We start from the raw sequence: 63185 nt of genomic DNA on the forward strand, positions 1-63185 counted from the left end.
TTAAGTCCACGATGTTCTAGATTTGAAAAGTCAGACACTCCTAGTCATACTGTGGAAGAAAATATGAACATTTAAAAGGTTCTGTGATACGTTTCATGAAGTAGCAAGACAATGGTGCGCAGAAGGCGACAGGAGTGCTTGGTGGGCCGAGGGATCCCTTTGGGACTGGTATTTTTTTTTTACCATGGCTTCATGAAAAAGTTTTAGTATCTACTGCTGCATAATGACCACCCCAAATATAGTGGTTTAAAATAGCAACCTATTATTTGTCTTAATTATACCATCTGGGCTGGGCTCGGCTACCTTCTGCTTCATCTGCTGTCTGCTTGTGTTGGAGAGTTTGGGGCAGCATCTTCAACCCATGTCTGGCTCCTCCTCTAATGGCTGGAACAGGTGACAGCTGGCTCTGGCTCTGGCTGTCTCTCTCTTCTTTGAACTTCTTTGCATGGTGACTCAAGAGAAAGCATTTCAAGAGCATAATCCTCAATGTGCAAATTCTTATCAAGACTGTCCCAATTGCCAAAGCAAGTCAGCACGGGAGGTCTGAAAACTGGAAGACCCGGTTCAGAGGGGGCCACAGTCCAAACAAAGCACTTGAGGGACCTGACAGCATGTGGCTGTGAGAGAGGGAGAGAAACCGAACACAGAGGATATAAGCTGGAGTGACCTGAAAGCTTGGGGGATTTTTTCATTAGGAGAGAAGTTACGTGGAAGAGCTAGTTTTGCGCACTTACAGAGCATCTTTGGTGCTTGAAATTATTGACTTGAAGAATAAGTATTTATTAATAGTACCTTGTATCTTTAAGGTTTTTCTCATGGTTCTCAGGTAGACCAGAATCATCCTTAGAAAACCTAAGTTAATGATACAGCTTGACAGAATTAAATGTCACTTTGTTTATTAATCATTCTACATTGGGTCCTGCTTTTGGAAACATCAACAAAATTGTCTCAGTTCTTGGTTTCAGTGATGAGTCAATTTTCTTATGAAATGGATTTGATGCTAAGGCTGCATTGACATAAGCCCAGAAAATTAAAAGATTAGGACAGAGATACTTTCCTGGAATCCACTGATACAGAGAAGTCAATTTTCAGAGGAAATTAGTAGTTTTCTAAGAACGCATGGCACACTACATGAGAACTGTTGATTGAAGAACTACTTTCATAAATTCCTTGTGGAGGTTTGAATTTAAAGATCTGTAAAGGCAGTGTCTTGCCTCTGAGGCTTTGGGCTGGTCCTGTAGCTAATATCTGCCCGATTCCATGCAACCTCCTCCCAGAGAACAGAGGGAGGTGTGGAGATCTCTCTCACTATACAGAGGGTGGGGGCAGCTAAGAATTAAGCCCAAGTCAAAATTAGATATTTGTGCCAGGACCTCTCCCAGAAGACCACTGGTTTCTCCTTTCTACTTTAGATCCTTTGGGAAGTGTTGTATGGAACATATCAATACACACATACTAGGTTCTCCACAAGAGCAGAATGAGAAGGAAATGAAATATGGTTGTAATTTTATATGTACGTTACAACAATTTTAATGCAGTACATCATTTGGTTCTCCCTATTTTTCTTCTTTTAATGATAATCCAGATATGTGTGTTAGGTTGCAGTGTATTATACTGTGATCTAATAAAAATAGGTTGCTCTTATTAAACTCCTACTATGCCCTAAATGTTTCATGCCTATTTTCTCATTTGATCCTTACCACAGCCTTCCTTATGAAGTAGGTACTATTATTACCCTTACTTTGTGGATTGGGGAATGAAGACACAGAGAGATTATATAACCTGTCCAAGGTAACCCAGCAGGATTTAAACATATATTTCTGAATTTAAAGTCAGACCTTTTAACTGCTATCAAGACACCAGACATTTTGTGATCTTTCTTCTACTGTGTTGCAGTTCCTTTATTTTCAACTTTTTAAAACCTTGAACTGTGAAACTGAGGACAAATTGGCCAATGCAGAAAGAGTATTTGCAGTGATCTCATTATAAGGAGCCACGTGTGTAATTAGGTAGCCATTAGTAATAATAACTGCATAGCATTTTCTAGATGGCCGTACTCTTGTGTTTCATGTTTTATCTCACTTAGTAGTTATAAACATCTCTATGAGATAGGCATTCTTACTGTCTTCATTTTGTGGATAAGAAAATAGAGGAAAAGAAACATGTCCAAGACCATCCATCAATTAAGGGGCATAGTCAGGAAGGCTAACCTCAGGATTCATGTTTTATACTACCCGGACTACCTATTTAGTTTTAATTTAGTTTTCTTAAAAGCTACATCTCTGTTACATAGTAATTTTGATAGAACCAAAATTAGTTTAGTCTATGTAAAGACTAAGATGCATTTCTTTCCCTGTCTCCCTAATTTCTATTAAAAGCTGCATTGGTTTAAACTGGGGTAATGAAGTTAACCTTTGTATTAATAAATTTTTGCAGTTAGCTTTACTCCTTTGAAGTCCTTTTCTTATTAGGTGTCTGCTTATTTAATCAACTATGTACTCGGGGCAAACATACACAAGTCCTCACTCACTGTGGGCATAGAAGAATATGTAAAACTGATTTATGTGTTCAAATGAAATACACTTTGGAAATATAGGTAACCCTTGATCTTTGCATTCTGTATTAAAGGATTGTTATAAAACTTTCATGCTCACAAATGAACTTATTGATGTGGTTATCAGCAACTCTTTTTAGAAATATCAATTAAAACTATGCATTTGAGAGAGATGGTAGCTTATTGACTTTTTTCTACAAAAACAATGATCAAAACGATTTTTGGGAATCATTCTAGAAGTGACACTTGGAGGTGCCTTTCACATGGCTGTTGTGACAGCATGGAAAGAGAACGTTCCCATAGACTTTGTCTAGGCAACTCCGTGTTGATGATGGACATCAAGCAAAAGTTCCAATATCTGGAGCTCAGAATCAGAGAATGATTCAGCCTGGTGATGTCACTTCCTGTGTAACGTGGCAAACACCAAACTATTAAAAGGAACTTTAGCCAACAAAGCCTGAAGCAGTATTAGAATTTCTGACTTTTCTCTTGGCCTCTTAGAACAAATAGAATTTACTGATGATTGAATATGACTGCTAGCATATTGAGAATTCTCCTTAATTTTAAAATGCAAAGGAAATAAACTTTTCAAGACATTACTTTAAAAAAAATCATGAAGTTCATTCTTATGCTGTGTGATTGAATCATCTCCTTTCCATTTCTTATGGTATTAAGAGTTGGAAAACTTTAAGTCCTCCAACTTCTTACAATAGTTTGACCACTGGCAAAATGATAATCCACATTTACAAATTAATCTAAAAATCACTGTAACGTTCTTTAAGTCCATAGGATCTGAAAATCTAGTGGAGTATGCCAGTGTTGCTTACATTATTTTTTTCTGGTTATACAATTTGCTCTAGTCTTTAAATAAATTGAAGCTCCCAGTGAGCTGTTAACATGAAAATAACTTGCACTCATTACTTCTTTAATTTTAGCATTTTTAATGATTTTTGTCTTAAAAGCATTCAAAATTATGTAGTATAGAATAACTGGAACTATACACATAGTGACTAGATATATCACTCTACCAATTTGCAAGATGTAGAAGTAATTACATATGTTAGACTAGTAGATTTATTTCCTCATTGGAAGAGAGAACTTATAATACATATGGCTTTAACATCATAACTGAGAATTCATTGGGATTTTTGTTTTACATGAACTAATGAATAACTAAATATCCTTTAGTCACTGTATTTCATTCAGTGAACCCAGAGTTTAGGAAATATTCTATATAGAAATATGAATCATAAAGCAGAAAGATTTTTAGCTAGTTACCTGTATCCTTACAGTGACAGTAGGTATTAAACTGAGGATGTAAGGAGATTTCTTACTTTCATATGGTCTTCAAATAATTTTAAACCAACTAAATTCTTTTCAAGGTTGAATTTCATGTGTTTCAATAACCCTGGGCTCTTTTTGGAATCTTGTTATCACAGAATATATGATTTCAGAAATGTTTTTTATTTAAGTCATAAAATAAAATGTACTCCTGCTATAGCATGGATATTGCTTGACTTTGAGTCTAACATGAACCAGTCTTCTCTCAGCTAACACCACTGATAAAATGAAGTTTCCACCAAAGACGAGACCTACACTTTATGTGAAATGTTGCCAAATGGGGCTAGATGGTGGGTCCGATTGACATGGCTGCCTCCCGCTTACCCCCAAGCTTCTAATGCTAAAGCCATTTCTGAGAAGGCAACAAGTTCTCCTCTACAGAAGGATTTTGCAAGCAATCCAGCAAGTTCCAAATGTGTCTGACTGCCAATACCTGAAGAACTGGGTAAGGGAAGAATTCAAAAGAAATAAAAGTGCTGCAAAAGAGGATGCAATATGGATGATAATTACTCAAGGCAATATCTAGCTGAAGGAGCTAGAAAAAACACTTGCATTAGCACAATCTTAACTCTAGCATTTTTCTGAAGGATTTCCGGATATTCATGTTCTGTTGAGTTTCGGTTTAATGGACAGCTCAAAGCCAAGTCAAACTGTTTGTATGTATAGTACTCAGGCACAATTTCATAAAATGGAGCAAAGGATGTCATAGAGAGCAAAGAAAAACACAGTGAAACAACTGCTTTAGAACTGAGAAATATACCTGAGTTCTGAGAATGTTTCTGGAATGTTTGGAAAATGTGTCACTAGTTTTCGTAAGAAGCAAAAGCTATTAACAAATGACCAGTTGCACATGAAAAGATGTTCAACACAAATCATCAGGAAAATGCATATCAAAACCATAAAGAGAGCCAGGCATGGTGGTGCATGCTTGTAATCCCAGCACTTGGGAAGCTGAGGCAGGAAGATTGCTGTGTGTTTGAGGCCAGCCTGAGCTACAAAGTGAGTTCAAGGCCAGCCTACACTGCATAGTGATACCCTGTCTTAAAAAGACAAAAACAAAAAAAACCCATAATGAGATAGCAGTTCACTTTCACTACAATGGCTGCAGTTACAAAGGAAAATAAATATTGGTGAAGATGTGGCAAAATTGCTCAGTAGCGCATACCTATAATCCTAGCACTGTGGGACCTTCTTGAAAAATCCTTCTGTATTACCCTTAATGGTCAGTGAAGTACCTTGTTCAGCTGTTCCATGATTCAATAGCCAAAGGACTCAAAAAAAAAAAAAAAAAAAAAAAAAAAAAAAAAACCATCACTGGCAAATCTGGATCTTTGCTGGAAAGAAAAGAAAAAGAATTTAGTGAACACGTTAAAATAGCAAAAAGATCAGGGAAAACTTTAGACAACTTCTGGGTGAAGCTTCCGTGATTATCTTAATTTCGATGTGGATAGAAGTATATCCTGAAGGAGAATCTTTGGTGTTTCAGGTTCTTCTCAAAGGACAGGAAAAACAAAGAATTTTGAAGACTACATCAGAGACAAATACATCACAGCTAGAGTTGACTGAGGACACTTTCGAAGCAATTAAATTTATTACATACAATTAATTTAATCAAAGATGTGGAAGTAAAAGCTTATGGAAGATGCTGGGGTTATTATCAGTCCTGCAAACTTAAGTCCTGTTCGTCAGCAAAGCAGAGCTAAGAAGCTAATGCAAGAATCTGGCCAGATGTAGAATCTGAGAAGATGTAGACAAAATTTGCAGAATGAAACATGGTACCTAGTAACTGCACTGTAAGCCAGAGAAGCAGCACCAACCAAAGGTGTGGATGCTGATGATCTGGATTGCCAGAGCTCCACTTCCCATAGCCTCGGAATTCACAACACAAAGTACTTCTGAATACCCTTCTGAGGGAGTAATCTACTAATGCAGAATCCTTGTGTGAGCCAGCTTTCAGGTTCTTAAATAAGCATTAATATGTTGCAAAACCATCTGACAAAAAAGAGAAGCATTTGTGAAGTTTTTGGATAAAGAATAATTTGGAAATAAAAGAAATGTTGCCAAATGATATTACAACAGAGCAAAATGTTGCTATTCCAAGACAGTAGAACCCAATAGAGGCCATCTACTCAAGTTCAGTGACTAGGGATAGACTCGAACTGCACCTGTACTTAAAAAACAAATTCAACGTGGTTGTTTGATAATTTGGTCAATAAAAACGCAATTTGATTCTGAGTAAATGAGTCCATTCTTACATTAGCAAAGTGTATGAGTTCAGTGTATATATGGTCTTATTGTTTATTAGTAATATTCCATCATTACTAATCTACCCATTTTATTAGGTAACATAAAAGATTGGAAGAAAATTGTATGCAAATATATCCACCCACTCATCTATTCTTTGATGTATTCATTTATCAAATATTTGTTGCCTTCTGGAAATGTTCAGCCCCATGTTACAGGGTAAGTGAGTAAAACAATACAAAATAACTAAATAAATACATATAATCTTTACTGTCATGAGTGTTCAGACAAATGGAGGAGGCAGGTGTTAATTACATCTTCATACTGATGAAAGTATAATTACAAACAGATACACTGTTTTATAGGAATTGCTTGATACTCAGTGTAACAGAAGAACCAAGTTGTATCTGGGAGTGAGGCGGGGTGTTGAGCAAGACTGGTGGAGATTGAGTAGGGTGGGGTGTGAGGGAACTTTGCTCAGGAGAAGAAAAAGCATTTGCCCAGGTGCTAGGAGGGAGGAAGAAAGTGAAAGGGAGAAAGTGAAAGAAGGCCAGAGATGAAGTGGTTTGGGCAGCACAGGGAAGAGAAGCACAGATGAATGAAAGGCCAAATACTTGAGATTTCTAGGCCATTTACCTGCTTTGGTCCTTGTGCCTGCTAATGTTGTCATCTTGACTGGATTAGGGGACTCCTGGAGCAGTGACGGGGTCATGAGGGCAAAATACTCATCAGTGGACTGATCCACTGATATTCGTAGCTGAGTGTGCTCTTAGGGGGCGGGTCCAAGGGGAGGCATGTCACTGGATGTGACTTTGGAGGGCAGAGCTCAGTTTGGCGCTCTTCCCCTGTCTTCTGCTTCCCAGCTACCATGTTGTGAGCAGGTGTATTCCACCACCCCCTTTCTGCCATGATGTCTGTGCCTTGGGTCCCACTAAGCATGGACTGATGGAGCTGCAGCATATCTTTCCTTCTTTGAATTGTGGGTGTCAGGTATTTTGTTCAGCAGTGGAAAAGCTGACTAGTACGGTTTTTATCCTAAAAGAAAATGGAAATTGTGTAAATGTTTTGGGAAAGAGTGTAGTGAGTTTAGCGGTGGCCCCATGAAGATATGTCCATGAAGTCTTATTTAGAAATGGAGCTTCATTTGGAAGCAAGGTCATTGTAGATGTAATCAAGTCATGATCTTGAGGTGGATCTTCCTGGATTACCCCTATGGCTCCTCCACCCAACGAAATGTCCTTTTACAGAGAAGTACTACAAAGGAGAGGGCCCTGGGCAAACGTATGCAGGATGAGAGTGTGCAGCTACTGCCAAGAAATGTGGACAGCTGTCAGCAACTGGAAGAGGCAAAGAATGAATCCTTTCCTAGAGTCCCTGATGAAGCACAGCCCTGCGAGCACCTTTCAGACTCTGGCCTCCAGAAATGTGAGAAAATACATTTCTGCTATTTTAACAATCAAGTTTATAAAAATTGGTCACAGCAGCCCTAAAAAACTAGTACAAGAGTAGTGAATTTCGGTTCCAAGACCTAGTCAGAGTTCTATGTTGTCATGGCCATTCTGCAGTGTGTGGAGACCTGACCCAAGTCAGGTCAGAGAGTATTAGGGACCAGGGAGCAGGTTTTCCTTTTACTTGAAGCAACTGCTTGGTTACTTTCTTAAGCCAGGGGATGGCGGTAGACATGGGATGAAGAACTACTTAGGTGGTAAAGTTGTAAGGACTTGGTATTAGAGCACTTACCTTGGTGACGAAAGGGAAGCAAATGCTAGTTCTCAAACACACCTTTTCTTATTGTTGGCAGAAAGGATACATTTTCTTCACTCAAAGCCTTGTTGACTCTCTAGTATGTGCCTGGCTCTGTTTTAGCTTCCAGTGATAGCAGTGAATAAATAGAACTGGATCCTTTAAGAGATCATAGGTAGCAAGAAAATGAGGACAGATTGTAACTCATGAATGTGTCCATATAACCAGGTGGAAAATCCCGGAGGATACTGGCCTGGTTCATGTTGGGCCCTGAGTGGTCATTATGTCACTCTTAGGCTACAAACACTGACCAGAAAGATGTCCAAGGACAAGCAGCACCCACTTGATGTGATGGCTTTTTGATGAGGCCATTCCCAACACGATTTTCTTCCACTAAGATGAAAGGCAGTGTCTCTAGTTAGATGTCTCATACTGCTTTTATATCTTAGCAAAATTCCAGTAATTATTTTCTTCTCTGAGCTGAAAAGGTAAACTCATTTCCTAAAGTCCCTTTGAGTTAAAAAAACTTTTTTTGGTTTAGACCTCATGTTATAAAATCTAAGTCAAGATATGATCTTTAGAAAGAGTTAATTAAGGACAGTTTACAGATAGGCAACCATTTAAAAATATCTTAATTTAAAGATGATGTGAATTTTCATGTTTTCTGCAGGTAGCTCCTACATCACCGTTAGTTTTCCCACCGTGTTGTCATGCCGTGATGTGGGGATTCTGTTGTATCTCTGATCTTTATTGCAGATTTAATATATTCTTTACATACAAATGTGTATTTTAGCATTTTGATGTTGGGCATGGGCTGCAGGAGGAGAATGTGAGGCAGAAATCTAAGAGAACGCAGAAAGGTGAAGATGCTCATGGTTTTCAAATAGACTAATAATGCTCCATTATGTCTTAGTCAAGTCACTTTTCTTGTTCCTGAGACCTGCACTGAAAGGGAGAGAGGCTTATTTTGATACACGGTTTCAGGCCAGAGTCTGCTGGTACCACAGCAGGGCCACACGGCAGAGGGGCACAGCGGAGGAAGAGCTGCTCACCTTATGGCAGCCCAGAAGCAGAGAGAATGAAAGAAGAACCGGGAAAGGTGCTACAGTCTCACCAGGTCAAGCCCCGCCCACCAGGCCAAGCCCCGCCCACCAGGCCTCACCTCCTAACATCACACTTCGTTATAAAATGCCCAATAATCCAGTCTTTTGAGTACATGAGGCTTTGGGGGGACACCCAGATATAAACCATGACACATTCCAATATTCTAAGGGAGTGAAAAACCGCATTCTGTGCTTTCATATAAAAATGTTACTTGGTAAAATATAAATATTACTTTATAAATATTTATAAGTATTACCTGATAAAATATCACTTGGTAAAGTATTACATACTGAGCTAATGTTGAAGCACTATCTTACTCAATTTCCTCATCATATTCAGTTGGCCCTCTGTATTCTCTAATCCTACGTCTGCAAATTCAACCAAATGTGGACTGAAATACTTAGGGGAAGAAAAAACAAGAGAAATTCAAGTGAATTCTAAAAAGCCGAACTTGTATTTTTCATGAGCTGAATACTATGCTCAATCCACCTGAAGGAAGAAAGCTGCAGGCAGAGCTGCCTGTAAGTCCTGCATTTCACAGAGCCGCGGCCTCTGTCCAGCACTTGTCTGAGCATCGTTTGCCTCCCGTCTCCTTCCCGTGCTATGTAGTTAGAGGTGTGATCATTGTGTCTCTACTGAACCCTCGCAAGCATTTTCATCCAGCCATTATTCCCTAAATAACACAGAATAACAATGATGTACATAGTGTTTGCGTTGTATCAGATAGCGAAGTAATCTAAAGATGATTTAGAGTATATGGGAGTATGTGTGTGGATTCTATATGGACACTAGGACATTTTGTAGAAGGGACTTAAACAGCTGCAGATTTGGGTATCAGTAGGGGTGCTAGACCCAACTGACTGTAGGTATGGAGGAATGACTGTGTTTCAGTAAAGATATATTTACTTTAAACTATGTTTGAAAATCACCTAGATTCACATTTGCTCACATTTTATCTGAGAAGTGCACAGTGTTTATTTGGAAAAGGGAAATGAATTTTAATACTGCACTTCTTACTGCTGTGGGGTGTAGAGTTGACTTCCTATCATTAAATGCATGAATGAATTAGGTATTTATTTGCATGTATGATATATCTGGATTTCAAAGCAACATTTCAAAGGATCACCAAAATATGTATGTAAAGTTTGTATTTGCCTCCTAGTAATGTTCACCGAGAGGGTATGCACTATGCAGATCTAGTTCTATAAGAAAAAATTGGACTGTTTGGAACTCTATTACCCAATTTTCATGGGTATGGATGTAGGCACACTTATATATGCTTATGTTGCAAGTTTATGACATAATATTAAAATCTGACAATGGCTAGGTAAGATCAAATTCTACCCACAGGTGACTTAATATTGCTCTTCCGTCTTTAGAACACAGAACACACATAGGGCCCAATGTAGTTTGTGTGACAGCTCACACACGTTTCATTTTATAATATCAGTGCTTTCAAGTAAATAACTTGAGATCCAGCACATATTGGAAATAGTGCCAGGGGTGATATGCCACTGTAGTTATCCACAAATGTAAACTTGTTTAATTAAGCACAACATGGTCTCATTTTCCTCACACACTTTCTTCTGCATTTCATTTCTTACTTTTTATTTTACCATAACTAGATTCTAATCATGGTTTACACACATGAGAGCCTGGCTTCCCTGTGATGTATGTGTCCCTGATTCCCATGGAAGTTGATAGAGAGAGAAGAAAGCACCTACAGCTTCCAAAACAAATTTAGAACAGTTTAAAATGCCTGGGAGTAACAAAGAGCTGGTTTAAGGGGTCCATAGGAGGGTAAATATACGTTTTAAAATGTATTTTTGTGAGCACTCTTGTGGCTTTGAGGTCAAAGGGAGGAATAGATGGGTGTGAACAGAAAAAAAAAAGGCAAACCGACAATCATGCCTAGGGTAAAAGTGTAAATCATGGTTTACCTTGGCAGAAAGCGTGCGCATGGTAACATTTTTTATGAGTGCTATTTATATGCCCAAGAGCCATGCAACCATTGTTTATCTCTCAGCATGTCCTTGTGGGGTACGCACTTCCTACCCATCAGCCTTATATGACAGTGACACAGAGACGCATTTATCACTCAGTTTCCAGGATCTAATATGCTAAGTGATCAACTAAGCTACCATCACTCTGCCATTGTGCAGAGGAAGAGACAGAGTTAGTGGGGGTTAGGAACTTTCCTCAGATGCTTGAGTGGCAGTGTGTGGACTAGATTTCAGAAGGAATCCCTCTGTTGCATGTTATCTGGGAGACAGGGAACATATTTGCTGCCTTGCACTATGCCTGCCTTCCTTCTTTTCCAAAGGCAATATTAATATGAGTTATCAAGGTGCCAAGAAAATACACACTTAGACTCTCAATCTTGAATTCTATATAAACGTTGGCAATCTAACTCCCTCTTTAAAAGCCACTGGCAAATATTAATTAGCTCAGTGAAACCAAATGCAGACCTTTACCTCTGTTCCCCCTACCCACATAAAAATAATCTGACACCAACACCACTCATGTCATATAACGTTGAAGGCCACTCTGTGATCTGGCTTTCCGTAGCATGAAAACCTGACAGTCAGAACACCGTGCTACTGGTCCAGTGCTTCTAACTCTGGTTGCTCATCAGGAAATGTGGTGAGCATTTAAAAACTACAAGTGCTAGAGTTACCCTGCTTTTCTTCAAGAGTCTAAATTGATTGTTTTGTGGTGAGCGCCAAGTAGTGGTATTTGTACAAACTCCTCCAGTGAATCCACTGTGCTACTTTCCCTTTTATAACATCTAGTTTTTGGCAACACCCTAAGAAAATAAACTTTAGGCTTGCATTATTGCATCTCTAAAAAGGAGGCAACATATCCTTGTCCTGTTTGTCTCACACACACCATCATGAAGATCAAATGGAAATGGTTTTAAACCATGTGAAAGTGATGACATGCAGTACAGACAGGACACAGGACCATGATGGTCAGGTTGGCTTTCTTGTAATTTAAAAGAGTGAGATTAGAAGGAAACTTCTCTGGAAAACTTCTTTCTGCATTTCTGATTTCTGTGATTTTTCTATATTGGCTCCTCAGTAAAATTTCAATCTGTTTTTACGTGAGTGCATATTGTGCATTTGTGTGCACATAATGTTGGCTAATTGATTTCTGTCCACTCAATGGTTAAGAGTAGATAGTAGGACCAGGTATGGTAGTGGTTGCTTATAATTCCAGCAATTTGGGAGGCTCAGATAGGAGGATCATGAGCTCAGTGCCAACCTGGACAACACAGTGAGACCCTGTCTTAAAATAAAATCTATATTTTAGCTGGGTGTGGTGGCACATGCTTGTAATCCCAGTACCTGGGAGGCTGAGACGGGAGGAGGCCAACTGTGAGTTTGAGGCCAACCTGGACTACACAGTGAGACCCTGTCTCAAAAGAAGGACAACAACAACAGCAAAAAACCCGAAATCTATATCTTACTTCTCTATATGCTCTATCGGTCACATTTATTGCTTTTAATTGCTTTAAATAAACAATTATCCTTTTTTACAAAAAAAAAAAAATAGGAAGTAGGGATGCGTGTGTACACATAGTTTGTCCACATAGATGTATGGGGAAAATCTAATAGATTTAATGAATAGTGATAAACAACTCTAAGAAGGTGATTGGCCAAGGCAAGTCATAGTTTATTCATTCTTCCAAAAAATATACTCTTTTGAGGAATACATATGTGCCAGGCCCTCTCCCCAAAATGTAAAAATAGATGACACTGTCAACAGCCTCAAAGAGCTCAGACAATGGACAATGAGAGACAAATAAACCAACGCAGAGTATGGGGCCATGAAGGATGCAACTGAAGATTTCTCATCATTCTGAAGATGTCTGTAGGACAGGGTAAAGGGCATGGGAATGTGGCAAGGTTAGGAAAGAAGATATAAAGTATGAATGAACCGAGTCTACGGAGATGCATAGAAGTAGGTCAGGCAGAGGAAGTGGATGAGTCTTACAGGCAGAGAGAGTGAGACAGAAAGAGAGCGAGAGAGACAGAGAGAGAGAGAGAGACAAAGAGACAGGGACAGAGGGAAACAGAGACATACAGACAGACAGAGACAGAGAGAGCTGCAGTAAGAGAAGTGAGAGAACGTGCTTCATTCAGGAAGGTGTGTGAAGTTCACGTGACTGCACGTAAGCGTGAACCTCAGGAACTGGTGGAGGATAAGGGATGGGAAGGGTAGCCAGAGGCCAAGCAGAAGTGGGATTATAATTTATTCTGAAGGCCATGGGATACATTTTATTTTATGTAGGGCAGTTACAGATTGAATTGTGTTTTTTGGAAATTTCACTACAGTAACCGCGCAGGAAGGAGAGAAACACACTAGAAGAAACCAGGCACTTCGGTGAGATGCATTCTAAGCAAAGAAATGAAAGACTGCGCGAAGGCTGTGGCAGTCAGAAGAAGGAGTAATTTGCTAGACTGAGCCATTTAGGAGAATAGAATCCATAAAATTTAGTGACAGAGTAATAATAACCACATAGATTTTTGAAAACTACAATCAGCATATGAGAAACAGGATGTGAAAATGGGATTGTGATATGCTGAATAATATTCCAAGAGATGTCCTCACTCAGCCCCTGGAACCTCAGAATGCGGTCTCCTTATAGGGTGGAAGAGATTTGTAGACATGTTCCATTAACGGCTTTGAGCTTCAGAGACAATCCTGGCTCATCTGAGTGGCTCTGATGCAATCACAGGGGCCTGGGTGGGACAGTAGCAGAAGGATCGGAGCGGGCAGTAGGAGATGTCACAGGGGTGCAGGGACATGGCCATGTGAGGAACAGGTCCTGTGGGAGACTTCTCAAAGCTGAAAGATAAGACAGAACCTCCCCTCACACTTGCAGAAGGAAAGACCCCTGTAGATACTGTGCCATTTTCTTCTAGCTTTGGCCGGATGTCGTTCTCTTTTCTACTGTACTCTTCCTTCCTGTGAGAAGTTTCTGTGGTGTTTTTGGCCTAAACACTCTTCTTATACAGCTCTGGGTATTTTATTCTACTTGTTTCTTTTTTTTTCCTCTCTCCTTTAAAAAATACTCAGATGTGGTTTTATAAAGATGAGACCTCCTAGAGAAACATTCAGTACCTCTTAAGTCCTCCTTACATTTCCACTCCATAATTTTGTGATCTAGTCCCTACTTTTGCGTTTTTAACAGTTGAATTCCTAGCTGGGCATGGTGGTGCATGCCTGCAGTCCTAGCACTCAGGAGGCTGAGGCAGGAGGATGGCTGCAAGTTTGAGACCAGCATGGGCTACAAAGTGAGCTGAAGGCCAGCCTGAATTGCATAGTGAGAACTTGTCTCAAAAAAAAAGACAAAAAATAACTGAATTCTTTATTTCAAATAGCATATTGTAAAACTTCAATAATTGTATTTTCTTTCTCATTTTTTCCTAGTTTAAAAAAATATTTCTTCTACTCACTACATAGTCTCTTGCTGCAGATTAGCACACAACAGGTTTACTAGGGTGTTTCCTTGGACTCAACACCTAGGAAAGAAGGGAGTTTGCAGCCAATTTGGGGGAGTTCTGAAGCTGGGCTGTGAAAAGCATTCATTGTGTACTGGGTAACAATTTAGCCTGGGATTCCAGCGACAGTGCCTAGCATATGCAGCAAGCCACAGGAAATGCATTTATTACTTCTCACAAGAAACAACGGAGCCCATGAATTCTTTGCAAACCAGTTGCCCTGGGCTTGGAAAGCTGCATGTGCCCTGCTTGTATGGCAGATAAGGGACCCTGAAAAACAGCCCACCTTGGATTTATCTCAGGGTCACAGTACCCACTGGACTGAAGCATATAAGGGCATCCTGGTCTAGGGAAACTGGCATAGAGTCTGGGCTGTTGTAACCAGCTCTTTTTATCCCATTTCAGGAGTTTCTGTTACTAGCATATTCTACACCTGCCTCCATGACAGAGATCAAATCCTGGGCCTTGCACATGCTAGGCAAGCATTCTACCATTGAGCTACATCCCCAGCCCTTGTGTGCAAGGAAGAGGGGAGAACTGGGTCAGTTCAAAGCTACCTGCACGGGACTTCTGCATACTCTGTCATTTTCCCCAAAAGGGCAGAAGGGGATGGAGGCTTGATGCTCCCATGCTGAGCAGGCATTGGCTGTGGGCTGTGCTAGAAATGGGTGTGGTCACACTGAGTGGCTTTCTGCAGCCAATGAGGCTTTTACTTTTTTTTTTTAAAAAAGGACTTCCTGTTGGCATTTCTTCTAGCAATGAGAACATATCATTCATTTCTGAAGGGGGAATCTATGAGGCTCATCTCAGTTTCTATCACATCTATCCCTGTTTTCATTTTCTCAAGATTTGGCTGCTAAGTCTCCTTTACTCTTTTTTTTTTTTTTTTTGACGCTGTTGTTTTCCCTTGAATTGTGTGGTGGATTTAAGTTTTTATTTATGTGCGGTATGAAGGTCCAGGCAGTTAATATAGCTGACTCCCTTTTCCCCACATAAGGACCCTCCCCGAGATGAGAAGAACTCACTTTACGATGCTCAGATTTTCTGGCATTACTAAATGCCAGGACAAGGACAGCCTTGTTCCAGAGTGCAGCTATCTCTGCCAGTTATCCTAGGTGACTTCAAGAATTCTTTAGACATTAATTGTCTGATTTAAAGCTGGGTGGAGGTAAATACTAACACCGTGTAATGTGTAGATCTGTTTGGGGCGGTAGGAGTGGGTTTCGGTACAGAAAGCTTTCCATATTCCAGTGTCACCCAAACTACTTTACCACAGAGAACACATGGGACCCTTGTTAAAAATCCAGCTTCCTGGGTCATATTGGCAGAGCCATTGAATCAGAGTCCTCAGGGAAGGTCCCTGGGGTTCTCTGTGTTTCACAAGGGCCCAGAGGCTTAACCCTCTGCTCTCATCAGCCAAGCTTGGGGACAGTAGCTGTAGACAGCCCTGCCATCCATAGCCTTGCTGCCCTCTTCCCATGTCTGTACCTGCTCCCCTGATTTTCTCTGTGGGTCCATAGATGGGAACTGGGCTTCTCTGTCAGTTAGAGCTTGCCTATGTTTGTCTGAGATGAAAGCTCCCAGCTTCGCTTGCCCATCAATACGGTAACTTCCACACGCTTCTCAGCTTACAGAAAATCATCCCATTCTCTGATCTTGTTATTCTCAGGAACATTATGAATTTATTTCCTTTTGTAGTTTTGACTGTCACAGAGAACCATATAAGGCCTTTGAGAAACTCGCATTTGTGATCTCACCACAAGAAACAATCTGTTCTCTTCTACACCCATGATTTTTAACTCAAAAAAACAGAAACGGCCCTAAGAATTGGAATGTCGGCAAGCAATGAAGATGTGAGTTTGTTGCTGACGGCTCCTAATTCTGCCTGAAGTAGCTTGGGAATAGAGAAGAGACTGAGGAGAAAGCCACAGGGCAGAAGAACCCATGAAAATCAGGGAAAAAGTGACTGGAGAAACAGGAGGTCAACTTCAAAAGAGCGTTACTCTGGAAGAAGAGGGAATCTGGAAAAAGAGAACAATAATAATTCGTGAATTAGGCAAGGCAAGTTAGAAAGGGCCAGCGAATACTGCTTAAATGTGGGGAACAGTTCCCTGATAAACTGAGGCCTTGCCCTCCAGACCCTTGATTCCCACTTGGGAAAACCTTCTATCTGGCTTTTGGTGCTTCCTGGCGTGCAGCTTGGAGATACTTCCCTTGTCTTCACAGCTCTTCCTTTTTCCCAGAAGCAGTTAACAAACAGACTTTGGGAAGGTCGTTTCTCTATAGCTTGCTCCATAGGCCTTGGATTTAAATCACAGGACAGCTACAAAAGGCAGACTCACTTAAATGTTACAAATTCTTAGACATGCTCTTAGAGTTGAGGGAAGGGGAGATGAACTACAATTTAAGAAAAACTTTGTGCCTATTTTTAAACACAGGCTAACAGAATTATAGCAATTCTTGTTGAGGTTGGAGGTGTATAATTCATTGTTTTGGAATAGTTAAAGCTTTCAAAACCAAAACAAATACACCTGCTTTCGAGTTGTGCTGGTTACTTATAGTAACCAGTGATATAGTAACCAGTAAGAAGTGATAGCTCTTCTTTCAGCATGGTATAATGTGTATGCCTGATTACTGCTGGTTTTTGCTGGAGTTGAAATGTTCATCACAGAATTGTTCAATAGCAAATGTTTAAGCTTCCACGTTACTTCCTCTCAATTATACATCTATATTCTAACCCTCAGAAGCTTCAATCTCTTCCTACAATGTGAAGCATTTTTTCTAAACTGAATTCTAAACCTAACTAACTTTACTCCAGCTCTCCCTTTATTTTTACCTTGACTAATGTGTTGTCATAAATTAAAAGCCAAAAATTCACAGCTTTGGACATCACTTAGGAATTTTATGGTGATAAAAATAAATAACCATTATTGAGCAACTACTTTGTATGGAAGTGTGTTGAGTTCTTTATAGATATTATCTTTCAGTTTTGGAAAGTGAGTACTACTTACGTTCCCAATGTCATACAGTTAGTAAGACCAAAGCCTGAGACTTGAACTCAGTCTGGCTGTAAAGGCCTTGCCCTGACTCTTACTGTAGTGTATTTCCAGGTATAAACACTGTGTATGACTTTCAGCAAAGATACAAAAAAGAGCTTTGAGAACTCTGAGACCTAAAGTCCCACCACAGGGAGTCATTTGGCCTCTGAACAGCAAATGGATTCCTGAGAGCTTGCTGACTCTCCTGCAGGCCAGTCTAAATTCAAATCTCTATCTGACAACATTGTAGATTACACATTATAAACCACGGAGTTCATTAGCTGTCATGTTTAATTCATTCAACAAATGGTGAGCATCTGATGAATGAGACAAGATCCTTGTCTTCATGGAGTCTGTAATGTAGGGAGTGGGGAAGAGAAAGATAAATCTATGAATACCAAGTCTAGTGGATTTCTTTGTGGTTTTCATGTACATGTAAATGTGGTTGAGGTTATAGAGGCCATTCAAATAAATAAGGTGTCTTTTAGGGTAGGAAGAGAGGTTAACATATGAGGTTGCTAACGACTAAGGGCCTTCTGTTTGGAAAGGTCTGAGAGCTACCCCTGCTCAGGAAGAAGGACCAGGGGGAGATGTGACTTGGAAGGAAAGGAAGAACTCATGTCAAGGAGATTTTATGCTATAACATTTGAGATACAAATATTAAGAAAATAGCATCTGGACCACTAAATTTCTTTGGCTTTCATGTTCTTGTTGAATAAAAGGGTTCTCTGACAATCACTGGACATTTCTACACAGTAACTTGAGTAACTACTTCAAACTTTCAGAGGGGAACGAGGAACAATAATAGTTTGTTCTGGATTGTTCCTTCCTTCTGCACTTCCTACCCTTGACAATTACTATTCAGGCTTTCTTAATGGTCTCTAATTCTTCTGAAATGTTCATCTTTTTAACATAAAACTCTGAGGATAAATAAGCATGGAAACATTCTTTTGTTAATACTGTTCCTAGGAAATCGGAAAAAAATAATTTTCTATTCCATTGCTTTTATTAATTATGGTATAGAGCTTATTTTTGCCTGTAACTTTAAATTACTCTGTGTTCTGGATTTGGAATAGGGATTTTTAACTGATTTCTTCGAGAATTTTTATGATGCAAATCATTTTTAATAATTCACTAGAAAACTGAAATGAAACACCCATTAGTTATTTTTATTGTTTTATTTCTACATGTGGTATTGTGTTAATATTTTTACATAAATTATCTCCTTTAAACCTGAAAATACAAACAGATTAACTATTGTTTTAGAAATTACTATGAAGAATCTTAAAATAAGTGCTACCATGATGTTCAACTTTTAAAAAATTGAAATATTCTGTTATTTCCAAGTTAATCTATTTTAATTATTTAGCACTTATGCTTGTTCAAGTTGTAAATGGAATTATTTTTAAAGGAATAAAATTCAATTAGCAGACACAATTAGGAATCCAGTGAAAAATAAACATTTTAAAGTTCAGAAAGTTTTTTCAGGAACATATACAAAAATTCCAATCACCTATATTTACAACAGAAGTATTCACCTGTGCCCCCATTCACCCAAGCTGTGGAAAACAATTAGTTTGTCTATATAATAGAATTTAGAAATTATTTAAAGGAAATAATGCTATCTTCCTTATTTGAAGAATAAGAATAAACTTTTTCCATTAGGTTTGTATTTCAACAGTTTAAAAAGAGTATGACTCGAACTTGATTTTGACTTTAAATTCTCTAGTACTGACTAGATATAGGTTTGGAGCAAATCTAACCTAGTGGAGCTCCTACTTTCTTATTTATAAAATAAAGGTAAGCATAAAAATGATCTTACAAACTGGTCAGGAAGATCAGATGAGATAATGTATACAGTGCAGGTAATATGCCTATAAAGTAGGAAATCCTATAAAACTATGTACACAAACACAGAAAACTTTTGTTTAAATTACTTAACTGGATTTGAAGGGAAAAGTCTAATGAGTTGGTGAATATAGCAGAAATATTTTATGTTTGAAGATGAACTCCTTTAGAAGTCTCTGCAAATGGCTGATATAAGAAGGGAGAATGTATGAAACTGAAAATGACCCTTTACGGAATTTGGACCTGTAGAGAGCCCATCCAGCGAGGCCAGGATTTTTTCAGGCTTATTGACAAACTCAGCAGAAGATATCCCCACCGCCTTGAGGAGCCCATGACCCAGATGAAGGAAGGCACATCAATACCTGAAACAATGGGAAATCTATTTATGGACCAGCAAGGCAGAAAGAGCAAATTGATGAACTAGTCACGAGAGAGAGAGAGAGAGAGAGAGAGAGAGAGAGAAAGAGAGACAGAGAGAGAGAGAGACAGAGACTGTGACCGAGACAGAGACAGAGACCGAGACAGAGATGACAGGCTCAGACATTTTAAAATTTGGAGTGTTTTCTGCTTGGGGATGGCTTGTTGTGCTTGGGGATGGTCCATTGTGTCTAAGTGGTTGTTACAAGGGTGATTTGACTCCAATCCTATTACTCTTGCCCTGTAAATTGGACAAATTGTACTTTTGTAGGGTGACTTATAGTTATCTTACACATTTTCATATTTATTGCAAGAAATTATGTTTACAGTGTAAAGAGGAAAATCAAATCTCTCAGATCTTACCAGATAGTTGATTACGTCTAGGCGAGTTACTATAGTAGTTACACTGAGCAGAAATCATTCTTTTGTCTTGGAACTGAAAAGTTCCACTGGAGTCTGTTAAATAACTGATGGGATTGATTGTAATCATACTTTGCAGTTTCTATGTAGAGCTCCACAAATGATAGGGCTTCATTTGTTCTAGCAAGCTTTTCCTAGTGGAATCTACTACATCAGTCAGGTTAGAATAAGACAGTTCTTAAAGATTTGGTCTTTAGTACCCCTAAAAGTTATTGCAGATTCCTAAAGAAATTTTGTAGCTGTGAGGAAAAATCAATTTTTATGTTGAAATTTTAAACAATACTTATTAATTACAAACCAACAATAATAAATCCATTATGTGTTAAACTAACATGCTTTCATATAAAATGACTAAACAAAGCAAACAAACAAAAAGTTTAATGAAGAAAGTGCTTTCAATATATATTTCCAAAAGGTTTTTTAACCTACTTGTTTAGTTCAGACTGGTGGCTTCTACACCAAATATATACCTGTCACTCTTCTAGAAGGGGGAAGATTAAGATCAATTTGCCAGCATAGTTAGGTTCTCGGTTAAGGCTCTCTTTGTAGCTTACAGATGGCTGTTTTCTTGCTATATCCTCATTTGGAGGAGAGAGAGATGGACTTTACTCTCTTTCTCTTTCAATTTGGCCTCTAGTCCCATCAATGTGGTTCAATCTTTATGACCTTATTTAAAACTAATTACCTCTCAACAAGTTAATACGTTCAGTTTATATTTTGAAAATGGCACTGAGTTGGAGATAATTTTTTTTGAGTTGGAGATATTGTCTCAAGACATGTAAATAGTTAAATATCATTTTATAGGTTTCTACATCCAAAGTGCATTTTGTCCAGTGTCGATGTTTAATGATTCCAAAGGAAAAAATAAGATAGTTTCAAAGTAACTATAGATTTAAAACTTCAAATACCAAAACACTAGGGATTAAGGTTTCAGCATGTGGATTTGGACAGTCTATGTCACTGCTGGATTCTCTGCCTCTGCACTACCTGTTGCAATATCACATATTTTGAAAAACTCCACTTAGCTTTTGCAGAAGGATGAAATCAAAAAGGTAACTAACTTCTTCATGTTGTTAAGAAAACAATTTGGACCACATAGATCCCTTGATAGGAACCCCAGAACATTTTGAGAACCACTGGACTAAGTGCACCGTGATAATATACAATCCTCAAATGCTAATGACTTAAGCGGGAAGGTGTCCTTGCCCATTCAATCTCCATTAGGGATTGTTCGGAGAGTTTTCCCTCTGTTATTGTAGTACTCATTCTGTGATCCAGTTTGGTGGACCAAAAATTATGCAGAATATTACTGGTCACTGTAGCAAGTGGACAAAAAATAGCAGAAAATGGACTGTTTCTTAAAACTTCCCATGCCTCACTCTGCAACATACCTATGACTTTATTTATATCTCCTGAGCCAAAGCAGTCTGTGTATACTAGACTGACTTCATGAACACATTAGGTCTGACCCACCCATGGGGAACTCTGCAGGCTGTTAGTTAATAGTAATACTGTCTACCGTGCCCATGACTACTTGTAAGCACATCCAACTCTGTTGTGTCAAGCCATTGGATACCTATAGATTTCTACCCTAGTTGGAATTTATTAAGGTTGTCTTTATCTTTGCCTCCAAACCTGTGTCTTTTCTAGATTTCCAGAATTTAACATATGGCTCACATATGTTCAGTATGTAATAAATATTTATCAAAAATAGAAAACATTGAACACTTGATAAAATATAATTTAGATTTGAGCATGATACTTATGTGCCTTAAATTCCAAGAATGGTATGTTCAAATAGTGGATAGGAAAAGTTTGAATCTTGGGAGAGTTTTATTAATAATCTAGCTCAACCTCATTAGTTAACATACTAGTCAATTGAAGTATGAAGTAGTTAAAAATACTACTCTAATTCCGGAAATGGAAACAGACTTCTGTTCAGCTTATATATTGCAAATAGTATTGAGTTTGAACATTTATTTTAATCTAGAGAAATCATCAAATGATGCCATATTATAGATTTTTACACAGAGATGCACATTATCCAAACCCAAAACTTCTATGACCCAGAAGAAAAGATCATTTCAAAGTAATTGCAGATACAAAATTCTTAATTATTATTTCCTTTGAGGTTCAATTGACATAGGAATTCTTTGCTGAATTTCTAGTCTTCCAACCAGTCTGCACTCATTTTGAATGCTACTGTATTGATTATTTTTACTGTAAAAGCCAATGTCTAGAGCCAATTATACTCATGGAAATATCTTGCATATGATAAGATAAATATAAATAACAGAAGCTATAAGATAATCTAAGATGATATAATATAAATTGCTAAGATATATGTGACTGCTCCCACCTCTTAGAAATTCAATTATACATTTGTGGTTTTTTTTCATTAATCCTGAAATCAGAAGTCCTGGAGTTAGGAAAAAGTGATTGAAAGTGGAAAAAAATAGGCAACACTGCATTTTCCACCACAGTATAGTAAAAATTAGTCAATGAAAAAAGAGATGAAAGCTTGCATTCATAAGACACTTTCTTCCTAGGAGCAATATTTTATCCTAATTAAATTTTGCAATAATCCAGTAGGGGTAGGTAATAGACAAATATTCTCTTTTCATAGATGAAAAAATAAAGGTACAAACAGGTTAAAGGAGAAGCCATAGGTCACACAGCGAGTCATTCACAGAATGAGGAGAACATAATGGTGTTTTTTCTCCTTCCAAGATGGTGCCCAAGCGTGTAGCCACTATCAAAGCAATTATATATTTTTATAAATAATAAAGATTAGAAAAGATCGTCAAAATATACTCAGTGATACCTAAATTTTTACATATGGCAATTATCTTGGTCAGAAACAACAAATAACTACTGCCATTTTCAGAAGCACGCTCCTCAATATTTTCTTTTTTCCCCATCCTCTTTGTATTCAAAAAATCTATTGTCCAACTTCAAGTAAATGCAAATATAACTGTGATACAAAGTAGCATTTGTGCCACTGGTACCATTAAAAACCCTCATGTGTGAATGGGTGTTTAATTAGGCTGTATTAGATTAATCCCATGTCTCCATTGGTTGTAACAAATGAAAAGATCGTGTACACTGTCATGGGGATAGACATTTAAAGCTCAATGTAACTTTCATATTTTTCAGTGTGATCGGTCCTTTAATTTAATGAAAATTTGGTTTGTAAATCAGAAAACCTTTTTAATTGCAAGAAATGCAAAGCAGAATTTTTTTTTAAAGGATTGATGTTACATTTGCTGTTTGATACATTAAGATAAGGCCCATAAGAGACAGTTAAAGCAATGAACTTCATATAAAATAGATAAAAGAATGCTCTTTGGGCCTACACAGTCACCCAAACAGAGGTTTGGAAGAACAACCTAATATTTCTCATATGACAATTTTGCCCAGGTAGCAGGAGAATATTTGTTATTAAAGGTCTTAAGTGTCATTTCTTAATGACACCTTTAAAACAATTGCATATGGATTATAGTTACGGCATAAGAAAAGACTTCCAATTTAAATAATGTTGGGAAGTGAAATGTAAATGTAAGTGGTGAAACTTAATTTTTTTAAATCAGAAAAATATTCTAGCCGACGTGTAAGTTTTGCTTTGTCACTGTACTGTATTCTGTTCAGTAGAACAAAGACCAGATGCATAATGAGCCAATGTAAATGAAGTCAAATCAGCAAAAGCGTAGTGGGGGAGGGGAAGGTGTAAAATATGACAGTCGGTATAATGACCGGGGAGTGGAGAATTTAAATGTTTAATGCCTACACCTTCAGATTCGTTCTTCTGTCATCCCTTTGAATGGGTAGACTTAGGTGCTTGAAAGTCCAGCAGGAAAACGTCATCCTCTGGACCAAAAGAATTATTAATATTATTTAATAGCACAGATATGATCTGCACTTAGAATCATTTGTTTGCTACCACTTCCTACTCCCCTGTCACTGCTGGGATAGGAGGGAGGTAAGAAAGGGGGCCACTATAATTAGAGATAATTAGACAATGCTGTAAGTCTTTATTTGGGGCTTTCTGTCTTACCTTTCTGTACTGCATGCCAGCTTCCCATCTCCCAGCCATGATGGAGGCTCAGAACACAATGGAAACACAGCAACAATATGAATTGCAAATGGATGTATATCTTTCTGCATAACCTATCTTATTGACTCTTAATAAAATGAGTATCTTCTAAAAAATACCTTGAGCTGTAAACTGCTTTACCATTGATGACGGGCTTTGGAAAAATACTACAAATGTCTTATAATCAACTAGACAGAGTTGTGTTAAACAGAATTGCTTAGCTGTTGTCTGTAAATTACTCCTCTCCCTCTCCAATAAAGGAATGAATCTTGCTTAATAATCTATGCTGCTAAGCATGTGTTATAACTGTACATGTGAAAATCTGAGTATTTTATATATTCTACACTTTAGGACTATAACAAACCTTTATCATAATGTTCTCATATTTAACATTTTCTTACCTAGAATCAGAATTTTCAAGAATATTGGTATAAAGATCATGTAGTACAGGTTCCTCCACCATTCTATTTTTTCTCATATGTAGCTTCCAAATATTACTGTCTTGAAAGATATTCATAAGGTCATTTCACTGTGTAGGCAGTTTAACATGTAATAATTAAACTGGAGCTATAGACAGTAAAGCATATGGACGTCCCTGATTTCAATGTCATGTTTAACTAGTCAATATTAATCCCTAAAAATAAGTGGGGTAGGGATGGGTAGGTGGGAAATTGAAAATTATTGCACAGTAAGTTAAATTTCTAGTTTTGGAGTTAGTTAAATTATTCAAAAGTATTTATATTTACACATTGAAAACAGCAACAACAAAAAGATTTCCTTGACACTGCCAGTGCATACTAAAGGGCTGTCTGTGTTAAACTTGCTCCATGTATGGGACAGTATTGATGATGAGAGTTGGGGGAACACTTGCTTTATAGCCACTTAAGCTTTTGCAGACTAGTAGTAGCTAAAGAAGAAATCAAACACTAGCCTTTTACCTTTGAACCCTTCTGTGAATTATCTTAATGTTGTCAAATGTGAGTGCCGTGAATTTAATCAGTAAATTTTAGCGAGACTTATGAACTTTTTCATTCCAAATGCATTTACATATACACAAGCACATACATGTTCATAAATTTATTTTATTACATCCATTTTACACAAAGTGAACCTTAAGCGGTCGAAGTACTAAAAAAAAAGCCAATCAAAATACTCTTCATATATCCTTAAGTCCATAAACCTCTTTAAATTGTCTCTTTTAAAAAACAGCTAAATTATGGAAATGCAGGCTGCATTACAGAATATTTGCCAGTTATATCTTGATTCTTATTGAAATTCCTACAAGAATATAAGCATGACAGTAATATAAACCATAGAAGCAGGCAAAAAAAAAAAAAGTAGAACACAGGGACTTGTAAATAAATCCATGAATATCAAGAAGCACAGATGCTAAGATTATGCGTTTTTACCAGTACAGTTCTGGGCTTGTAAACTCTAAGGCCAGACATTTGTAAGATGCAGTGTAGCCTGCCCTGCTGAGGGAGGGAGAGTAAAGGGAGATTCTGAGAGAGCTGGGTAGGAGGGAAGATAGGAGGGAAAGGTGAGAGAGGAGAGAGGGACAGGGAGAGAGGGAGAGAGAGAGGAAGAGAAAGAGAGAGAGAGAGAGAGAGAGAGAGAGAGAGAGAGAGAGAGAGAGAGAGAGAGAGAGGACATATAGCCAGACACAATAACACACAATAATGTTAACATTCCTGCATGTCTAATGGCTTAAATATGCTGTGTGCTTCTCCCCAGCCCTGCACCACAGCTGATGTCAAAGAACCATTTAATATTTTATCAACAGCCTTTCTTTGAACCAAAAAAAATTTTTTCCTATAAAAAAGATGCAAGGGATTTTCAAGCATGAGAAAAAAAGAAATCCCTTGGATGGGAAAATTTTAAGACACTCTATTTGTGAATACCTCAGGTTCAGCAACACTCACACGTTTCTCCAATGCATCTTTACATTATTTACCTCTTAGCAATGTCAACAAGTCTTGTTTACCAAGGAAACATAAAGTCACATCTTAGTTTTTTTTTTTTTTTTAACAGTAGGAGGATGTAGGTTTATTTTTTTAATGCGAAGGAAACTCATTGATTGAATGATGATTACAATATCAGTAGGACTTTCAGGTTGTTGTTGGTTTTTTTGGTAGAAAATATTGTTTTCTTGTTTGATGGATACCATGCCTGTAACAAAGAGTGACTGAATTGTCTTAACAAAGAAGATGAAGGCTGTATGTGTTGGTTACAATAGAATAACCACCTTCCAGATCTCTTAAACCCACAATATATGTAGGGTCCTGAGTGGCTTTTGTTTTCAATGTCTTTTGTAAGCTTTTAGGGTTTTTTCTGCATCAAATGTCAAGTTAATTTACAGGGCGCTATTACTGATATGTTTCCTTGGTTTGTGGTTTTCTGTGAGAAGCAGGCAGCTGAGACCAAGTCTTAGGCTAGGGGGAGGGGCAGCCGCAGCCCATCGCGCAGACCCCGGCCCAGGCTCTGTAAATTGGCTGCCGTATGACAGCGGGCCAAGGGAAACCTCCAGTCTTCATTTGCATGCTGAAAAATATCCAGGATTAAACCGGACTGATTTTCATACAGGATTTAGACCTGACATTTATTATTCGGTTCACAGACCTCTTGAAGGAAAGTTTGTTTTCCACTCATAGATGAAAAATCTTCTAAGATAAATAAAGACTGGCTTAGTAGTAACAGTAAATAAATACCTTTCCTGTATTTCTTATGAATTTATCATATATGATTAACAGACAGATGTTTGCCACCAAATTATTATATTTTGCTCTTTAGCAATTCTAAGGGAAAAATAGCTATCAAGGTCCTACTCAGTGTTTATAAAATGCATTTATTTTATTCTGGAAGTGGATTTTTCATAAACAACATTTAGAGACAAACACTTGATTTTTAGAACAAATGAAAGCAACACTGAAGCAGTAAAATACTCTAAAATGTTTAATTTTGGATATGCGCCATGTGTCTTCACGAGGACAGAAGATTTGGGTTATACCGTAAGCATCAATTGCATACTTTTACAGAAGACATGAAAATTACAAATGAACACTACACATGAGCCTTATGTACCAAATTTATAACACAGATAGTGCATTTTCATTGTCAAAGAGGTCCATAAAGTATTCTGGTATCTCTGAACATTTAGGTATTAATTGTTTGTCCAGACAGCCACTCAAAATCCAATACTTCAGCAATATTTTAACTAGCCAAGATTTAATTTCTAATTTTTGAACAAAACATATTTTGACACAGTACCAATCTGAAGGAACATGACAGAGATGCTTTGTATTTTCTGGAATGCATTTCCTACATGGGCCAGAATAATACCTACAAATAGTGATTAGACAGGCCCAGAAAAAATGCAGCATTCTTCATGTAATAAGAGCGATCTTTCACATATACTTTATACATTTAACAAGCATAAGGTAAAATAATACAAATGTCAGGAATTAAGTACATTATTGTGTCTGTCAACACATGTAGAGGAAACACTGTAAAATCTGCTATATATTTGAATTTTTAATATATCAATGGAACTTTTGAAAATGTGTTCTGGTATTTGATATCTATGAATATTAACCTATTTATAACAAATCTTAAACATGTACACTGTGGGACATATTCCTGGGAAATTTTTCTTTGTTTTAATGTTGCATTTTATTATAAATGTACATAGGAATCATATTCACTTCTCCAAATCAATTTTTAATTATACTCAGAGGTATAAACTATTAGTTTTAGACAGACTACATCAATGAACTTTTTATAGTGTGCTATTAGCATCATATATACAAATCTATTTATTAACCAAGCATTTAATAAGTGAATATGAGTCTTTCTGATTTTGTATTGATTCAATTATTGTATATAATATGCACACAAATGATTTGACTCTACCAGAAATTAGATAAAAGCAAAAAGTAGAAATTGTTGCATTGAGAAGGTGTTGGTCATTTGTATGTAGAAATAATTCTGCTTTATATGTGTGTAAATTATAGATGAAAAGATAAACAGTACTGTAAAATGTATCTACACATATATGCAAAGTGAAGAGAGTTCAGGCAATTATTTGCACAATTCAAGTTAAACCCTTTACTTCTGCATGCTGTCGATAATTGAGGCAGAAGTGTTTTTCCCTTGAATTATCTGGATGATTGCATCAATTCTTCACTTGGCTTTATATGTGTATATAGACATAACAATTGTGTGTCTTCAGAAAGTGCCACTCTAAGAACATGCAAATACAGATTACATTCTTTGAGGACACTGCTACCTTATAGCCTTAACACACCACTGAACTTGTTTGTTAATTAAATTGGGACCTTAAAAAGGGAGAGAGGATAAATATAGTTCCCCAAGTAATTCTTTCTAAAGTAACATGCACTAATATTTACATATAACATGCAATTCTATATGCCTCGTACAAACTAAGTTTGCTCCACCTACTCTGGCATATTGATGGCCTGGTATCCTTCATTATCTCTATTAGCAGAATGCTTCCACAGTAGGCCTGGCTAATTGTATGGACAGTATTCATGGTGGTGTGCTGCCAGTATAGTACTGAGGAATGTTTCATTGTGAAGGTTTGACCCTCAACCTGAAATCCTGAGAATCTGTGCTTGAGCAAAAAGAATTCTGAAACCAGTTGGTTGGGATGGGGAGAGTCATTTTCAATCAGTCCAATTTTCAGTGACTTTATCATTAATACACTTAAAAATATGGCTGATATAATGACTTGAGTGAACATAGTTATTTTGCCATTTTTAGTGCCTGCATAGGAAATAGGTATTAATTGTCCCATCATTTAAAATTCTCAATACAATGCACATTTACTCACTTTAAGCTCAAGATGTCTCTCCATCAAATTGTGGGGCTCTTTATATCTTCAAAGTAATTAGTATTGTACAGTATTCATGACAAACATACCGAAGAGGAAAAGGATTCCCACTTCATAATCACTGTAAATATGAAATCATCAAGCCAGTCCTAATTAGGCACTGAGATAAAGATAATAGTGAGTCCCTAAGAGGTGCGACAGACTTTAGAACAAAATTCAAATATGCCACAATTAGATTATTGTTTCAAAAGCCTGTGCTGAATAAAGTTGGTGGACCATGTTTGCCAAATAATTCTGTCAGGCAGGCAGTCATAGTTTAAAGTAATTAAGCAATGTATTCTCATGTTAAAATGGTACATGCAAATGTCCATGCTTTTGTTGGTTTGGAAATGTGTAAGATTCTTGATAAAAAGTTTCACCTAACAAAACATTCAGTGTATTATACTTTTCAAGCTTCAACAGGTAGAGAATCATTTTTTAAACTTGCCTTTAAAAGACATTCTAGTAAAGCATTTGATTGTTTAACATTTTTATTATTCAAGTTCTTACCATTTCATACTACTCCCTGGAGAGGGGCCAAGGAAATATTAAAAATACTATAGAAATATAAAGGATAAGATATTTGTCACTCTCGTTTAAATTGATGTATGCTGCTGTCCTATAAACGTCACATCGGATAACCCTGAAAAATTACCATGAATCTCCATAATTACGCATATTCATGATGGTGTTTTGCATACTGCTAACAGCAGACTGCATGTGGGGTGGGACATGAAGGGGGGTAGGAGTAATGTGACAGCTTAAAATTATTACCAGTATCATGGAAATAGACATAGCAACAGATCCATTTTGTTAGGGCTTAGAAAACAAAAGCATATCATGAAATCGCATACTAATTAAATAACTAGAAATTTTTCTCCTACATATTTCACCATAAAAAGTTAACAGCACTAAACTGACTAGAAATATCGCTGTTACTTGAAATGTGCTTGCGTGTGTCAGAGGCTCCTGGTGCAGGGTTGTATCAGCTGAGAGGAGAGGGTGCTTTTCAACTTTTCTGGGAGTGGGCCAGACAAAAGGTGGGGGGAAGGCCGATTCGCAAACTAGCCCAGGTCATTCAGTTTCTTGAGTGGTTAGAAAGCTCTTGATCTGGGTGCAAATCATGCAAGCTCGTTTCTTTTCCGATAACGATGAGGACTGAGTCATATTCAGGACGCTGTTCAAAGGCTCTAAGAGACAGAAAAGTTGTCTGCTGTCTATCTCAATGGCTTTTTTGTGCTGAGGCAGAGCGCAGAGTTAATCAGGGACTCTAGAAGTAATTATGGGCAGAGTTTGGGTAATACAAATGCTTGGGTAAACAGCGATTGTTCTTTCCACAAGATTGCGGGGAAGAACCACAATACCGGTATTGTTTTCCACTTCTCATTAGGGGGACTTGGGGAGGAGCGCTGCCTTGCCAGGCGGATGGGAAACTGACAGGCAAACCGTGCTAGGAAAGGCTCTCTCCTGCTCCCCCTACCACAGGCTCTGGCTTTTGGCATCAGGAGTGCCAGCTGCATCGGGAGAAGCCAAGCCTGTCATACCATCTTCGCGTCAAATCTTCAGGGCACAAGAGCCAGCGCATAGTTAGAGCTTAATGAAGAAACAAATACAAAGGGAAGATTAGGCCTTGTTAACATTTGCATTCATTTGTTCTTACAGAAACTGCGCTGGAAGGGCTGCTTTACAGAACTCATTCTTCTTTTTCTTAAGCAGAAAAAGTTACACTGAGGTTGCATTTTTTAAAATATTGTAAATACGTAGGGAGGAAAAAAATCTTTCGGTTCCCCTGTAACTATCAGCCACCAAATTGTTTTGTCAAAAATGCCACTTGAAGCTGTGATGCCCATGACAACTGTCAAAATTGGTAAATACTTTTCATTTTTTACATTAATAATATTGTGCTCGTCGCCACATAAAGCATTTCCTTGCATACTTAAGTGCTGCCATTCCATTCTTTTGAAAAATGGGGGGTGGGAAACTTTATCTATTGTTACGGGATAACAAACAATCTCCTCTGCTGGGTGAAACATTTGTGTTTCATGGTACCAAATTACTTTTATCTTCAAATTAATAGTGTTTGAGAGAAAGGAACTGTACTTTTGAAGTTCACTATAAACTACCCAGAAAGTTTGACAGCAGAATGCTACAATTATTTTTTATTGTTGTAAGCAATCAGTCACCTGCACAAAGGTGTATTGTGTACAGCTGCAATGTAAAACCTGTTTTTGTTTATGCTACCTGTCATCCACTTAATATGCTAAGGTGCATTTTAAATGATATTCTTCCAAAGGAAACTGGAACACTTTAATGGGGTAATGTACTTTCTATTTCACACTTTGTTTAGGGCCTACCCAAGTAGGGCTCAGAATATATCTGTGTCTCTTAAACTTTAGACATACCTTGAAAGAAGATAGGTGACTTGCTACAGGCTCAGAGGAAAAGATGTGCAAAACTTGTACTGGGACTGAAATATTTCATTTTCACAAATTCTCACACATTTTAAGTGCAAGCTCATTGAGGAGACCCTTCATGTAGTTTGCCTTGACTGTGACGGAGAAAACAGAAATACAGACAGCTAGGTGCTAGTTCAGAAAGTAACCTTCCACAAGTAACTTTCTGCACATGCATAAAAACACGTACACCCAAGTACAATGTGGACCAATTGCTAAATAAATTATTTTATGAGAAAGACATTTAAAGTCTACTATAGAGATGGTTAAAAGTGTAAATCATTTCACATAAATCATGCTAAGTCAATGTAAATTTAAATTTATACCCACATAATGATGACAAAGAAAAATCTTATAAATTACATTTTATGCTATATAAGTAAAGCAGACTGTCATAGAAAGCAAGACTGCACATCTCAAAAATTACAGCCAAATAATCCCTTACACTGGAGTGATATTACTTAAATTTACCTAACCTAAAGAAAACTGGAGAGTTCAGTATAGTAGAAGTGAATCCCCTTCACTTTTTTGGAGCCTAAAAATAGTATCAAATCAGTCTTATGTGGTGAGTTACACCAAACTTTTATGTTTATGATTATTAAATCTGCAGGACATGAGTTGGTACATGGGGATACAGATATCAAACAACTGTGGGCTTTGAAAGTCTCAAAAGTGTCTCATGTTTCCTACTTTCCACACTTCTTCGTACTCTGAAGTCAGGAATGTCACTACTTCAGGATGAAATTGGGCCCCTTCAGATGAGGGAGCTGATTTCCCCACAAACAACTCTCAGAACTGGTTACAGTGAGTTCATGGATTAATTATTCAAACAGTGCCTGGTATTTGTCAGTGGTGAGTCTCCTATGCTTTCAGACCAAGAGCAGTTATGGAAGATGGCTGTTTTTATTTATTAATTTTATTAACAATCTCTCCTCAGTAGTTTATAACCAAACATGACAGGTAGACTTGCGTGGTGTCTCCAAATATGCTTAGCTATACAATAGTAGTAATTAATATAACTTCATTATAACAAATAAAAGGAGACTACATTTTTCTTTCTAAACAATAGCACTTCTCTTAAAGATTTTATTAATAATTACTTGAGCATTAACGTGACTTCACCATAACATTCATTTCTAAAACTGCCCAACCAATTTTAGCTAATGCAGTCAGTTATGTACTAGCAGGACAAAACATTACCAGCAATTCATTTGTTTTAAGTAGTTCATTGTAAAATACACATGTTTATTCGGATTATTTCAGATGAAGCAGTGATGGAATAGCGTAAAATAAGCATATATTGAAAAAAAAATCCTCAGAACAAACCACAAAAATATTTTTTGTTCTGCAATCATCATGTATAAATAGTACATTTATTTAAATACTTCACTGACAAAAACGAATACCAGTGAATTTTCTTTTTGAAATTGTATTGCTGGATTAAATTGTAGAGTTTGGATGAGAGTTGATGATATGTTAATAGTACGATGCTTTAAATGACAATGATCTGGACACATTTGGAGTTTCAAAGCATTACTTAAGTGCAAATACATTTTAATAAATATTAATATTTATTTGCATAAATGCATAATTTAAGTGAATAAAAATAAAAGGATAAAGTATACTTTCACTTAGATCAGGAAGTGCTCACTTGAAATTAAATTAAATTTTCTTTGACAATGAACTGATTTTTGTGAAACATTAGCTGCCATAGGAAGAATCAACTTTTTAAAGTGCTGAAAGTTTTCCGTTTGTAAGAACAGAATAACTCAGATGTAACTACATAAAGAAATTAAATATGTAATAATATTGCATATTTGAGTAACAGATAAACTTTTGATTTGTTCCTTTGTGTGTGTGTGTGTGAGAGAGAGAGAGAGAGAGAGAGAGAGAGAGAGACAGAGAGACAGAGAGACAGAGAGAGACAGAGAGAGAGCGTGACGTCTTTGATCAGAGCTCTAGAAAGAATGAACTCCTGCCTTGCTTCTGTCCACCTGCCCTTGGCCTCCAGCAGTGTGGGAGTGGACTGCGAGGGAAGGGCGCAGCTAGGGGACTGGAATCAGGGCCAGCCCTGTTTCCGCTGCAGCACCCTACCCTACAGTTAGAGGCACAGTCCCTGAGCATCTCCTCTGGGTCCTACTTCCAATGCAGCAAGAAGAAGCATGGTTTTCTTTGAGGGAGAATGAAAGAAAGTGGAGGAGGGAGGTGAGGTGTCCTCAGAGTTCTTTAAACTCGAGCCCATGCTTGCATAAGTGGATGTGTTTACTTGTGTGTACTCTCTTTCCACGGATTTCTTTATCTAGGGATTTTTTGAAAAGATACTCAGCCAAATTCTACTTTTTTCTGCTGTTTTCACTTAGTATGGAAGATGCTTGGCTTCTGTGGATCTGGTGGTTTTTTTGGCATGTAGAATCTCTAAGGGGGCTGACTTCTGAGTGGATCAGGACTGCAGCGTCTCTTTGCCTGGAGCCGATGGCATAATCTTTCTGAACCCCAGGAATTTCTTCCTTACATAGGGACCCTAAGGATTTCAGATGTCGGAATGCCTAGTACTGGGTCTAGAACAGAGGAGGTGCTGCAGTTGAATGTGTGGATAGAGTCCAGTACAAACTCAGAGCTTGATGCTTCCTTAGGAATGGTTGTTTGAACCTGAAAGGGTGCAGGGGGCCACACAGTCTCCATCAGGTCTGAAAAGGGACAGGGGCTGCCGCCTGCCTCCCAGGTCAGCTTCTTGCATTTTCCCAAACCACTTGGAACTTTGCTACCCTACAGGGGAACTTGAAAAGCTGGGAGCTTAAAAACAAACACAAAGAGTGAAAGTGGACACAGAAATTCAGTGTTAGTTTTTCTTTTCTCATGCAGGAACTGACACTCCATAGTTAACTAAATAACCATTTCCTGAATAAGTGAAGGTACCTTTTAAATAGAAAAGCCATTGAAATGGGGAAAAAAGTAATTCTGAATTCACTCCACCCTTTATTTTTCTCGCTCTTGAGAATAAAAAGTTCAAGAGAGTCCAAGAGAATGAAGAATAGTGTATGTTCTCATGTGCCGCAGCAAAGCTATTGGCACATATCTTTAGGGATGGACATTACGCGCAAGAGCGCCCAGTCCTGGGTAGGGAGGGATGGGTGATAGATGCTTCTTCCACTGTTTTTGTTACACGCTCAATCACACTCACATACTGATTTGAAACTGGGTCTGCCCTTTCTTTAAAGTCTAAGCATTTATTCTCAATATTTTCTTAAATATCATAGCCAGGTGTTTACTAAGTCTACCTTTTGACTATTTCACAAAGACGGATATAGTTAGACATCACCAGCCACCTCTAGGTTGGGTCAAGATTGCTGATGTGTGTAGACCAGCAGAAATGAGAGGCTCAGAAGTAGGCCTTACGCTGCCCTGTTAACCTGAATTTCATTTCTGACTACTTTTGTATCTAAACTTGTGTGTCGAGACCCATATATGCATAGGGGATTAGCTCTTCTTTGAGAATTACTGTTATTGAAAATAACTTGAACAGAAAAAATAGGTGTTTACTTCAACTATCAATTTTTTTTAAAAGTTAGAAGCTTGTGTCCTTGAAAACTCTTCCACAGAGCAACGTGAGGAGGTAGCTTCGTGTGATGTCAGTGGGAGTGTGTGCAGGTTTGGGGAGGCCCTTCATTCTCCAGTATTCATATAAATTATAGCTCCATTTAGATATATGTTAAGTATCATTACAAATATAAAATGTCTCTAAATGACATTTTCCTAGTCAATATAATTTGTATATATCTCAGTGATTCAGAATAAAACTGGCCATTCTAGTATTTTCTTTCTGGTGTAAAGCTTGTATATTTGAAAAATTATAAAAATACAGAGTCACTTTAAAAATAAACATACAAGGCAGGTCAATTTTTTGTTAGGTACCCACCGGTAGTATTCACCTATATATAAATGGTAATACTAATGTAAAAAAGTATATATGAATGCTCATGTTTGCAAATGCATCTATAAAGATTAGAAAGAAAATTACCTTTGAATCTATTAATCAAAGGGTTCACTTTCTAGGAAACACATATATGAGAGCTAAGCAAGGAAATATTTCCATTTTCTATTTTTCTCATTGTACATGGACTTTAAGATTCTAAAGCACCTCTCTAGACAGTTTACTAGATTTAATTTTGCCCACTTTTCATCCTAGCGAAGTTGATAATGATTTATGTCATTATTTGAATATTTGTCTTAGTGCTCAGTTGGTTACTTTTAGGTAGTTAAATGATCTTTTTAATATGATTTTTGTAAAATGAATTGCAAAACCCAGATGATATATTTACCTTAGTTTCTATAGTACTATATGATCTGATAAAATACACTCATAGCAACTATTATGCTAAATAAATAAATAAATGGTTTTTTATTTATGTGCAGTATTCTTTTGGGCAATAAACATTCCTCAGAGTTGCATGTCTATTTTTAGTAAACTTTCTTATATTGTAAAAAATATGTGACCTTATCTATTTAGAAACATAGAAAAATCTTTGCTAACATTCAGGTTTTTCAAGTAAAAGGTTCAGTTATGTCCTTCAAGCACCGTTTCTCCTCTGCATACTTTTAAAAACTCTTGAAGATAAATATAAATGAGTACTTCGCCATTATATAAGAACTTGCAATAAAGGTATGTAATCAAGAGGATAGTTGGGTCAAACTTTATATTTATTGTGAAAAATAATAAATCACAGTCTTTTTTTAAGGACACAACAGTGTACTAGCTAAATGAAACGCTTCTATCATACTTTTTATCAACCTGCAATGATAGTCTGATAACAAATTTGCATTAATAAATCTTAACAATTATAAAGTTTATGTATTCTTTTTATTTTTCCAGTTTCAGCAAATGTTCTATTTTCCTTAGAATGAATTTTAATGGGTTTATGGTACTACTATATTAATAATACATTCTAACCCCAAAGCTCTATGTAGGAAACAATACACGTATGTTGATTTTCAGTACTTTTGCTCTTTGCTAATTACACATGGTTGCGTTTCTCAACAATCAAATTCCTTTCTGTATTCTTTATCTCTCTCTCTCTTTCTGCCCTGCTGTGACTTTCTCTTCTTCCTCTCTTTTTCCCTTCTTTCCCTCCCTTCTCTCAGTTCCCCTCTTTCCTTGTCCTGAGGTCTTCACTGCATAGTGCAGTGAACATATTAAGAACATTCAGTTGTGATTGGGCTTATAACCTTGCTCAACTCCAGCATTAGCAAAGGGATTCAGTTTCTTGAATTCATTAATAGTGTTCTGCCACAAAGGCTTTGTAGTTCTCTCCTGAATATTGAGCCTAGCTTAATAACATTCCATTTATGTTAAAGAAACATTTAATCTGTAAATGTGACCTTTAGAAGAATTCTCTTGTTTTTCATTAAAGAAACACTGCATTACAAATATTAATTATGCCTTGATGCGGTATTTTAATTAACTAATCATGTGCTATTGCAGCAATGAAGGGTGTGGTAATGTATGTGTAGTAATGCTATGCAATGGAAGATCAATATCAGAGAAGCCACTGCTGCCGAGAAGACACAATGTGGGTATCTTCAGTGGTTGAATCTGCTTCTCTGGAGCATTTAGTCTAAAACGATGCTTTGTTTTGCTTTGTGTTATGTATTTTTAAATGCCAATGCAGGTCTGATTAAAATGCTGCACATGTCGTTAGTCCCATCACTAATAAGTGAACGTTCACTGATGCATATTAGCAGGGTCTAGCAATGTGGTGAAATTGTCACTTAAGTGTTTGGAATCTGAACACAGAAAATGACAGGCAATGCCTAAGGTCCGGCTCCAGTGCATGTCTTCACTGTAGCTAGAGTCACTGGAATGGTGAAACCAGTTTAGGTTCAAGGTCGCTGCTGACATTCAGCTGTCATGGCTTCATTGTCTGCAGGCCTTCTCTCCATTGACACATTCAAGAGTACTTTATAGCAACCACAAAGAGCCAGTCAATTGATACCATTACACTCCATGCACACACAAACCACAAGCCTGTTCAGGATTGTTGATACAGTCTAACATTTATTCATTAAGGGATCTATTGAAAATGCAACTTGCCCAGCCCCACTCTTAACAACATCGACTTACTTGTTTAGTCCAAACATTTAGCTGCGTCTTTTTCAAGTTTTGCACAGCATTCTCTAATTGAGGTAACATTATCTGCATTTTAATGCCACACCATTTATGTCCAATGAAAGATTACCTGAAGAACCCTGCCATTACCACTCTAGTTTAAATGCGGGCAGTTGTATAGAAAAATATACACAAAAGATGTAAGCAGGGGGAAAAGGGAGATATTTATTTGTTCTGGGAGTGCCACGGAAATCCAATTGCTCAGAAATGAAATAAGACTCTGGAGTGAAAGGAGGGAAAACCTAAGCTTGGGTCAGGGAAGAGGCAATGATTAGCTCCATTGTTAGGAGCTCTTTGAGCTTCGTTGGTTGTAAAGAAAAACCCACTAATGAATCTATTGAAGCTTGCCAGAACTTTGTGTGGAAGACAACTTAAGTTATGGTGCTTATCTAAAAAAATGGTAGTAAAGCATGTGGATATATAAAACAGCACGTATGTCTCTTTATTAACAGCTCTCTTGTAAAAACAAAAAAATTGTTTAAAGATTGCATGTTGCACAAATGACCTATTTCACATGCATATGTTTGACTCAGTATCACAGGTCTCAAAAAATCACCTATATGATGATGAAATGTGAGAAAATACTTCCTGTTTCATAGCTAAAAATGGGAAAGTAGGCAAAATACAAAGTCTCTAATGTTTTCTTGGTTTTCTACCAATATTTATAAAGAAAGATGGGTTTAAAAGTCAAGCTGAAGGCTGTTTCACGTTTTGCGTATCTTAAATATGTAAAAACATTTCATTAAGGAACATAATCAGCTGACATTAAAAGTAATAGACTTTGGGAAAAAAGACCAATATAACCGTGTACTGTGCATGCCAAGAAATATTTGCCATTCTTCCATCATATGTGGCATTTCTAATGTAGACTTGAATCTGTTTTTGCACTTTGATACAATATTTAATTACATAAGCCCATTTACCTTTACAAAATGCATTACACTGTCTAAAAGACAGTGTGAGGATTTAATTAGGCAGCAGTAAAGTAGAAAAAACTAATTTTAGCTAACTGGTCAAGAGCATTCTTGGCTGGAAAATGTAGTGTGTGTTATGTAGCGGTAGAACTTACCTTTCTGAAAGTGTTGTGCTACATTGCCTTTTGCTGGATAGTTGTGTTATATGATAAGACAAAGCTCAAACACTAAGTAAAAGCAGGATCCCCCTCAACCACCAAGCAATGCATGATCCTATGACTTTTTCACAAAAATGAAGATTGTGTTACTTGGAGAGCATAATTCTCTGACTATTTACTTTATAAACTGGTGCGCTTATGTTAATAAATTTGCTTGTTTTTCATGAACACGTAACCATTATTCATTCAAAGCATAGAATTTGTGAGCAGCAGGACTTACTGCTCAGCAGAATTCTTTCTTACAAGGGGGTCTCTTTAATTTTGCTATCTCAGATTTTTAAACTGAGGGCTTAGGAGACTTTTTAAATTGTGGAGGTTATCTTGTAGTTGTCATGAAATTGTTTCATGAAATTGTTTCAAATTGTCATGAAATTTTTACACCCTTGCACACCGAAGAGAAAACAGTATGTACCACAGAGGACATGAGCAACCTCCTTCATGTCTTTTAATTGGCTTCAGTGATCAAACTAGCCTGACCAACAGCTAAACACCACCAAATAAAAGCTAGGGATGTGGTTCTAGTTGCCCTCAGACAGAAACCATCAGGAATCCATTACATCAAGATTTGACACCAATAGATTATATATTATGTATTATCCATTGTGCTGAAGATTTGATACCAATCTTTTCTCTTAAGATTTTAGGTCAGGAAATTTGACTCGATGACTAAGAGCAAAATTTTAGGATTGGAATTGCAAGGCCTCTATCAAAAGACTGAGGCAATGAGGGGAATAAATATTTATAGAACAGCTATTCCACTTGAGATATTGTATTGGGCACTTTTCTTATGGCATTCTGTTGCACTAATAATCTCACATATCCTGAGACTGTTTTTATTATTTTTTCATGGATGAAGAGACAGAATACCCAGGGTCTTTAAAAACTTACCTGAGGCTATAAAGCAAGACAGTGGGGAAGCTGCCATTTAAATCAAAGTTCATATTCCCTGAAGATTCTACTGTCTTGAACACTTGTCTGAGCCATAGGACGTAGGAGACCTTGGAAAACTTTGGCTAATGTTGGTGGTGTCGTTTATGGCAAATTCTACTTTCTCTTTCTTTCTCCTATACATTTCCTCCCTTATCTTCAAGTTAACCTCTTAAAATGACCTTTTCATTTTTGTCTTTTTTCTTTTCCCTTCTTTTCTTCTCTCCCAGGGAGCACTGAAGACTGGCCATCTTCCATATCAGACACTTTCCATATCAGACTCGTGGAAGTAGCTGCATTAAGAACTGAAGGCGATCTACGAACTCACGGTTGTTTCTCGGAACTTCCTTTCTTGGGGGTAAAAAGTACAAATGTCAAGCTGTCAACCCAAAATTTAGGGCCTCTGCAAATATTATGCTATATGCCTAATCTTAAACTTCTTTTCAAAATGAATTTTCTATTTTTAACTCAGCATTTTTTCTAGGAAATTTCATTTGAGATGCAGAAACCAATTTTTTGGTAAATTACAATGTATTTCCACTACAGATTCCAGATAAAGAGATATGAAGAGATGTATGCAAGGTACTGGTGTCTAGGCCACACACGTGTGTGTGTGTGTGTGTGTGTGTGTGTGTGTGTGTGTTCCAGGATTACCCTTTCTATGTACCACGTAATCATTTGCTGTTCACACTGCTGTTGTATGGAAGAATTTTCTATAATCTTCAGCTATATTTCTTCAAAAAAGACTGTTGTAGTGCTCAGTATCAGTTAAATAGCTTGTGCAATTGTTGGAGAATTCATGTATCTCAATGGCAAAGAAGTTATCCAATTTGAAAATTGGAAAAAGTATTTAACACAGACACATTATCCTCTCTCATAATGTAACTTTTCTTTGTCTGTCTAGCTGTACTTCCAAAAATTGTTCAAATGAGAACTTGATAAAATGCCTTATTAAAAATAACACCATATAATATTCAAGCAACAGCTGAAGGAAAGAGATGACCAGGGCAAACAAATAACTTTATTTCTGAAACTATGCTGAAATTAGGCATGAATTTCTAGTTTCTCATAATGTAATGTGGTTGAAAAGATTTTGGAATTATATTAAATTATATAGTAGAAAATGAAATCATTTTTGGGAAATTTTCTCCATGGTACAATCTTTTCTCACAATTATTTACTAATATACATTTCAAGCAAATATTCTATGGCATAGCCACTGTTGAGAGTTTACACTTTTTGGTAAAAATGTATTTTAAACATTACAAAAAATTTATAGTAAAATAATAAAGTCTTTCAAGAAAGTGACATGCTTATAAGATATGCTTTCAGTTAATCTCTAATCTAGAAGGAGGCTTATTTGATGGCTGTATCCTATAATTAGTGAGATTAGTAATCAAGACAACTGTGATTTATTTTACTAGAAAAACTGAGAGAGTAAAGACATCTGGCCTACATGGCCTGCTGGTAAAAGACAAAGTACACCTCAATTTGTTTTGCTACATTATTCTCTTCAGAGAGACAAGAGATGTTACACATTCTCTGCATAATGACAATTCTACAGCATCAGAGTCAAATAATATTTGTTCTATGACAGCAGAATTTTATATCATATCTCTAAAGACAGTAAATACTTAGGTGGACATCAATGAATGCTAAACACTAATTGATGTGATATATCCATATGCACACCCACAAATACACATGGTGGCTTGCAATGGTTGAAAAATTACATTTGGAGTCTATTAAAAGATCTGTCACTTTTAGGTCAGAGTGGGATGGTGGAGGGGTAGCCTCTCGCCATGGAGAACTATCTTGACAAGGCTGGTGTTGCAGGGTTGTTTGTTGTTTGGCCTGTTGATGATGCTTAGCCAAAGAGACACTTCCTTTCAGATCCCGTCTCCCAAACCCCAGGGCTCTGTTCTGGGCAGTTCAGCCTAATGGAATTAAGCCTGACACGTTTCAACTCTATTTCTCTATAAAATAAACATAAAACAATGGTTTAGATTTCTAATACAACTCTTGAGGCATAGGGGACCCCAACTTTCCCTGTCCTTTACACATCTGTAAATAAAGCACATAAAAGAGGAACACAACAGGATAAATCAACATAAATTTGAAATCCACTGCAGCATATTAAATGGCGCAGACTCCGCCAAAGAGAGGCTGACCCCAGGCTTCGTGCAGTTTGAAGCTAATTGTTTTCGTCAGGATGGGAACGTCTGGGAGTCCGCGGCTGTGTCCCACCAGTAAGACTCCAGTAACTGAGCTGGGCCACAGAGAATGGGTCCACTTTGTAGCGACACAGCGGGCTCAGCCACCTCCTATTCTGCTCTCCAAACTGTCATGCATAACAACTTTATTGTGCTAAATTGAACTTGAAAGCAACCAAAGGCTATGAGAAGGAGCGGCTATGAGAAAAGCGTGCTGTCAGCGCTGGCAAAGGCTGACCTGGAAAGTAGGCTCAGAGACAGGGGAATAAAAGACCAGGCCCCATGAACACAGCATATTGTTTCATTTTAAAGTATGATTCCCATACCAGAGAAAGTAGCAAATGTGATGTAAATTTATTTAAATAGATTCGACCGCTTAAAAGTTTGCCAGCCGCTCTTATCCAACTTTCCCAGCTCTCTGATTCGTTACTTACAGTGGGAATATAATGACATATAGTCATCATTGTAACAGCTTCTTTGGAGCGCACAATGATGATTAATAGCCAGCAGCAAATTTTCACATGGGCTCTGAAGCACTATGGTATTAAGCAGCCAAACAGTCCCAAATCCCCCTTTTCTGTTCCACTGAAAAGTCCCTCCTTGTACCTCGCAGATAGGAACAAAGCATATCTTAATTCCAATCAGCTTTTCCTCATTCAAAGGGAACTTCTCTTTTTCATAATTGATTCATGTGCATTTTTAGTGTTCCACTGAGCTGAAGCCACTTTCTCCTTTTCTCTGTTCTGTCCCCACACCACACCCATCTTTTTTTTTTTTTTGAAAGGGCGAGGAGTGGGAAACATTTTAACAACAACAACAATAAAAACTGGGCTGTGAGTGTGTGTGTGTGTGTGTGTGTGTGTGTGTGTGTGTGTGTTCCTTTTCCAAATATTTGCTAGATTCCTCAATTAGTACCAGTCTGTGCTTTACCGCTAAAGGGTTTAAAGCAAAAATTAACTCCCGGGTTTCTCCGCGGTTGGAAGTGGTTTGGTTCTAAAGGGAGTGGACTCACTGAAATGACTCTAGTGGGGCATGCACCCTGCTCGGCTTCCTGGCTCCATCCAGGGAGTCTGAGTAGCCCTCATTCCCACGAAAGACTCACAGCTGGAGCAGGGGCACAGTGTCTGGCTCCAGACAGAGTCTTTTCTCTTCTCTGTGCTGATAGCTATCAAAAAAGGAACAAGTGACCAATGGAAGGCAGCAAATTGAGCCCTCCTAACCCACTCTACCCTTCTTAAGTATCATTTCACCCCATAGTAATCTTACATCAGAATTATTAGCGGAAGCGCCTGTGCTATTTGTAGAAGAGCTTTCTCCTCGGCTGGTTCCACCTCCTGTGATAATGACGCAAATGACATCAACCTGCACTGCCGTGGAAGGGGGTTTCCACAGGCAAACTCATTTGTGTTTAGATGACAATATAATGGCCATAAAGTGTGGAGTTTCGGTAGATACACTTTGCATATTTGTTTACATTTCATACACCCCTGCTCTCATTTTTCTGCGTGAGTAGGGTGATCACACAGAGGGCCCTGTTTGCCTGGGACAAATCTCGTTGTTGTCTGTTGTCCTTACAAGACTATTGACCATGATCTTTCACTCTCAAAAGAATTTTGATTTGAACAGTTTGAAAAATACATGGCTTTTTGGTATTAAAATGTCCCTAAAATGATTTATATAAACCAGAAGAGTAGGCTGTCTCTTACCCGCATAGCTATGGGCTGTTTCACATTATACCCAAGGTTAAGGGGGAAAAAGCAGACCTGGAAAGCCTGCCGCACATGCTGCCGCACCAACTTTCGTCTTGCCTACTTTTGAGGTCAGTTGACCTTATACAGCTTCTGTGATATATGGCAGAAGGGAGATCCTTTGCCAAAAGGAAAAGACAAGTCATAAACCAGATTTTGAGTGTGACACGCAAAGAGACAAAATTTACCGACCAGATAAAATACTCTGCCGTACCTTAGAATAGACTGGCCTTTCTTATGTTTTGATGTCTTGAGATGTCTTGAGATGGGTGAGGAAAATATCCAACTAACAGGAGGACTTTTGTTCATGGTTTTAGCGCTTATATGTTTTTATTAAAAAAAAAAAACCCACAGGTCAAGGTGGTATCAAATTTTCCATCTCTATTTATAATTTTCATTCAAAAATCCCAAGCAGGTAAATATAAAGTAATCTTTGGGTTATAGAAGTTTCTCAGAGAGTATTATAAATCTACATGGAAATGTCTCTGAGGGTTGGGTTTTGGGTGTGGATTTCAGAATTAATAAGAGATGTACATTTTCAGTGGAGAACACCCCACTGATGGTACCCCTGAGAAGCTTCATAGATGTTAATTCCTGAAAGCATATAGAACAAATGGACTCCAACTACTCTGGATTCAAAATAACTACAGCAAACTAAAATTTCCTATTCTCCCCCAAACCATAGCCCCTATTCTGGTTCTCAAGGACAGACATAGAAGAATTAGGACTCTGCCCAAATTGCTCCTTTAGAGGAACCCGGTCTCTCAGTGAGCCCAACCTCCCAAGTTAAAGCTGCGCCTATCCAATACTTATTAGCACATCTTATTTCCTTTTCAAGATTTCTTTTCAGAGATGAAATAAGTAAAATGTGTCAAAGATGTCAGATACAATCAATTTTTAGAACTTTTGGGGTGTTTCTTTATTGTGCGAAGTATTTGCAGATGTTTAAAAACAGTCCACCATTCCACCCTCCTCCGATGGTGACAGCGTACCATCTTCTTCAGTAGAGCTATGGAACAAGTCACCACTGAAGCCCTACTTTTGGAAATTACTAGGTGTTTATCAGCCCCATCTCTGGGACTCTAATAGAGTTGGTTCCCCCTAACAATTCTATCATTTTGCATGTGGTAGTGGCTGTTCCCAAACATTTGGCTCAACCTGTTTGCGTTTTTATGAAGATGCAGATGTTTCTTAAACCATTAAAGAGAATGTGCTAGAACAAATCTGAGTTCTGTTACATCTGATGTGAATATACTAAGTAAAACTGTTTCAGATGTATGCTTGTGTAGTTATTTTCACATAATGTTACTTCTCTGAGAAGTGTAAACTTTGATATGAGCTATCAGAGTGTAAAGAGTGTGTTTGCAACAACAGTTTTGTTAGATTATTGTGATGGGTTTGAAAATTCCATATTCATGAGAAATTCTGCCTTTTTCTGGCTCAAAGCAGGATTTTTAAATGCAGTGACCCTTGGGACTCTCAGACATATTGCCTTTTTATTTTATTTTTTAAAAGTAAAAGAATCATATTGCTTTTTAAAGCCTGAGATTCATTAACAAATTGCTAGGGACACACGGAAGAGTTCCCCAACACTCTTCTCATCTTGTCTAGTGACCATTTGAGGAACTGAAGGAGGACAAGAGGACTTTTCAGACTTCGGTTTGAGATGAAGATATTACCTGTGGCTTCACTACAGCCTGATCCTTCCCGCTCACTCTATCACTCTCTGTAATCTTTCAGATACTATGAAGCTCTATAGTGCTTTTGCTCACAGTAGAAGATCTATACCCAAAGTAAGCAACCTGAGACCCACTATGCTTACAGAGGCAAGGATAACCCTCTTCCTATGCAGGACTAATTCTGCCTGGATACCCAAGTTATTTACTTTATGTACATCCATTGTCTTTAACCTAATACCATATGATCTAAATGAATGTGCCTTGCAAAAGATGACTTTTTAAATTGCATGACACCTACATTGAGAAGTATAAGATCTCTGAGCTGAAGAGTTGGAGATGAGGGATAATTTCTAATGGCCTATAGTACCGTACGTAGCTATGGCTGCCAAAAATTAAACATTTCAAAATAGTTAGGAGAGAAGGTTTTGAATGTTCCCAATATTCAAGAAATGACAGATGTCACAGTTGATAGGTATGCTAATTACCCTGACAAGATCATTATACATTCTATGCATGGATTGAAATGTCACCCTCTCGATTCCCAGTACCCTCACTCCAGAAAAAGCATCCTATGAATTTGTTACCCTGCACCCTATGAATTTGTTCAATCGCCGAGTTAATAAAACATATACAGAAAAATACAAATAAATTTTAAAACGCCTTAACTGGTTCCTGTTATTTTCCTTGATGTACTCTAGTTTATCAGGTCTTTATTCTGCTTTTCTATGTTTTTCTTCCCTTTTGTTATGTGTTAACAAAACTCTGCTTTCTTTTCTAGGTGTCATGCAAAAATAGGCCCACGGAAGTTAAGTATATTTTCACGGGACAAATCTAATCTCTTGTACCAGGGACAGGTTTAGGAAAGGGCAAGAAGAAATCCATTAGGAAAGATTTTCTTCTTCAAGAAAGAGACAGACTCATGGGGAATAGTCCATGCTACTCTCTGTTTTAGTTATTGTTCTGGAGAACAAGCAGCAGTGAAAGAAAACCCATGAGAATCTTACATTAACAAAGGTGACCCAGACCTGTGACACTGATGAGAGTTAACCATTTTGAAAACTATCACATCTAGATTTCTTGTTGTATGAAATAATGACCTACATCCCAATATTGAAGCTACTTCTAGCTGGGAATTTTGTTACTTGCAGCTCAAAGCACATTAACTGAGTTTCTCACCTTTTTTCTGTTATTCCATTTTTAGTACAGATGTTTCTAGGTTCCCTCTGTCAAGCTAGTGAGATGATAGAGCTTAGACTTTTGCAACTGGAAGCACAGAAGAGTTTACCTCATCTAACATCTTCAATTAAATGGAGCAGAAACTAAGGCCTAGAAAGCAACAGTAATCTAAATTTGACAGGTGTCTGATCAAAACAGAAATCGACAAATTTTGTTTCTCTGCATTCCGTTTGTCTTCTCTCTAAGACAGTTTTAGCCAACTTCCCTTATTGTTCTACATTCTCTCAACCCAGCTTTTGTGTATTAAAAATTAGCACGTTGAGTATCTTATGGAGTGTGTACATACATCTGACCTTTAAAAAGATGTGTAAAGTGAACACACACCCTGTCTGTCAAGGGTTTGGCTTTCACAGGAACAAGTTCATGAACCTCTAGGAAGATCATTTTGCCATTCTTCCCCCAAAACTAAGATGTCCTTAAATATTGTTCAGTTATTTTCACATCAATTTGTGTTATGTATATTGAATTTATAAGAAGATAACTCCAGATATATAAAGTATACACAATACATGAGATGATATTCAAACCTGATACCCAGGAAAGCCATATATGTATATGACACATTGCTTGAATCCATCTATCGCACCCATTCTGAAATTTGGAGATGTGACACGAATTCTGGGCTAATTAATTATGCAAAATCTCTGTCTTACACTGTGGTAAGGGAGGGAGAAGTGTGATAGCCAAGAAAGCGGGAAATGTGAAGTGACCGGTCCCGGCTCTTTGAGATCAGACATTCTAGTTCATTTCTCGCTGCTTTTTTCTCACAGTACCAGCATAACACTGATTTTTAAAAACTGTAAATTATATAGAGCCATGACTTACTTCTTTGAATATCTTTTGTAGTAACTCTTTCAGAGGCCAGTGCAAACAACATACATTGAGGTGGGCTGTCAAATTCATTAATTTAAACTTAGCTTAAATTATTTAAGAGTTTATTTACAAATTTTCAAAATTGTGGTAAATAGTCATAAGAAAAATTTACCATTTTAGTTAAAGTGCATAACTCATTGGAATTAAAAACATTTAGGTTAAGCAACCATTCTACCATTCACCCACAGACCTTTACCCATTTTTCAAAACAGAAAATCTGTACCCATTAAACAAGATTAACTAGCCCCTGGCAAGCATAGTCCTACTTTCTGTCTATGAATTTGACTATTTTCAAAACATCATCTTCCTTATGCCTCTAGCTTACTTCACTTAGCACAATATCTTCAAGCATATGTTGGAATTTCCTTCTTTTTAAAGGCTGGATAATATTCCATTGTATGCATATACCGCATTTGGTTTATCCATGCACTAATCAATGGACACATGGGTTGCTTTGCTTCCCCCTTTTACCTATTGTAAATAATGCAGTTATAAGCAGGAGCATATCAATTCCTCTTAATGCCTCTGCCTTCTGTTATTTTGGGTGCATACTCAGAATTGGCACTGAGCAATTCACTCAACTGCATGCAACTTGGTTTTCTAACCTTTACTCTATCTTGCCTCTATTCCTACACACCAGGCACTATGCTGGGTCATGGGGATTGAAGAATTCACCAGACAAACTCCCATCCTTACAGAGCATATGCGGTAACAATGAGTTAAATGCGGTTGGAATGTAGAATAAGACCCACTTCTTAGGGTTGCTGTGAGGATGAAATAAGAGAAGAAAAGCATATGGCAAATAATTCTATCACCAAAATATTCCTTCCCTTCAAGTTTTCTCCGTACTCTAGACTTATGATGACACATGTGGTTGTTTAAAAGTTGGTCCACAAACACTGCAGCACTTTTCCTATCAAATCATGAATTGATCTTCTGCAACCAAAGTGCATTAATAAGAACTAATATTCCCTCTCCTCTGACACCACAGCACAAAAGCATAAGAGAACAAAAATTTTGAAACAACAGAGTTTAAAACACTAGACATCAGACAATGAAGAGTAGAGAGCTTTGAGGTGAGCAAAAAGATAGTGGACCTAATGACTGCTCCACCTTAATGACTTGAGAGAGTTTCCAAACCATGTCATAGGAAGGAAGCTAGGCTGAGTCTAGCGCAGTTGAAGTTGGAGAGTTGTTGAAAGTCCAGAGGCATGCACAGGGGACCTCTGGGAACTCTGAAGAATGTGTATTAGTCAGCAAGTCCACATAAGGAAATCACCTCAGGCCAGGAAAGACAACATCGAAGATCAGAGGTTACAGTTTCCTGCACTCCCATAGTGGAGGAAATAGTACCTGTGGCACCAAACAGGGAAGATGGTGCAAATGATTCAAAAGGCATGAGGTACTCAGAAGGGTCTTGGGAAAAGTTAGCCCAGAATTAAAAGTTGCACTTCTCCCATGTAACAAACTTCAAAAGTAACATCCAAACAATAAAATTATAAAGAATTCCTCTTTGTCTCAAAATAAAGTTCAAGAATATTCTTAGCAACTAAGAAAAATTTACAAGTCACAAAGTCTAATATCTGAACCAAAACAACCAGTTGTGCAAAAACATCAAAATGAAACCAACCAATCAATCAAACAAAAACATCCACAATAAAGAGAAAAAGCAGTCAATTGAAACCAACCTGGAGTTCACAGAAATGTTAGTATTAGTAGGCAAGAACATTTTAGGTGTTCAAAAATTAGGAAAAGAAGATAAAAGGCAAAAGTCAAAACCAAACCAAACCCAAAACAAGCTTCTCAGATTAAAAAAAATATCTGGGATGTGAAATACAAAGATGAAATTGATGATAATTCAAATGTTACAAAAACAATATTGACAAACTTGAAGACATGCACTAGAAATTATTAAAAATGAAACATATAAAAAGATAATTTTAAAAATGAAAAGAACATCATCACTCTGTGTGATAACTTCAAGTGGCTAAGTGTCCTTCATGGAAGAAATAATCAAACAGATATTTGAAAACAGGGTGGCTTTTCAAATTTAATAAAAGGCTATACAACAACCTCAATAAATTCAAGGAGAAGAAAAAAGAAGAAAGCCACACTAGTGGATATCACAATTAAATTACTCAACACTAGTGAAGGGAAATATTCTTGAAAACAACCAAAGAAAAAAGGTTTATTTTTTTGTTGTTGTTGTTTTTGTGTTTTTTTTCCGGTTCTGGAAATAGAACTCATGACCTCCTGCTTGCCAGGCAGGTGCTGTGCTGCTGAGCTAAATCACCAGCCCCCCAAAAAGGTTTATTTTACAAAGAAAAGTAAGGACAGCAATAGATTCCTCTTTGGGAATAAAATAGATGACAAGACAGTGGAGCAACATCTTTATAATATTGAAAGACAAACAAAAATTAACCAGAATTCTATACCCACCAAAAATAATTTTTAATGGCAAAGATGTTCGACACACAGAAAGGTGGAATTTCACAGGCACAGACCCATATAACTAGAAAATTAAATAAATTTTTTGAGGAAGAAGGTGAGACTGCTACAGGCAGCTGAATTAGATAGAAATATTAGAAATATTATAGGCAGTCAGACAGGGCCAGGCCTTCAAAGGAGCTAGTGCAGAAGATGAGGTACCTTGCAACTGTGGGGGAGACAGACACCTCTAGCTGTTGGACAAAAGATTAAACAGATGCGCCCACATACTTCCCTAGGGATGGACATCAGAGACTGATATTCTAAATAGGTAGCAATCACCTTGAAAAAGCCAGGAGGAGTCACTAACCCAACCCCCTACAGGAAAGGTCCATGTGCTACGTGACTGGCTTCCCCATTTGATCCCAATTTAATCAATTTTACCTAAACAATTATACTTGTAATCTTATTGGCTGATCATAATTTTGTCCCACCCTACACCCACCTAGCAAGTTCCCATGTTTTCCACCTTGGACCTGCCTCACTTTGTGGATTTGTTCTATAAAAATCCCTGGAAAAGACAGGTTCCTGGACAACCCACCCAGGCCCTTTCTTTCCCTCTCTCAGACAGAAGCTTTCTTTCCCTCAATTAATACATTCTGCTCTTAACTTCCATTGTTCCTAAAATTTATTCTTCAACTTTAGAGAACATGAACTCATCCCAGATATCGTTTAGGTTGGGAATTTTTTCCCCCTCTATATCAAGACCACATGGAAATGGCTATTTTATATGTAATCGTTGTATCACTTATCTCTCTTTAAAAGAGCAGTAACCTATTGATTTGTATATACTATGTATAAAAAGCCCCTAAAACTCAACAGTATGACTAGAAGAGTACAAAATTCCCAACACATGAAAATGATTAATGGCTGAAGAGACAGAAATACTTATTACCCTGATTTGATTATTTTAAACTGTATACATTACTTTAATGCTTGGTCATAAAGGTGCACAAATATTACGCCTCAACAACAACAAAAAGATACTTAAAAATCTCAACAGAAAAAAATCCAATAAAAATGTGCAAAAGACATGAAAAGTCTTCACTGAAGAAGAATATAGCCAAATAGGCATAAAAAGATGTTAAACATCACTAGCTACTATGGAAAGACAACTCAAAGCCAGAAGAAGAATAAAACTGGATTATGTGTATATTGCTTGTAGAAATGTGAAATCTACAGCCATTCTAGAAAATAGTACAGTAATTTCTTAAAAACTAAGTTATCATTCACTTACCATAAAACCCATCAATCTCATTCCCACTTATTCATTCTGGAGAAATGAAAATGTACATTCACATTGAAACTAGAAACAACCCAAATACCCACAACATCTGAATTAATAACAAATTGTAGATTATCCATATAAAGGAATCCTCCTCCACAATAGCATGGAATGGATGAAAGTGCTATTGATATGAACTGTATGGATAAATCTCAAATTAATTTTGCTGAAAGAAGCCAGGCAAAAAATACAATCACATAGGATTCAATTTATTTAAAAATCTAGAAAATGTAAACCAATAGTGACAGAAAGTAGTGACAGAAATAGTGACAGAAAGCAGATCAGTAGTTGTCTAGAACTAGATAGGAGGACAAAGAGAAGGTTACAAGTGTCATGGTTTGGGTCTGGATGTCTGTTCAAAGCCTCATGCAGTCAGTCATAGGGCAAGCTTCTAGAGTTTATGATTGATTCATGAACAGTGATGGGATTATCGGAGTGAGGGCTACACCCACCCTGGGGTGGGTAGTTTGCATACAATGTAAGGGAGGGAAAGAGGCTGCTTGCTGTCACTCCCTTTTTTGCTCTTGTTGCTTTTGTTGTTTTCTGCCACCATGAACTGTTTCTCTCTGTCATGTGCCACATTGCCTTGGAGCCAGCCAAGTATGGACTGAAACCTCCACAAACTCTGAGCTAAATAAACCTTTCCTTCCTTAATTTGGGGCATCAGGTATTTAGTCCCAGCATTGAAAGAAAAATTACCAAGACAACAAGGAAATATTGAAAATTGGGGGAGTGATTAATAAATTCATTATTTCAATTGTGATAATACTTTGATACACTTAAAGATTTTTAAAAAATGCATTAAGAAAAAGTTTATTGTCTGACAGTTATGTTTTAAATTTAAAAATGTGAACTATTGAGTTAGGGTCTATCTCTATGTCTTGGTTACTTTTCTCTCATTGCTGAGACAAAATACCTGATGCCCAAAATTAAGGAAGGAAAGGTTTTATTCAGCTCACAGTTTGTGGAGATTTCAGTCCATACTTGGCCGGCTCCAAGGCAGAGTGGCACATAGCAGAGGGTAACAGTTCATTGCAGCAGAAAACAGCAAAAGCAACAAGAGCAAAAGGGAGAAATGGCGGCAAGCAGCCTGTTTCTCCCCCTTGCATATACAAACTATCTGCCCCAAGGCAGGTGTAGCACTCACACCTAGAATCCCAGAATTGGATCATGGATCAATCACAAATCCTAGAACACTGCTCCATGACTGCAGGAGGATTTGGGGGACAAGCAGACACAAACCATAACATTCCACCCCTGGTCCCTCAAAGACTCATGCGTATCCCTTTATACAAATGGCATTTAGTCCGTCTGCAAGAGTTGCCAAAGTCCTAACAGTTTTAGCATTGTAGAAAAGTCCAAGGCCCAAGTCTACTCCGAGATTTAAGGCAAACTCTTAGCTGTGAGCCCCGGTGCAAATGAAAACTTAAACACGTTCAACATTCAATGGCACAAAATAAACATTACTATTCCAAAAAGGTACAAACAGGGTGATACAAAGCACTGGGACTAAAGCAAATCCAAATTTCAGCAGGAAAGACATTATATTAAGTCCTGTAGTTCCATGTGAAACATCCCAAGCAATCTGTGTTAAGTTGTGAGATCCAAAAGGCCTTGTGTGACTTTACCCCTATGGTACTTCTGGTGGTTGCAGCTCCCATGGCTTCTTTCTTAGGCCCACTTTGCTCACTCCTTGCAGCTTTCCTCAGACAATCCATGTTCCTGGCTTTTCCAAACTTCTGAGGTCTCCGCTGCTTTTACTTCACACTCACAGCTTCACACACTGCCCTCTCAGGGGCACACTGCCTGGCCTCCCAAGCCTTCTGAAATCTAGGTGGAAGTATTTTTAACCTCAGAACTCTTGCATTCTGTATGCACCCAAAACTAGCGCCATGTAGATGATGCTAAGGTCTGCTGCCACCTGGAGCAGTAGCCAAGCTTTCCCCTCTGTTGGCCATAGGGGTCAAGTGCCTGTGTCACTGGGCACTCTGAACCTGATTCTGAGGAACAAATTCTCTATGCCATTGCCATTCTGGAACCTACTATGGCCACTGCAGCCATTCTGGAACATGGTGTTCTGTGGCTTTCCCCTCAAAGCAAAGTCTTTCATCTTTGCCGGTTTGAGGCTGCAAAAGGTGAAGACTTACTGCTTCTTGTGATGCCCTCAGGCCATCTTTTCCTCATTTGAGCAAAATGCAGTCAAACTCTCTCAAGCTATAATGCACATCATCTGGTGTCGAACAGCCAATGCAGTCCTTCCCAGCAGAAACCTCCAGAACCCTGTCTTTACTGGCAAGATTTCTATCAGCCTTCTGGTCTTCTGAGCTCTGACCAGAATCTTCCATACAGAACAGCTAAAGGCATTCCAGCTCTACTCTTTCAGGCAACATCTCTGAACATTTCCAAACTCTTCCCAGAAGCCATTTCCAAAGGGTCTTGAACCACATGGTCATGTATAGTCACAGCAGCAATCCCACTTCTCTAGTACCAAATTCTGTCTTCGTTATTTTCTGTCATTGCTGAGACAAAATATTTGACACCCAAAATTAAGGAAGAAAAGGTTTATTTAGCTCACAGTTTGTGGAGGTTTCAGTCCATACTTGGTTGGCTCCAAGGTAAAGTGGCACATGGCAACAGTTCATGGCAGCAGAAAACAGTAAAAGCAACAAGAGCAAAAGGGAAGGATGGCAGCAAGCAAGCAGCCTCTTTCTCTCCCTTACATTGTATGCAAACTATCTGCCCCAGGGCAGGTGTAGCATTCATGCCCATAATCCCAACATTGGACCATGGATCAAACACAAACTCTAAAGGCCTGCCCTTTGACTGCATGAGGCTTTGTAGCAGGGGACATCCAGACACAAACCAGAATACTGTACTTCCTCATTGGAACTATGAAAGCTCAGAGAATATGGCAGACTTGGAATTATGTAACTTATGAAGTTAGGTAAAGAAAGTTTATGCACTTCTGAGATTCTTACATCATCTCTAGAAAATACTCAACACCCACAAGTTAAAGGAGGAAGAGATTTATTGTAGCTCGCAGGTTTTTAGAGGTTAGTCTATAGTTGACTTGCTGCAGAGCAGAAAGGGTACCATGCAAGGCCTGGGTAGAACAACTGCTCATGGTCTGGCAACCAGGAAAGGGGGAGAGCTCTGGATAAGAACAACATGCCTCTAGGTCATGTTGCTGGTGACACACCTCCAGCCAAGTCCTCTCTCCCAGCAGCAAGTCAGCTGTAGTAACCCTGTGGTCCAATCCCCTTCCACACACTTGAGAATTTAGGGGAACGTTTGAATTCTAAGCATAACAATGTAGCTTTTCCCAGTCTATTTTAGAACAGTCATTCTTGGAACTCTGGACCGCCAGAGTTGGAAGTGTGTGCTCACTATGTTGCAGTAATCTGTGGCAAGGCCACATGGAGAGTCCCTGGGACCATGTGCGGATAAAGAGATGCCAGGTGGTTCCCAGTGCCCATCTGAGTTCTGAATTCTGGCCACCATCTGATTGCAGCTCCAGAAGAGATCGCAGACCAGCATCATCCAGCTGAACCCAAGAGATCATAAAAACACTAGTCTTGTTTTATGCTGTTAAATTTTAGGATTGTTGTTACAGAGCAATAGATGACTAGAATGCCACCTATTCTATATTTTCCATATTAGCAGTGTAACTTCTGTTCTTTTCAGAGAAGACAATGTGTTAACAAATGACTAAGTGTGATTTGCTTTTTATACATTGCTGCAGCTTTCCATATAAATGAACCCACAAAGCAGAAAAATATTTGCCATTGGGCATGTTCTAACTGTAAGATCAGGAAAAATAAAGCAATGTGTGCAGATTAAGAGAATCACTGGAATCAGTCTAAAACCTTCAAATTTAGCTAATCAGCCAACAAACTACCTATTCCAGTTGGACTTGGTAGAGGATACAAAAGATATCTGATCCACCATGTCCTCCAAGGGCTATATATCTGACCCACCATGTCCTCCAAGAGCTATACATCTGACCCACCATGTCCTCCAAGAGCTATACCTCTGACCCACCATGTCCTCCTCCAAGGGCTATACATCTCACCCACCATGTCCTCCAAGGCTATACATCTGACCCACCATGTCCTCCAAGGGTTATACAACTGACCCACCATGTCCTCCAAGGGTTATCACTTGGGTGGTGAAACAACGCATTTGTGCAGCAGGATGTTGTGAAATGTCTCCATAGGAGTGGAAGAAATTAGGCTACATATGATAAATTATGCATATCAGTTATTTGAATGATTTTTAATTACTTCCTCCAGTTTGTATCAAAGGAAGATTTTTTTTTGCCTGTGTGCCTGATTATACTATTAACATTGAACCTCAGGAAATGCAACCTAAGAACTCTTATTTGCTAATTAGGCAAATTCCCTCCCACCATTTATCCACTTCCTTCAATTTAGGATTATTCCTGAGTGTGTATTTTTCAAACACATTGTCAGCTTTAATTTGAGATAATCTTAGCAATGGGACCATTGTAATCCAGCTAATGGCAGGAAGAACAAAGGTGCTACTTAGAGCAATCATGTTGGTAGGTGATGGATATGATATAATAGTGGCCAACAACATTAACCTGTGTTGGGTCTTGACAATAATTTCCAATGTTTCACACTCAGTTTATATAGGGGCGACATATCTGACCATACCCAGGAAATCTACAGCCAGTGCTGGAGGAAAAGATGTAACACCAGGATCTCAGAACCTATGGGTGGCCATGCAGAGTAATTTCTCTGTTCTGAAAACTGCTATGTACACTTGAATGGATTTTTAAACTTGACCTAGTAAGCTGAGTGTTCAATAGTGTGTTGGGTTTTTCTATAGTGGTCTCAGTGAATAAATTGTTAGCACCTTATTCTAATTCTGCAGTGGATGATATCATGTTGGAAGCTTAAAAGCAGCTGTGATGGGAATAAGGACACCACAGAGATGGTAGATGCGAGTGTTCAAATCTCCATTCTTCCCCTTATCCTCCTTTCCCAGAACAAATACTTAAACATTCACCAACAGAACCCTAGTTACACCTCTAAGTCATCAATGATAAGTCAACTTCTGCAGCTTCTCAGAATTGGGCCTGGTCTGGAAGGTGAGACTAATGGCAAATGGTAGGGGTTAAGCATGAATTTCTAGGAAGGAAAACACAGAAGTAGTTGGTTTTCAAGGTAGTATTTGTCACACACACACACACACACACACACACACACACACACACACACACACACACAGAGTTTCTTTTTCCTTTTCAGCTTCTACCAATCTTCATGGGACAAAAATAAAGTGGCTATAAAGAAGGATAAATTTGAGTCATTTGTAGGAAAATGGATGCATGTTGAGACCACAGTGTTAATGATAAGTGAAATCAATCAGACACACAAGCTTAAGTATTGCACAATTTCTTCTATATGAGAAACCTGAAGTATAATTTTTAAATTAAAAAGCAAAATAAATAGGTAATAGAAAACAGGGAGATAAATTGGAAGGGGACCCAGAGGTGGTGGGAGGCAAGAGGGAGGGGAGAAGAAGGGGACATAAAACAATTAAGATGTGGTCCATACATGGATCAACTCCCCCAGATGAATGCAATCATTCTGTATTGTAAACATAGACTAAAGCAAAATTAAAAATAAACTTGCAGTTTAATTTTTAAACATGAGGCTTCTTCACCTCAAGAGGAAAGAAGAAAATAATGTTCAGCTAGATGGTGAGAGTTCTCAGTGCTACAGCCTGGGCAAGTCCAAATATTCTAGTTGGGACACACCACATTTGGCCCCCAAGGACCCAGAGTGAGGAGAACGGCTGCCTTGAGAGATTGGAACACCAAGAAGCGTTTCCGGCAGTTTGATGTGGAGATGGACCCAGTAAGTGTTAAACAATGAAGGTAGGAGTTGAAAGCTACAGAGAGAACATTACTTGTAACTAGGTTCTAATGCATTTTTGTCATTTTCCTTTACTTAACATCTCCTCAAGCTATCTTGCGCACCACAATAAACATTAATATTTGTATATCTCTTTTTTACAAAAGCCCATTTATTTAATAGTGAAAACTAACAGTGGAAATTAATGTTCTACTCTGAATCCTCAGATCACTCCTGTGGTTGGCCATAGTCAGTAAAGCAAATCCTTAATTTACAAGGTGTCTTAATACTGGGAAATGCGTACTAGGTTTGAGGAGGTGAACCAGGACCACCTGGAGTGGCATATGACAGAAAGAACTAAACAGACCTACTTACAAAATTTGATGGCACCATTGGAGAATACTGTGTGGGAGAATTAGATTGACGGAAGATGAAAGATCTGGGAGAGCTATAGATATAAAAGGCTTTCTCTAGACAGGTGGTGTTAGATGTATAACTACCATGCACAGATATTTGAAGTGTAAGTCAGTGATGCCCATTGTATTGCTCTCCAACTCCTTTTAATTGATTCCCAATTAACTGTTATATCTATTTCATGGCCCTTCTTGAATAAACATAAACTGTGCTGTTGAAATCCTCTTAACCCTAGGCTCTTAAAACAGGAATCATGTCAGAAGATTACAAATTTGACCATGAAAATATATACAGTGCTGTAATGAGTGTACAGAAGTGAGCAATTTGAAAAACTCTGGATACAGTCTTCAGTTGAGAACATCAGTCCTTTTTATCTGCTACGTATTTTCTGAGCAGAGCGGGTCTGGGCTATTACCTCCTGATGCATGGTACTTCCCTCCACCTCTGCACTATTTCCTTTTCTCATTGGCATTTACAACTCCCAGGTTTGGCTCACTTACGGATTTCATTCATGTGTCATTTACCTTTTTTTCCAAATAATTAAGCCCAAAATTACATTAGACGTTGCTCAAGCTACTTGCCACTTGGATAAATTATACATTGTGGCTTCTCCAGTCAATCACCGTCTAGCTCTTGCAACATTCCACAAGTCCCGTAGCTTTAGCAGGTGTCTTTAACAGCTGCCCACAGAGAGCCAGACTCACTCAGAGAACTGCAGTAAGAAAAACATGCAGGAGCTCATTTTTGTTTTCTTTAAACATTTCAACTTGGATATTCTTCTAGTGTCTTTTTTTAATGGACAAATATTATCATCATCCTCAAATACTACAGGAGTGGTAAGTAGTACCATTTGAAACCGGTAAGATGGAAAGTAGTTTCACTAATTTGGTTAAGTTTTAATGTACAACTCATGCACCACTTAGCAATGGGGATGCATTCTGAGAAATGATCATCAAGCAATTTCATCTGGTGCCAACATTGTAGTTGTTATGGTTTAATCTAAACTATCTCCTCAAATTAATTGGACTGTGGGGGTCCTATATTCACCAGTGGACTTATCTACAGGTGAGATCATAGCTCAGAGTACTGTTAGGAGGTGGTATCTGGCTGGACGTGGTCACTTGGGGGGTGATCTGTAAGGGTGTGCTCTTGTCTGTGGCTTTGCCCCTCTCTCTCTGTTTCCTGGTGGCCATGGGCTGAGCACTTTCCTCCTCTGTGTCTCTCTGTTATCTTGAGAGGAGGTGGGGACAAGAATTCTGCATTAGAGGTCACTGAAGCATGAGCCGAAGTGAACCTCTCCTCTTTAAATGGTGGGTGTTGGGCATTGGTCCCAGGGACGAGACAGTGATGGAGACAATATTCTACTTATACAAGCCTGGGTGGTACAGGTCAGTCTCTGGACTCAGGAGACCATAAACATGAGCTGTCCGAGGCTGCTGCACCATAAGGGGGCACACCTCTTCAGCATGCTTCTTTATAAGTGGAATTACACTCTAAAATAACAACACAAAGGATAGTACCGGAAATTCAGCAATCAATAACAATCGCTTGTTACCATTATCCAGTGTGATGTAGTACTCACAACCGTATGGGCAGCACAGTGAAGCTGTTTACACCAACAGCACCACCTACGTGTTAATAATGCCTTGCTGTATGACCTTAGGATGGCTACCACATCGTTAGGTAATAACAATGTTCAACTCCATTGTAATTCTACTGGAGCACTGTTTCGTGTGCTGTTCCTCCTTGACTGGAATGTGGTAATGCGGCGTGATTGGATGTGAGGAAATGTGGAACCATTCCTTACATGCTGCCTATTTATGAATAGTTCATCTTAAAATGCAGCTACGTAGCAATTCTATTATCTTTGTTTTTTTCCCTTGTTTGGAACTTGTCTACATTTTGGTAAAGGTGAGAATTTTGGCTGGCTAGTATTTCCCCAGTAACTAGAGCACTGTCCAATATAGTAGCGCTCCATAAATAGTTGAAAGAATGTTAATAAAATTACTAACAATTCTATTAAATTTATCCTTCTCTGATGATAAAAATTGGAACACACATTTCACGACACAGAAACTGTCTACATTACCTGGCCCGATCCACTGCTGGCACCACAGCACATGCTCAATGAATAAGTCTTGTTCAATATTTCTGTACAAACCATCCATCTGAAGGACATCTGCCAATCTTCGTGTGATTCTTCACAATTACAAGGCCAGCTATGCTGTCATCACTTTCTCAAGACATGCTCTTATAACGAGAAGAGTAAATAAATACTGTAAGTTTCTTGAAGTCTGGCCCAAAGTAACTCTAAGAAACATGACTTTCAAAAATTCATCTCTCCTTTCCCCCACTTAAGAATGCATACAAATTCTACTTTAAATTTCATAACACATTTGTATGTTTATTACCTTTAATATAACATTGATATATTAAATATTTGCTACTTCTATAATCATTTCTCCCCAACCACATGTATTCTCTCTGTCTAACATTAAGGAAAGATGTTCAGTGTTTCCAATGGCTTCAATAACTGCTACACCATCAGCTCCGAGCACCAAAGACTGGAGGTGGCTGCATTGTAAAGGGAAGACCCAACCTTGTTCAATTAGTTATTTCCTTTGTACAAAGAAATGCGTACATTTACTATTGAAAACCTACAAATCAGTGATACATAAAAAGAAAATGAAAATTGCTCACATTTTCAAGTCCTCAAAATAGGTACTGTAAATTTTGGTGTATGTCCATATGATAGATTCATTTATAGATACAGTACTACATGTCATTTTGAAATTGGCTTGTTCCTCACTTAATTCACTGCAAACATTTTCCAGCATTTTAAGGGTTCTGCTCAGAATTATTTTAATAATATGGAACCCTCCTAACCCAGGTCTTGCATTTCTGGCTTCTTCTTATTCAGGAGTTGACCTTTTAATCTCCCTATTCATGCTTTCCTAGATTACTGTACCCCATAGCTACCACCCAGCTTCAGATTTTTCCTATGACATGGCCCTTATTTTCTGTTTGCCTGGTAGACAATAAGCTCATCGAAGCAAGGAAAGTATTCACTGTTTTATTCTTGGTGCCTAACCAAAGGCTGGTGGTTGGTAGGAGCTCACTAAACACTTTTAAAAACCTGAATAACTGAATGAATGGAAAGAGAAAGAAAATTCCACTGATAAATTCACCCTAGTGTCTTAATATGTCTATCTTTAGACATTTAGATTATTTATATCTCTTGAATTATTACAAACTTCACTTTGACATATTTCTTTGAATAGATTTTTGTGCACATTTAAGAATTTTAAATTCCCAGAAATAAAATTGCTTAGACTAAAGGTAAGTGAAATTTAAAAATTTTTAATATGTATTATCAAAAAGTTGGGCAAATTACACTCTAACCCACATTATCTCATATTGCCATTTTACTTATGTCAATAATAAACTTTTGTCATCTCAAAACAATGTTGATAGGTAGTGGGGAAATTTATGCCATTTTAAATAAAATGTGTTTGATTTGTAGATAATTGTGTGCGTGTAATTATTTTCACATGCTTATTTTCATTGTCATTTTTTCTTTTTCTTTGGTGAATTGTCTGTTCATATACTTGGCCAATTTAACTTTTAAAATTGATTTATATGCCAGGAATCCATTTCTTGTGATTTATTTTACAAATACTTCCCCTTGTTGTGATTTCTCTGCCATTTTTGTATATCATATAAAAATTTTTATATTACAAAAACGTTAAAATGCCCACAAAAATAGAGATGACACATATGTGTGAACACCATTTCTTCATTCAGCTTCAACAATTATCAACTCTTGTTATCGTCTTTCAGCTTTCTCCACTCAATTCTCCCATTTCATCTCTTCCTAATTCCTGATTATATTGAAGAAAATTCCACACACTGTAACATTTAATCTATAAATATTTCAATAGTTATCTCTAATTAACAAAGACTTTTACCTTTGCAATATAGCCTCCAAACTTAAAGTTATAGATAATGGCATGAAATAGAGAAAGATTGAACTTTTATGTAATTTTAATTTTTTCTTCTGTAGTTTCTGCTTTTGTTATTTATTTTTTAAAAAAAAAAAAGAGTAGTAAATGAGAAAAAGAAAGAACAATAGCAGCATCCCAACATCACAAACATAAATGAAACAAAACAAGTCATTAAAAGTGATAGAGGGGGCTGGGGATTTAGCTCAGCGGCAAAAGCGCCTGCCTGGCAAGCGCAAGGTCGTGAGTTCGGTTCCCGGTACCGGAGAAAAACAAAAACAAAAACAAAAAGTGATAGAGGGTTTCAAGACAAAATGATAGGAATTAACAGTGGTTGTTATATTACATATTGTTATCTTCAACTACATTGCTCCGATCACCAGATGTAACAATAGAAGATTGTTCAAACCATTAAAGAGAATAAAAAATAATTACTAGATAAAACATTAAAGATAATATTGAGTTTCATTAGAAAGATGGTAGGAATTCACATGTTTGTTCCGTTGCATATTATTGTCCTCAAATCAGTTGCACAGATTACCAGATACAAGCATGCAAAATTGGTCAGAACATAAAAAAATTTAAGCATTAACTGTTCCTTTCAATATACCATCAGATATAAGCAGTACAATTATCCCAGCTATTATTCTATATCTATCTATCTATCTATCTATTTATCTATCAATCTATCTATCATCTATGTTTTGCCTTCCTTCTTTTTTTCTGTTTCTTCTTTCCCTCATCCCAGTCATTCCTTCCTTTGAGCAATTTCTTTTCCTTTCCTATCATCTCTAGTACATTTTGAGTTTTACTTATCCTTTCAGATTCCTACATCAGGGAGACAATATGATGTTTACACATGTGGGTGCGATTTATTTCACTTATGAGTATGGTTTCTAGTTGCATCCATTTACCGACAAAAGCCTTAAGTTTATCTTTTTTCATAGCTCAGTAATGCCCCATTGAATAAAAATACCACATCTTTTGTATCCATTCCTCAGTGGATGGGCATTTGGGTTGTTTCCAAGATTTACCTATAACAAATTGTACTGCTATAAACATGAGTGCACACATATCACTGTGGTATGATGTTTTTAATTCTTCTGGGAAAATACCCAGAAGGGGAATAGCTGGGTTAAGTGGGACTTCCAATCCTAGTCTTGTAAGGAATCTCCAAAATGATTTCCACAGTGGTTTCACCAATCTACAATCCCACCACAGCGGAGTAGGGTTCCTTTCTCCCCACAGCCTCTCCAGCATTTCTTATTGGTTGATTTCTTGATGACAGCCATTCTTTCTGGGGTGAGATGGAATCTCAGTGTTGTTTCAATTTGTATTTCTCAAACGACTAATGATGTTGAACATATTCTCATGAATATATTCACCATTAATATTTCTTCATTTGAGAAGTGTGTATTCATCTCAGATGCCCATTTTTGGATTAGGTCTTTGAATTTGGGGAGGGCTGATATTTTTTAATTCTTTATATGTCCTA

The 63185-nt window shown here is 37.7% G+C and overlaps 1 long non-coding RNA gene and 1 pseudogene across 1 annotated transcript; one reads left to right on the forward strand and one right to left on the reverse strand.

The window, feature by feature from the left end:
• Nucleotides 1–4232: 4232 nt before the first annotated feature.
• On the forward strand, nucleotides 4233–4421 carry LOC102005933 (annotated as a pseudogene).
• A 27199-nt stretch (nucleotides 4422–31620) lies between these two features.
• Nucleotides 31621–59923, reverse strand: LOC102006247. Its single transcript, XR_260583.1, has 3 exons — nucleotides 59779–59923; nucleotides 39834–40223; nucleotides 31621–31745 (listed from the first exon to the last, which is right to left on the reverse strand). It is a non-coding gene; the product is annotated as an uncharacterized LOC102006247 (long non-coding RNA).
• Nucleotides 59924–63185: the final 3262 nt, after the last annotated feature.

The sequence above is a fragment of the Chinchilla lanigera genome, unplaced genomic scaffold (assembly GCF_000276665.1).
Source record: "Chinchilla lanigera isolate Chin_1 unplaced genomic scaffold, ChiLan1.0 scaffold00017, whole genome shotgun sequence".
NCBI classification, from domain to species: Eukaryota; Metazoa; Chordata; class Mammalia; order Rodentia; family Chinchillidae; genus Chinchilla; species Chinchilla lanigera.